Source organism: Equus asinus, chromosome 18 (assembly GCF_041296235.1).
Source record: "Equus asinus isolate D_3611 breed Donkey chromosome 18, EquAss-T2T_v2, whole genome shotgun sequence".
NCBI lineage: Eukaryota > Metazoa > Chordata > Mammalia > Perissodactyla > Equidae > Equus > Equus asinus.
Window position 1 is genome coordinate 39,178,011 of NC_091807.1, and position 69,813 is coordinate 39,247,823.

The following is a 69,813-nucleotide window of genomic DNA, read 5'->3' on the forward strand; positions in this document are numbered from 1 at the left end:
CTTCCCCCTTTTGACCACAGGATGGATCTCTCTTTCCTCTTCTTCCCCCCTCCGTCTCCCTGCCCACGCCTTGATCCATGGGGCCCATCAAGGCTCTCTGGGCAGCACCCCCAGCCTCCAGCCTGGAACCCCAGACCCTGCGCCTCTACCACCCTGCCCTGTTTCTGGGGCTGGTTTGTGACCTGAGATGGGGGAAGGCCCAGCCTTAGAGCTCCAGGGGAGCTGCAGAGGGTTCCCGGAGGGACAGAGGCGGGCAGGGAGCTTGTCACAACTCTGAAAGCCACGCTGGCCTTCAGCTTGGGGTGGATGCGATGCCTGATGTCCTCAACCCAAGGTCACGGAGAGCACGGTCTCCCAGGTTTCCTGAGCAGAGAGCAGGCAGGGTGAGGAAGGAAGCTTTACAGGGGCTCTGATACCTGGATGGGTCCCTCTGAAAGCGTTTGCCCAGCGGGGCGCCTCCCTCACACCCTCAACCCACCCCCACTGGGTCAGACCCTCAGGAGAGAAGGCCGGCAGCCAGGATTCCCGAGTTATTGTCTGATTTAGACTATAGTGTCTATGTCTCCTCAGAGCTGTGCTTGGATAGGCCTGGAAGCTGGACCTGACCACTGAGCACAGCAAATTCCTGCAGGAGCCGTTCTGGAGGATTCCCAGCCCTCCTGGGCAGGGTGGGGACTTCCCTGAGCAGGAGCCAAGGGGAAGGATGGGCACCTCCACCACGGCAGCCCCAGGAGGCCGAGACGATCCTGCAGAGACCAGCAGAGGGGCCTCCTGGCAGGCCGAGCCTCCAGGGGCCAGGGGCCACAGCCTCCAACTCCCAGGAGGGACCTGACAGGCGGACTGTCCCAGGGAATTCAGAGTTGAGGCTGCGGGGTCTCTGCACTGGGCTCTGAGTCTGTGCCCCCAAAGGAGCAAAGAAAAAGTCACCCATGTGTCAAAGTCAAGGATGAAATGCCACCTGCAGAGGACCCGAGTTTATGCAATAACTCAGAGCAACGTGGGTGCAGAGAAGCCGCCGAGCTCACGCCCAGCAAGCCAGTGACTCAGCGCGGCCCCGAGGCCAGAGAGCTGGTGGCCTGTGGCTCAAGGCCGGGCCCACAGGACGGGGGCGGGGAGGGGCTGGAAATCCCAGCGCTCGCCCTCGGTCTGAGACTTACAGGCATCCGAGCCAAGCAGGCACACACTGGCTGGCTCTGCCCAGCCCGGCCGGCCCAGGCTCTCCCCGCCAGGGCCCTCTTGGGAGCAGGTTTTTGTCACAATATTTGACGATAAACTGAGGCGGGGCAGCTCGGTTTGCAGTAAACGTGCATTTCCTTCTGTCTGGACGCACGGGATTCCGGTGGCCCTGGAAGGAGGAGGTCTGCGTCGATCTGGTTTCTGGAGCAGAGGGCGCTGGCCTTGGTCGGTGGCTGCCTCCGTCTAGCCCCTCGGGGCACGCGGGACACAGCACCTCGATCCCGCACGGTCCCCTGCCTCCTCCAAGGCATCTGGCATGGTTGTGACCGTGTGGAATTTTCCCCGTGACAACAGAGGTCTCAGACTCAGGGACACGTGCACGCATACACACATGCACACGTGCCTGCACTTGCAGGCAGTGCTCGCACGTGCCAGCTCAGCTCCCTGCACGGTCCTGCCTGGTTGGCAGCTGGCACGGGGGACATCAGCTTGGCTCTCATGAGCCTCCCAGAGCCCTTGGGCCACAGGTGGCTGAACGGCGGGGCATGGGCAGGGCCGAGGGAGCAGAAGCCCCGCTAGGGGCAGAGGGGCCTGAGGCCCTGAGGATGCTGGGCTGCAGGCACCGGTCAGCCCAGGCCAGCCCACAGGCCTGGAGAGACAGAGGCCTGCTGTCCACAGCCCTCACCACACACGGCATGGGGGGCAGCTCCTCCGCCCCATCCTGCACTGCAGGGTGGGGGTTGCTCCCACGTGGTCACCTCTCCCTCGAGGTCACCTCTCCCCATGTAGTCACCTCTCCCCCTGTAGTCACCTCTCCCCCGTGTGGTCACCTCTTCCCCTGAGGTCACCTCTCCCTCTGAGGTCACCTCTCCCCATGTGGTCACTTCTCTTCCCATGGTCACTTCTCTCCTGAGGCCACCTCTCCCTCTGTGGTCACCTCTCCTCTGTGGTCACCTCTCCCTTGTGGTCACTTCTCCCCCTGCAGTCTCACTGACCAACATGACACTCCCTTCTCCTGCCAGGGGCTTGCCCCCCTGGCCCTGTTGGTCAACAGCGCTGTCCCTGGGCTCAGGCACCTGATCTGGAGTCACAGGGGCCGGCACCACCTGACGGGCTGGATGGGGTCTGAGTCACTGAGTCCCTCCGACCTCAGCTTCCTCCTCCGCAGCTTGGGGACGGAATATCTGCTTTTCAAGTCTGTTGTGGTGACCAAGTCAGAGCAACCAGGAAGCCAAGTTCCTGCCCCTGCATGCGCCTGGGTCCGCGTGCAGATGTGTGCAAACACATCCATCACGGGAGCAGTCTGTTTCGGGTTAAACCCCGTCCAGCCTCCCGGCCACCCCCTTCCTGTCCCCTGGCCTCCTCGGAGAAGGCGGCTGGAGGATGTGCCTCCCACTCGGGGTGAAGCAGGGGGAATTGAGGCGCATGGCGAGCTTAGGGGCGCAGACACAGCCCTGTGCCCAATGCTCTTCTTTGCTTTCTGCAGCCCCAGCCTCGGGGCTTAGCGTCCTCATCCGGGCACTGGAGACACCTGTCCCACCAAGCGGGCATGAGGGTGAGTGACCGCGTGTGACAGGCAGCACCTCGCCTGAGGGCACGGGCATTTGCTCTGCTCCCTGCTCGCTCGCTGGGCTGGGGCACCTGCTGACTACACCCAGCGCTGGATTTATCACCCACCAGCAGGACACAGGCGCCATCTCTGCCCAACCTGGTGACTCTGCAGCTGCTGCTCCTGCTCCCTCTGCCTCAGTTTCCCCACTGGCTCACCACAGTCCTTTCCTGGGGACTCTCCTGCTGTCCCCGACCTGTGGCCCGGGTCCACAGCCCCTGGCACCTCTGGAGAGGTGTCTCCAGCTGCCCTGAGCGTGGGGAAGACTCAGAAGAAGGCTTTCCTCATGGAGCAATGATGACGACTGTGCCGCAGGGCTGCCTCCTGAGAGCCGACGGCCCACCGAGGCCCCCGGCAGACGTGGTCTGCTCAGCCAGCAGAGCCTGTCACCTCTCTGGGCTCATTCCCTCACGTCTGCCCAAGTCCCATCCCAAGGGAACTGCAGATGAGCATCCTTCGTGGGGCAGGAGTCGGGGGACCTGAGCCCCACACCCCCAGGCCTTCGCAGGCTGCTCTGGAGCAGGAGCCCCTCCCCATAGGGGAGCCTGAAGCCAAGGGTGGAGAAGATGGGCGATGGAGTGCTGCCCTGAGACGCCCGGCGGGCTCTCCCAGGCAGCTGAGAGGTTTCCATGTGTGTCCCGGGTTCTGGCTGTGAGTGGGCAGGGGGCCCCTGAGGTTCCAGAACCAAGACCCGCCCAGCGCCCACTACTGTCTTCCACACACCCTGCACTTGTGACTTTCTATCCTGCACTTGCTCTGCCCGCTTGGGGCAAACCACTTCCCTCTGGAGTTTTCGTTTCCCCTTCCCCCGAGGATGGGAGGCCACCTGCCCGGCCCAGGCTGGGCCCTCTCCAAGGGCAGAAGCAGCACCAGGCCTGGTGCGTGAGGCTCAGAGCCAGCCTGGCACCGAGGGGCAGCAGGGAACTGTGGACAGTGGTGTCCTTCCTAAATACAAGTGGAGACAGGTGCCACCTGCCCCCAGAGGAGAAGGGACACGGGGCCAGAGAATGGCCATTGTCTGGGCCCCCAGGACTCTCTGCTGTGAGCACCACTACCTGCCCCTTGCAGCCCCGCCCAGGCCCCGGGTGCAGGAGTCCCACGCCCAAGGAGCAAGGCTGAGGGACAGCGTGGTGCAGCTCCCTCCCAAGCATCCTTCCCACAGCTTCTGCACCAGGAGGCTGCCCTCCCCCCGCCATCCCCAGGTCACCCCAACGCGTCTGCTGGGGTCCCCACTGGTCGGTCCCTGCATCTGAAAAGACCAAGACGAGCACCCATCGGCAGTCTGCACCCCCTGCCCGCTGGGCGGTGGGATGAGGCTCTGGGCCCAGAATTGGCAGCTGGCGTGCTGCTGTGCTGAGCCCCCCATCTCAGGCCCTGCTCACCAGCCCCAGCCTGCTGTAGCCACTGGGGATGGTGCTGGCCCCAACACAAGCCACCCACTCCCCTCCTGCTTGCCAGGCCCCTTGTGTGGTTGGGCTGGGGCAGACCGTCTGTCAGCCTCTCCACCTCCACCCTGGCCTTCCCGGGCCTGCCCTCAATGGCCGAGTCTCTGAGCATCTCCCCTCCCTACAGTGTCCACATGCCAGGCCCTGGCCACCTCCCCTCCACCCCGCAGAGTGGCCCTCGCCTAACCTGACCTGCTGAGCTGGGGGCTCCCCGGGCCTCTCAGACCCGGGCCCTGGGAACCGGCTGCCCCTCCCTGTTGGGTGGTTGTGGTCCTCGCAGGCCGGGGAAGCCCCAGAGCCGTTTCTGGGATAAATAGAGCCTGGGCCCCACAGGCAGCCAGTTCCGCTTCCCCAGCAGCCCCACGGGGATGGGAAGTGTTGTTTGTTCCAGGAGGGGGGCACCCAGTGCCCCTTGCTTGGGTCCCGCTTCAGACACACAGCCCAGGCACATCTTGACCCCTTCCCACAGGAAAGGACATGTCGGTACAGGGTCTTAGGAATTTCACGTCCCTCTGAGATCCTGGCTTAGAGAGGTCAGGGCTTCCCTGAGGGGGTAGTCGGCCAGGGAGGGAGGGCTGCCCTTCTGTTTTCTGCCTCCGTCTCCCCAGCTGGGCTGCCGTCTCTCTAAAGAAGCCTCTGCTTACAGCGCAGGTGTCTGTTTCGAAGCAGAAACCCAAGCGTTTGTCAGGAGGATGGAGTCCTTCCACTGGGAAAAACACTTCTTGACAACATGGGTCGTGGAGCGCACAGAGGGCAGGGGATCAGAGGTATCCTGGAGCCGCTGACAACCAGAACCGGCATCAGGGCTCCAGGCCCGGCCCACTGGAGGCGTTCCTCCCCAGGAGGCCCTGTGAATTGACGCTGTGGGTCCTTCATCCTCCAGAGAGAGGAACTAGCCTGCTTGGGCCTCTGTATCAGGGTCTTGGTGCTGCTGCATCAAATACCACAGACAGGGACGCTTAAAACAACAGACATTCATTCTCTTACATTCTGGAGGCTGGACATCCAAGCTCAAGGTGTCGCAGGGCCACACTCCCTCCAGAGGCTCCAGGGGAGGGTCCTTCCTGCCTCTCCCAGCTCTGCAGCTTCTGGAGGCCCCAGGCGCTCCTTGACTTGTGGCAGCCGCTCTCTGCCTCCACCTTCACAGTCCTCACGCGTCCTTCTCCCCTCCGTGTGTATCCAGAACTCCCTCTTCTTACAAGGACTCCAGTCCTATCGGATTTGGGGCCTGTCCTGCTGACCTCAGCTTAACTTGATGACATCTGCAAAAACCCAGCTCCCAGATAAGGTCACACTCACAAGCACCGGGGTTGGGACTTCAACACATCATCTTGGGGGACCCAATGCAGCCCACACACCCTCCTTCTTACAAAGAAGGTGCCCGTGGAAATCTCGTCAGATGCAGGGACTCGCTTCCCCCCGGGGTTCTGGCCACTGACTGCATGACTGCTCTTAGGCAAGGTCTCCCGGCTGTGGGGAGGGGCCCCACAGGGCAGTGATGGCAAAGAGAAAGGGGGTCTACCTCGGAGGCTTAAAGAGTTCCCTCACTTTGCAGTTGGCTCTGGGGTCAGGCCACGGCGTATGATGACCCACCACCATTTACTGCCAATGTGTTCTGGGACAAGGGGTGTCACCTTCAGTTTCTCCATCCACGGGGTGTGCTGACCGGGAGACAACCAGAGAGCTTGCGTAGAGGACCAGGGCTGAGCGAGCCCTCGGGGCGGGCTGTTATCCGGCCACAGAACCTCGGTCCCCCAGCAGAGGGAAGGAAGATGGGCAGGGGTCCCACGCTCTGCCTGGACCCTCCTGCCAGCTGCCAGGCCTGTGGCTCCAGCGCAGCCACAGGACGTCAGCTTTGTGCGCTCCAAGGTTAACCCTTGAGACCTCAGTGTCCCCATCTGTGACCCTGTGGGGACAAGGTCTCTTTGCCTCCAGCCTCCCCAGTGGATGAGGCTCCAGGCCTCTGAGCTCGGAGGAGGAGCCCAGGAATGGAGGGAGGGAAAACCAGGCTCCCTGGGCTCCCTTGGAGAGGGCCGCCCTGCTCCGAAGGGGCCCGAGCCCAACATCTCCCACAGCTGGAGACATGGCATACCCACCCTCCATGCCGGCACCCATCCCTGTGCCAGGATGGCCACTCCCTCCCAGGCAGGCCCGAGCCCTCTGCAGGCGCTGCTCGGGGCCAGCTGCCACCAAGGGCCCAGGAGAGGGGAGAGGTGACCCCCCAACACCTCGGCACAGGGGTCTCGAATGCCAGCTCTGCCTGCACCCCTCCTTGCATGCTGCTCTGACTACGCACTACTGACCGTGGTTAGCCCAAGGTGGTGACCAGCCCTGACGTCACCGGGTCCCGGGGGTCTTTCTCCTGCCTCCATTGCTGGCATACGTGCAGGGGAGTGTCCCCTTCCCCCTTCAGGACCCGGCTTTGCTCTCTGTTCACAGAGGGCAGCTCCACGGCCGCATCCAAGCTTACTGCCCCCACCCGCACTGGCCACCAGCCCAAGTGACCTGCCACAAGAGGCCCCATGGCCTCCCCTGACCTCTCTCCTGCACCCGCTCAGCAGGGTGGGGAGCCGCGGGCGCTCTGAGCTCCCGGTGGCCGCTGCACGCCGTGCCCGTGAGAGGCAATAATCAGCGCCTGACTCAGACAGGCAAAGAGGACCAGGCTGTCATGCCTATTTCAGGAAAATTAATTATACCCCATGTGGAGAGGGAACTCGCCCATTAAATGTCTTAAATGCACCAGCCCAGAATGCCACAGTGCAGCCTGCCTGCAACTCCCGGCACGGGAGAGGGTGGGCAGAACCCCCAGTGGCCCCAGGTGTCTAGAGGGCTCCCGGATGGTGGGCAGCTGGGCTCCGGGCCCTTCCAGCTTGGCCCCTATCCCCGCCATCCAGCTATCAATCTCCACCAGGGGAGTCCCACTCGAAAGCGGAGCCTTTGAGCCAGCTCGCTGTCAGAAGGGGCCCAGGGCCAGGGCTGACTCTGACAGGGAGACCCTGGCTGGCCCTGGCATGCCCACGGGAGCCTCTGCCTCTTGGAGGCGAGAGTGGCCCATGCATAGGGAAGGCTGCCCCTGTGCCCATTTAGACAGCTGGCCTGACTCCAGAGTCCCCTCTTTCCCCTACTTGCTCTTTGGGGTCTTCTGATTGCCCAGTCGGAGGAGACGGACAGCAGGTGCATCCAGAGAGCAGGGCTGGGAGCCAGGCTCAGCTGACCCCAGGCTGAAACGCCAACCCCCAGCCCGAGGACCCGGGCCATGCCATCCCTGCCTGGCAGGAGCTAATACACAGCCAGGCTGCAAACGTCAGGGAAAAGCTTCATAATGACTAACAATAGCAGCTCACGTTGCCTGGCGTTGCCTGCTCCACGTTCCGCCCATGCCTGCCCTCGCTGGTCCTCGGAGAGCCTGGGGCACGTGCCGCTGTTATCTGTGTGGCAGGAGGAAGAAAGTCGCTGGAGTGTCCCAGCCCAGCCAGGCTGCAGAGCTAGGCCAGGGGGTCGCTGCATCATGCACAGCTGACCAGCTCGGCCCCGTGAACGAGTGAAGTCCTACAGGCGGGAATGGCCGGGCCTTTGTGCCAGGCTTGGAGCTTATGGAAACACGAACTCACCCATCCTCACTAAGTCTTCATTGCCACATCCATCAGTTACGCTGTTGTGTTAGTTCGTGGTTTTTAAACTTTTGTTGTTATTGTTGTTGTTATCATAAAAATAAATCTTATATGAACACTGCTCTACAAAATACGGTAAAAGTGAGTAGCCTCATTGAAGCCCACTGCCTCTCTGATGTGACGTGTGGCCGCGTGTCCAGTGGGAAGTGGACAGAGGGGATGTGTGCCACACCCCCCTCTACCTGGGGACAAAACGGAGTAATTCAAACACAGTCAACCCAGAAGAAGACATGCAAAGAGGACAAGGAACAAAGAAGAGAGAGACAAATTGGGAATAAGGAGGAACAAGATGGCAGACCAATCTCAACCGTGTCGTTAAGCACGTTAGATGTTAAATGGACAAACACCATTAAAAAGCAGAGATGGCTGGACTGGATGAAACTCCAAGATCCAACTACATGCCATCTACAAGGAACCCACCTTACATGTACAACAGGCTAACGGTGTGAAAAGGGTGAAAGATATGCCATGCAAGCACTGCCCACAAGAAAGCTAGAAAGGCTATGTTAATATCAAAGGAGACTTCAGACACGGAAGACTAACAGACAATGAGGGACAGTTCACAATGATAAAACGGTCAATTCCTCAAGACTTAGCAATCCTAAAAATGTGTGTGCCTGATAAGAGAGAGTTTCAGACTACGTGAAGATGAAACTGAGATAATGGATGAGACAGACAAATCCACAAGTATAACCAGTGATCTCAGCACTCCTTTCTCAGGAATGAAGAGGAAAAGATCACAGAAAAGACAGTGTCGCCCAACATAACCTGAATGATGTTTGTAGAATAGGCCACTTGACAATGGGAATGCACACTCTTCTCCAGGGCAGACGGAGCTTCCACCAGGATGAGCCACACACTGGAAATAAAATGAGTCTCGGTGAAACAGAAGACATTACTACAGATGCTACAGACACTACTACAAATGCTACTAAGAGAATGTGGTGAATGTCAGAGAAACAAAGCCAACAACTCCAATGGAATGGATGGACGCCTTGAAAGACACAAAGTTAAATCTCACCCAGATGACTTAGGGAATCTGCATAGCTCTAAGTTTCTTAAAGAAATTGAATTTGTAACTTAAAATCTTCCCACAGAGTGATTCCAGCTCCAAATGCCTTCACTGATGAATTCCATTAAACATTTAAGGAAGAAATAATACCAATTCTACACAAATATGTAGGTTCAATACAATTTGTAGAAATTGACGAGCCGAGTCTAAAATTTCTACGGAAATGCAAAGGACCTAGAAAAGCAAAATTAATTTAGAGAAAGAAGAACAAAATTGGAAGACTTATATTACCCAATTTCATCAAGACTTAATATAATAAGAAAAATAATCAACAGTGTGGCATAGCCAGCAGATAGACATAAACATCAACAGAACAGAACAGGGTCCAGGGGTAGGCCCTTACATTTATGTGACTTGATTTCTGACAAATGTGCCAAATTAATTCAATGGGGGCAAAGGACGATCTTTTCAATAAATGGTGCTGGAACAACTGGACATCTACAGAGAAAAAATAAACCGCAGCTGCTATCCCAAATCATAGGCAAAAATGACCCCAAAGGGGATCGTAGATTTAGACATAGAAGCTAGACGTACAAAACTTCCAGAGAGGGCCATAGGGGATATCCCCGACATTGATGGAGGAGATCAATGAAGCAATAACAAGAAGCACTAACCATAAAAGAGAAAATGATAAGGTGGACTTCATAAAAATTAAAATCTTCAACTTCACTCTTCAAGTGAAAGGCAAGCCACAGATGGGCCATATTCCGTGTGTGTGTGCGCATGCATACATACAGACATATATATGTGTGTGTGTGCATGTGTCCATTTATCTACTTCATACACAGGTGTATGTATATGTATACACTATGGGTGCACACACGAACATATTTATTATGTATACATACACACATGTGACAAAGAAACATATGCAGAATATATAAAGAACTCCTACAACTCACTAATAGGAATTCAAAAACCCAGTTAAATATGGGCAAAGATTTAAATAAAGTTGAAAAGTAGAAAGGCCAATAAGCACATAAAAAGATGTGAAAGGTCACTAGTCACAGGATAATGCAAAATAAAATCACAGTAACACACCACTACCACCTATCAGAATGGCTAACATTTAGAAGACCGACACCACCAGTGCTGGGGAGGATGCGGAGCAACCGGAACGCTCACACGCTGGGTGGGAACGTAACTGGGGCAGGCACTTTGGGAAATCGCTGGCAGCTTCTTATCAAGTTAATAGCTATCATACCATATGACGCCGCCGCTGGCTTCCATCGTTATTACCCAAGAGAAACAAAATATGTCCACACAAAGACTCACGCACAAATGTCCATAGCAGCACCGTTTGCAACAGCCCCAAACTGGAGACGACTTGAGAGTCTGTCAACAGGTGAGTAAATAAACAACTCTGGTCCGTCCACACCACGGATCGCTACTCAGCAGTAGAAAGGGTGAACTAGAGATACACCGACACCTGGACGAGCCTCTACCTAATTATGCTGAGGGAAGAAGCAGACGAACGGAGAGCACACGCCGCAGGACCCATTCGGAGGAGATTCTAGAAAATGCAAACTAATCTGCAGTGACAGCAAGCACGCCATCAGCTGCCTGGGGCCACGAGAACGAGCAGGATCCCCCACAAAGGGCCCGGGGGCTCCCTGGGTGACAGACGCGTTCTGAGTGTTGGTTTCGGTGCTGGTCACACAGGTCCGGCCGTTGTCAAGGCTCGCTGGCCTCTGTGCTACCACGGGTGCGTCGACTGCACGTCAATCAGGCCTCAGCAGGGCGGATTCGTTCTGGGGGTGCATCGCTTTCTGCAGGGTTTGCACTCCCCGTGGCCCTCGTTCTTCAGACCTCAGTCCAGTGGGACCTGGGAGCCCCAGGCTTTTCACTCAACCCCTTGCCGGCTGGAAGAAGACACTCTCGGGGAAGGAGGAAAGATGCAGTAGGCCCCCCTTCTCACAGGGGACGCGTCTCAAGACCCCCTGTGGCTGTCTGGCGCCTTGGCAGTCCCAAACCCTGTATATACCATGTTTTTTCCTATACATCGATGCCTATGATAAAGTTTAATTTATGAATCAGGCACAGTAAGAGATTAACAACAATAATAAAATAGAATAATTTTAACAATATACTCTAATAACAGTTACCGTAGATCTTGGAAACCTCAGCATACGATTGTTTTCTTTCCTTATTACGTCGAGAACTTTCACCTTGTCACTTAAAGGAAGCACTTTACAGCTTCTCTTTGGCGGATCCGAGTTGCCAGCAGCACTCCTCTTGCGCTTTGGGGCCATTATTATGTGAAATAAGTGTGACTTGAACACAAGACAGCCCATCTGATAACCAAGCCAGCTATTAAGTGACTAACGCATGGTAGCAGGCAGCGCAAACCCCGTGGACCTGCTGGACAAAGGGGTGATTCACGTCCCAGGCCAGACGGTGTGAGATTTTGTCACACTACTCAGAATGATGCACAATTTAAAACTTATGAATCGTTTATTTCTGGAAATTTCCGTTTAATATTTTTGGACCATGGTTGACCACAGGTAACTGAAACCACGGGGAGCAGAAGTGTGGATGAGGGGGACCACTGTCCCTTCCCTCTCAGACTTAAGAAAAATCCCCCAAACCTGCTGGGGAAGCTGGACCGGCCTGGAGGCTGCGTGCTTCCTTCCACCACGTGGCTTCTCAGAGGTGAAGGGAACGGAGCATTGCTGGTCACCCTGGCTTCCTGAGCAATGTTGAAATCCTTTCTATTTTCTACAGAGATCACATTCAAATAAGCGAAATGATGATAATTAAAGAAGAGTGAGTCAGACGGAGATCCCAGGAGTTTCCTGAGGAGAGGAACTGACTGTGTTCGCTTTCTCCCCCTCCTCCTTGCTCTGCCCTCCTGGCTACACAGTCATGAGCCCAGAGTCCAGGCTTCCGTTCTCTTCTCTCTGTGTGAACAGGAGCCCTCAGGGCCAGACCTGGGGAACTCGAGATGGACCCCACATCCCCTCTTCTGGACTCCCCGCCAAGACCAAAGGTCATTCCAGAGGAGGGCCGGGTGCATGCTGCCGCTAAACACTGTGCTCCTCTGAAACCCCCCAGTGTTATTCTGGAAGGAAAAATAATGGGCCGACACTTTCTCTTCCACCCCAAACAAGTCAGTTCCTCTCGGTCAGCTTTGGTTCCTGCCCCTGAGTGACACGAGCACTCACCTCCAGCCTGGGACTTCCCTCACCCTACCAATCCACGAGTCCCAGTGCCCGCTCGGGGCTGGGACACACCCCGCCCCACAGAGGCCGGTCCCATTCTGGAGCCACCATGTTTCCGGACGCCCAGAAGGACTTCCTCCTAAAAGCAGGACAGACACTTGTACGCGTTATCCCATGGCCCAGCAGCAAAAGTGCCACCAGTTTCGGATGACAGAAGCACACAGATGGCACCTAGGGCAGCTGGGGGTGATGGCCTCCTATTTTCTTCAGGAGGAGTCATGGTTTCAACAGCAGCACGAGACGGTGGCTGAGCCTCGAGCCACCTGGCCCACTGACACTTCTTCCCTCGGGGACATTCTGCCGTCTGGCGGCTGTGACGCTACAGGCACTGCTGTGTTCATGGAGTGCTCCCCGGGTGCCAGTGCTCCCCGGGTGCCAGTGCTGAGTGGTTTTTGTGGTGGTGAGTGCCCACAGTGTCCACCACCCTTCCAAGAGCCAGACTGCATTGTTACGTGCGCCATCTTGAAAACAAGAAAGTCAACACACAGTGGTCATTATCCACTGTCACAAGACCAGAGGGCTGCAGAGCGGGGATCAAACCCTGGCGTGTCTGACACCACAGGCCACCTTCTGAGGCCACTGTGCTCCTCTGCGTGTCGGGCCCGCTGGGCTCGGCTCCACCTGGCATGAGCAAGGACTCCAACAGCTGCTTGGTCTGCAGCCATCACCACTGCGGGCTGTACCTGGACCCCCGCCAGAGGGACGGGGGGCGGGGGGAGGGGGGAGAATCTCAGAGCCCAGAGCACCCATCACTCAAATGTGCAATCGTGTGCTAAGCGATGTGCCAAAGCACGCTCAGCCTCGCCACTCCCCAACAGGCACGGACACATCCACAACGTCAACACCTGGCAGAACTCCCGAGCAGGTGGGGTCATCCACGGTACAGAAGCGTTGGCAGAGCACGAGGCAGGTGCTGGGGCCAAGAGAGGCTCCCCAACACACCGCGCCCTCGCCGAGGCCTCGCTGGCCTCCTCATCTGAGGGGTGGGAAACGATTCGCAAGCACATCCATAAGCCCAGGACACAGTTCTAGAGTCCCACCAGGTCTCCGAGAGGCTCCCTGAGCAGGGCTCCAATTTCCAACCTGAGAATCCTAAGAAGTGCTATAATAATAATAATTAATAATAATAACAGTAGTGATCATGGCACACCACAAGTCCAGAAGGAGCATGCGAACATGGACTCGCTGAGCTAACAGCTGTCTGTTGAGGAGCCACATGTGCCCCACTGCCCTCGGGGCTGCCGGAGCAGAAGGAGGTACAGGGGTTCCCCCCAGGAGCTGACCACCAGCTGGGGAGCCAAGACGCACACACATCGAGTTATCAACACGACACAAACACGAAAGCCAAATACGTCATGAGGCTGCCACATATCTGCACTTGAGTTCTTCCTCGTTTACAAGACTCCACGCCCCAAATAGTAAACTGGAATTTCCCTCCCTCAACAGCAAACGCCACAGAGCCTGAATTCAGCGGCTGAGCTGGGCCCATTTCCCAGGCGGACATGACAAAGGTGTCAAGAGCGCAGAGCCAGCTTCCCCGGGCCACACCCGGGTGAGGCCGGCGCAGGGGCGTCCGAGTGGGGTGTTGCGCTGTCCTGGAAGTGGGCGGTGGGACCCGCCTTCGGTCAGAAGCCAGCCTGCAGCTCAGCCACTGCTTGAGATTTAAGATGTTAAAACTCTGTTCCTAAGTGAGCAGCGAAAACTGCCGGGACTCCTCGGAAAACAAGGAGACATTTGCTGGGGGCTTCCTTCCCACAACCGGGAGGTCCTCCCCGGGCTCTCAGACCCTGTCGGCTGTGAGAGAGGAGGCAGACAGGCTGGCTGACGGCAGAGGCTTCACAGGTTCCGGCGTTTAAGCAATACTTGATTCGCTGCCGTTCCCAAGGCTGTGGAAACGTATTCTGTCTTCACAGGATTCCCTGCAGGTCCCGCAGTCCTCTGTCCTCCCCCTCCCCCCTGGAGCCCGGCTGTCCACGAGGAAGCTACTGTCCATCTCTGGGCATCTCCTCCTGAAAAGAAATCTTTTTTCTTTTCATTGTGGTTCTATATACGTAACATAAAATCTACCCTCTTAACCATTGTTAAGTGCACAGTTCAGTGTCATTAGATACATTCACAGTGGTGTGCAGCCATCCCCACCATCCATCTCCGGAACTTTCCATCTTCCCCAAAGTGAAACTCAGTCCCTGTTAACCACCAACTCCCCCTCCCCTCCCGGAGGCCCCGGTTCGACAGTCTACTTCCTGTCTCTACAAATGTCACTCCTCCAGGGACCTCCTATAAGGGCACTCATACAGGGTCCGTCCTTTTGTGACGGGCTTATTTCACTCAGCGTAATGTCCTCAAGGTTCATCCATGTTGTAGCAGGGGTCAGAACTTCCTCCTTTTTCAAGGCTGAGTAATATTCCATTGTATGTACCGTATTTCCTTTATCCATTTATCCGTTGATGGACACTTGGGTTGCTTCCAGCCCTTGGCTGCTGTGAACAGCGCTGCCTTTGTACAAAGGTGTGCAGACATCTGATGGGGTCCCTGCTTTCACTTCTTTCAGGTAGACGCCCAGCAGTGGGCTGCCGGCTGATCAAGTGATTCTGCTTCACTCTTTAAGGAGCCGCCACAGTTTTGCACAGCACCTGCACACTGTGCTCCCCACAAGCCCTGCAAGAGGGTTCCGGCGTCTCCACGTCCTGGCCAACACTTACTGTACGTTTTTTTGTTGGTGACCATCCTAACGGGTGTGAAGAGGTTAAAGAACTTTTTCTAACCAAAAAATATTTGTCTGGTATCAAAATGAAGGAAATCCTCTGTTCTTTTAGCCGCCATATCTGCCCTGTTGCTGGAAGCTGGTCAGGCCAACGTGAAGAGACCAGGAAATAGCTTGGGTGTGAGATGCTCCCAAATCCTTGATTTGTAAGCAGACGCAGAGAACACTACGGGGGGAGGAGCCAAGAGTGGATGATGCCCTGGGAGGGGAGAACCATCTGAAAACAGACCTGAGCCTGCCGCCAGGGGAGGGCGTCTGAGGACCAGCAAGGCCCCAGGCACACACACTCGAACGTAAGCCTCAGGTTGCACCTCCCTGTGCCCTGACCACTGAGCCACTCATCACTACTGCTGGCCGAGTTCCGCGTAGTAACACTACGCTGGGGTGTGTGGCTAGGTGCCCGTCGGGCTGAATGCAGGAGGTGACGCCATGCCCTCCTCTTTAAGATCCGCAACTTGAATGAACCTGGAGGTCACAGCGTCTTAACCAAGTGGCTCGGAAGGAAGGAGTTCCCACAGAGACGAACCGAGGGAAGAAGTCAAGGGTTTTTCTCCCCAAATATTTTATTTAAATATTAAATTAAAAAACATACATCCACTAATCATTTGGCATACATTTCTCATGTGAACATAAGAAATAAAATAATTCAGTTACGGTAAAAAAACAAACTATATACACCTGAACCAGATCACGCGGAGCCTTTAAACAGGCGGCCGCACTCGGTGCGCGGCACGGCGCGGTCGGGGAACCGGCGGGACGCACGCCGCACACACCGGCAGACACGACACGGAAACACGACTCACAGCAACGAGAGGAAACTACCGAGAAAGTAAAGTGCTTGTCGCGGGTCGGAGGCCTTTGATCTCTGGCGTTAGGACAGAGAGTCGTTTTAAAAGGGGATGCAGTTTGGCGTTGGGAACAACTGTGCTGCCTCCGTGACTCTGAAGGCGAAGGCCGCGGCGGCCCAGGACGTCCGGAGTCCCCCTCCTGTCTGTCCGGAACCTTCTCTGCAAGTCAGAAGGAGGCTTTGGGGACTTCTTTGCAGCCAGGAGCGAGGACAGTCCCCGCCGGGTCAGGAACAGCAACGGGGGCGGCGGGCAGAGGGGAGCACCCGGCTCAGCAGCCGCTCGGACGCGGGCCGGCCCACCGCCCCGCCGCTGGGAATCAGCCGTCTGTGGCCTCTACAGGTGCCCTGGTTCCCACCCGCCGGCGCTGCCTCCTTAACACCGCAGGTTCTAAGAGCCGAAGTGAGCTGAAGGCACCTGGGTTGGCAAAGGGACGGGGACGACCAGGGCCGAGGGCGTGTGCGGTGTCCATTGGAGAGGCCTCTTGCTGACAGTGCCACCCCAGAGTTCACCCGCCAGGGAAGGACGCCCCTTGCCCCCCTCCACGCCCACCTGGTGCTACCAGAGAGGGAAATTTAAACCGGGAACACAAAAGTATAGTAAAAAATATAAAAAATAAGTAGTGTGTATTTGTCTCCTATTTATATACAGACACAGTATTCGCTTGAAAAAAGGAACAAAGCTGGAACAACACTGATCTAACCTCTCATCTCACGTTCCTTGAACGGAAGCCTAACACGCCGGGGCCTGGATGAGGTGGGGCTGGCCACCGAGCATGACCCGGCCGAGGGCAGTGGAGTCACGGTGTGACCCCTCTGCCGCCCGTGCCCGCGCTGCTCACAGCCTCGCCATATTGCACATTCCCCCAGTCAGTTGTTCTTTATGGACCCTGATAATGAAATGCATCAAAACTCAACTAGCAGCGGAAAAGAGATGCACAGCAGGAGGAACCTCTCTGGCTCCCTGGAAGGCGCCTAGGGCTCCACGCCAAGGGGCCCTGGACAGAGCCCCACCTCAGCCATCCCGCCCCCTCCAGCTTCTTCCTTGTGGCTCCTCCGGAGAATCCTGGAAAAGTGACCCTGGAGCAGTTTGTAAAACTTCTCATCTGGAGTAAGAAACAAGGATCCTCTGGGTTCTGATGTCGGGGGAAAGAATTCCGAGAAATTTGTAGATTATCTTCTCCTGGGATGGCTGTTAGAGCTTTTTAAAAACTAATACATAAAGTGGAAAGTTCACAGTTTTCATTTGAAGCATAAATGTTTCAGGAAGTTGGAGGATTGTTAACTAAAAAAAAAAAACGTTACTAGTCCACACGTGCACACCCGCACACACGCACGCAGAGGGAGACGCACCCACTCAGTTCCACGGCCGCGGCTCACACCACAGTTTCCTTGTCCGAGGCGTCCGTGGTTGAGGGAGGCTCCAGTCCCCTCCCATGGCCACCTGATCCGCAGTGGCGCTGGCCTGGCGAGCCCAGCCCAGTCGTCCCTTATCCCATTGCCCTCCTTCCCCCTTCCCGTCCACCCGCCCCAACAACACGCCCCTCGATTATTATTTTTCTCCAAAAAGTTTCCAGTCCCTGCTCATAGTTGCAGTTGCTCAGTGCAAGGAAAAAGTAAAACAAAAAGTAACTAAAAAGCCAAAACACCAAACGTATTGCTTGTTTCGCTTCTAGAAAGTTATTGGCTTTGAGTCCGGAAACGTCTTCACATACTCTGAAATTATTGCTTCGAAAAGTCGGTCGGCTGGTGCCACGGGGCGGGCAGCCGCCGTGTCCCTCACTGCACCAGGACAAACGTGCCCAGCTGGCCGGAGGTCAGGTCCTCCATCTCACAGTCCCCCTGAGGCAGCCCCGTGGGGTCAAACCTCGGGGGCAACATGGCGAAGGGCGGCTGTAGGGGAGTGGCGGCCGGGAGGGGGGCTGAGGTGGGGCTGATGTGCAGGTGGGCGTCCAGGAGCTGGGCTGCCGACGCCACAGGGGAGGCCCCAGCCTGCAGGAGGTGGGGTGGCAGCAGTGGGCCGGGCCCCAGCCCCAGCCCCTTCTGGAGTCCAGACACCAGGAGGGCGCCGTCACAGGGGGCGAGGACCAGCGGGGCCTGCTGGCAGGTGGGTGGGGCTGCCGGGTGATGCTGCAACTGGAGCAACCTGGGGGACACAGGGAACAGGTCACTGCCAGCTCTGCGGCCGTTCCTCCCACACCACCCACCCCTGGCCAGGTTCAGACACCCCGGGTTTCCCCGGCCCCCGCGGGAGGGCCCGCCCCACGGGGCTGCTGGCTGGAGCTGCTCAGAAGGCGCGATGCTGTGCGTGAGTAACCCCTGAGCAATTCCTGACATTTCCATTCTCCCTCCTGCTTTTGGAGCAGCTCAGAGCCGCCAACCAGACGTGACATTTTTATTCACTGCTCCCCAGCCCCCACTTGCGGGCTTCAAAGTGACAAAACCTGACTGCTCCCCACCTCCGCCACCATCCTCAGGGAGAGAGGCTGTCTGCCTCACAGATGTCCCCACGCTTGGGGGCAGGGAGGTGCGCTCATCTGATTATATGGAGCAGGGAGGGAGCTTAAGAGATAAGGTCACTCAAGAAAATCCCCGTGTCCATGAGTCCCCCCAAGGTCGCGGGTGACCGGCGCCAGGCGGGCGTACCTCTGCTGGTGCAGCACCTCCTCCAGCAGACTCCTGCCCTCCCGGCTGCTGGCCCCGCTGCCGTGCAGGCCTGGGCTCGGCGCGGGCAGCTGGAAGGCGTTCAGGCCACCTCTGGTGGCCCGGCTGGAGGAGGAGGGCTGGCACACCTGGCGAGCCAGCCCCTTGATCTTGTTCAGCCCCAGAAACCCTTTGGTCCGCGCGTTCTTCCTCAGCTGCTGCCGAAAGGCTTTCAGCCCTGGGGAAGGTAAAATCAAGATGGTCTGCAGACCGTACCCCAGCCTGGGACCCACGCCTCCCCGGCTCAGATCCTGCTTGGAAGGAGGCCATGAGCAGTGCTGTGGGACACAGGAAAGGACTGGGAGGGAGCCCAGGCACCAGGTGGGGGCTGCCTTTGTGGGGGGTGCCTCCCCGAACCAGCCCTCATCCAGGTCGGGAGCTGCTGCCCGGCATCCTAGTGTCTCTTGGGCTTTTAAGACCAGCCACCAGAAGCTGTGTGAGTTTGTCCCAGAAGACCAGGACATCCAGAACCCGGGCAGCATCTTCAGCCTGCTCCGCCTAGGCCCGGTGAGAGAACAAGGGAATGCCATCTGCCACCAAGGACAAGGTGACACCCTTCCAGGGCACACAGTCTGCTGGACTGGGGAAGGTGGAAATCAGCATGAAAGGGGAAGTCACCTTGAGTGAGTGAGGTGTCCGACGCCCTCCGGCCTTCCTGGAAGCTGACGGGGAGCGGGGCGGCTCCCCCCAGGGCCCCCTGCGCCTGGAGCACTGGTGTGGCCGACTGGGCCCCCAGGAGTGGTGAGGCCAGTCGGAGTGGGGAGCAGGTGCCCAGCAGACCCTGAGTGGCCAGGCGTCCGCTGAGCCCCACCAGGCCATCACCTGCTGAGGTCAGACAGCTGTCGGAGCTGGTGCCTTCAGAAGGACTCGCCACAGAGGAGGAGATGACTATACCTGCAGAAGGGACACGGCGCTTGAGGGGGCCCTCACGCTCCCCGAAGCCCACCGCGACCCGCTGGCACCCGGCAGCTTTCCTGGCGAGTCAGAGGTGCCGACGGCCCCAGGAGAGGAATAGGCTCTGACGCCCTCTCTGTGCCCCTGCGGTGTCACCCAGGCCCTGGGGCAGCCCGCGGCCCACTGACCGGGCACAGCTGTCCAGGCCTCTCACCTCTACCCTCAACCCTGTAGGGACGGAGGTGGTGACGTCAGAGGCCACCAGAGTCCAGGAAGCCTCAACAACCAGCCGCCACGGGGGAGCTTGGACCCGTGAGGTGGAGGGGCCTAGGCCAGGGACCTGGCTTCCCGGCACCTGGGGGCGGCTAAATGGCACACCACCCCTGCCACCAACAACCACCCGAAGTGTCTAACCTGTGTGGCCTCTGGAGCTAAACAAATGACAAGTCCTGAGAACTGTCACCAGAAGAGGCTGCCCAGCAAAAAGGTGCATTCTGTCAGAGCTGCGCCCACAAACCCACGCAGCGGACCGTGATCTGGGCCAGTGGGGCCCAGGGGAACACTTACAGGGAGGGGCGCCCGGGGAGAAGCAGGTGGAGACCTCGGCCAGCGTGTGCCTCCGGCCTGAGCTGCTGGGCAGGGGCATCTGTGCCTCCTGCTCCTCCTCGAGGCCCTGGCCCTGCCTGACCTCCTCGCTGATGGTCGTGTCCAGCAGGCTGGTGGGGGAGATGGAGCGATGCCGGAACACTCCGTTGCAGTTGGTGTCCACAGGGAAGAATAGGGGCTGCAAGGGATGGACACGAACGTGTGAGCCCTGGAGCTGTGGGAGACCGGGCGCAGGGGCCATCACCGCCACCTGGAAGGAGACGAGCCCACACCCCACATGCGCCCGGGGCAGGTGCTCACACACCTGGAGCGAGCTGTGGAGGTCACAGTCCATTTCAGCCTGCAGGACGGACTGCCCCAGGCTCTGGGGCTGCGGGCACAGCAGGGCGGACCGGAAAGCATCGCCGGGGAGCCCTTCCTGAGGCACCTGGGGGTCGGTAGAGGAGGACAGACGCTGTCAGGGAGGCAGCTCTGGGGACAATCGCGAGGAGTGTCACAAGAAAGACCACGCTAGCTTTGTTCTGGCGCTGACAGGTGTCAGCCGCTAGCTGGCCGGGCTCAGGACATGCCAGCCCTCCTCTTCAAGGCCACGCTGTGTGGGGTGACCAGGAGGAGGTGCCAAGAGGTGGGCACCAGGGACGGATAAGGAACAAAGGGCCACCGGGCAAGGCCTGACCCCTCTCCTCCATGCACTGTGGTCCACAGGGGAACCCCCAGTGCCTGATGGGCAGGAGGATGTGACCCAGGGGCGAGTGGGCTCAGCCTGCGTCTGGCTCCCAGGCATGTCCAAACAGGGATCCACAACTTGGGGGACACGATTCAAGACAGGGAGACGGGGCGGGGCTTTAGAAGGAGGCCCTCCCCTCACCTCAAAGCCGCTGAGGTCCGAGCTTCTGGGCCTCGGCTGCCTGGCTGGGCCGGGGCGGACCGACGGCTGGGCGTTCCGATACTCCTTCAGGCGCTCGAGGAGGAGGTAATAAATGGCAGCAAAATGGTTATAGCTGCTGTTCTGCAGCGACTGGGGGAGGCAGAGGGGGGTGGGGTCAGAGCGAGGCCGGCAGGGCGGAGGAGAGCTCACATGGGGGGTGAGGGCGCCCCGGGACTGTCTTACTGAGGCTCCCTGACGAGACCGTTCTGCTGTTATTCTTGGGTGGCCAAGAATGTCCCTTAGAGGAGCTGACAATCTGGCCCTTAAATTAGCCCACGTTCCCACTTTAACTCGACTGGCCACTGTCTCAGAAAGAGAGCCTGTCCCATCCACAGTCAGAGCCACTGCAGGCCAGGGCCGGGTGGGCGCTCACCTCCACCGTCCTCTGCCGGTCAACCCCGAGGGTCTGCATGATGCCCAGCACCTGCTCGTCGTAATCGCCCAGGTTGGAGTTGTAGCTGAGCGCAGAGAAGGCGGGGCAGGCCTGCCGAAGCAGGGAGGGGTCGGCCTGCATCCACCTGTGCTGCCGGATCTGGGCCACGGTGATGCGCTTGGCGGGGTCCACCACCAGCATGCGGCGGATCAGCGTCTCACAGTCTGGGGGGCACGGGGGGTACACTGAGCCCTGTGTGGCAGCCCGCGTGCCCACCACCCATCCGCTTCCCACAGTAGCCCTGCAGGGACGAGGCTCCCTCTGCACAGGCAAATGAACAAGTGACCAGCCTAAGAGCACCGGGGCCAGGAGCAGTGGCCTATGCCGTTGGCTCAGACCTGCCGCCAAGGAAGGCCACCAACTGAGGGATCGGGCCCCTGGGGGCGTGGGGGCACAGTCCCTCTATGTCCCCCAGATAGAGAACCACTTAGACTCCCCATTCTGCTATGACCACACACAATAGTAGGCAGCGGGCGGAATATCTTTACTGTATGGAAAAGAAAAGCACGTGTGTGGAGTGGGTAACACTTGGGGGACAGGGCCAGCGCCCCTAGTTCTGGTGCTGGCGGGGACTCCAGAGACCAGGCCTGCCTGACAAAGCCACCTGCCCATCCTGTAAGTAGGGCACTGAAAGCCTCGGGGTGGGTTGGGTTACCCTGGCAGGCGTCTAGCGCACACTCCCCAGAACAGGGGCTGATTCACGGGCCCCACGGCAGACTCAGAAGACGGCAAGCCGGCATTTCAGGAAATAACTCCTCCTCGAAAACCTGCAGCCCGGTTACCCAACCCTTCCCGCGGAGGCGCCGACCGGCTCACCTACCCTGGGACATGAAGAAGGGGATGCGGAAGCGGCCCTCCAGCACGCGCTGCCGCAGAGCCGGAAGGTTGGGCCCATCGAAGGGGAGAGACCCGCAGACGAGGACGTACAGCACGACGCCAAGGCTCTGCGGAGGACAGACAGCGCGGTCAGCCCCGGCACACCCTGCCCTGGTTACCGCTGGGGACCAGCCACCGGCAGGTGACACATGCCGTGCATGGGGGCTCCTACCCAGACGTCCAGCTGCGGGCCTTCATATTCCTTCCCCTCGAAGACTTCCGGGGCTGCGTACGGGGGGCTCCCACACCACGTGGACAGAGGCTCTCCTGACTTGTAGAAATTCCCAAATCCGAAATCTGAGACAAAGAACCAGACGATGAGGTTACCAGGGAAATGACAGGGGCTGCGGTGCAGAGGGATGTGCCCCCCACACACGCCCCCTCCTGCAGGACGGCACTTCTGAGCGCGGGGACCCTCCCAGGCGGGCCCCTTGCCTGCCAGCTTGATGTCCATGTTGCCATCCAGCAGTAGGTTCTCGGTCTTGAGGTCCCGGTGAACAATGTGGTGGCTGTGGCAGTACTCCACGGCCGACAGAATCTGCCAGAACTTCTTCCGGGCTTCATTCTCGCTTAGGTGCCCGTTGGAAGTCAAATAATCTGAAAAGCGACAAAACAGGGCTATAGCCCCCAAATCCGGAAGTCTGGCCGCCGTCCGGGGCACAATGGAAGAACGCGGTAGAATTTTAAGAGCGGTAGAACCAAATATTGGAGGAGCAATTCCTGACAAGTTAGCGCCATTTGTTTTCAACAGATACTTGAAAAAGCGTGGCTTACCAAACATCTCTCCGTTTTTTGCAAATTCAGTGACGATATAAAGCATATCCTTTGTTTCCATAACCTAAAAAATAGAGACCTAAGGTTTAACCACACCAAAAGGGAACATACCAACGGCATAAATGATCCACTTGAACCCCAGTAAATTTTTAACTTCTCCAGGAGGAATGCATTCACGATTTTAAAAAAGGAAACGAAAGAAAAAGTTCCGCAATAAAGAAACCAATGAGGGGATTCCTACTCAGAAAAGGAATTTTAAAAAAATCAGAGATGAATTCCGCAGCAACCTGCCTATCCTGACAGATCTTTGCTTTCAAAAAAGGTCTACGTGCCCTCGCATTTTTGTATCACCTGGCCTCACCCCCTTCGAGGATTCTGGAGGCTACAGAAGTAAAAGAAGCTTCCGGAGTTCTGCTAGGGCTTTCTTCTAGGAGCCTAGCAGGCAAGAGATTATTCGAGACGCCTGCCAGCGCAAGCTGAATAAGAGATAACGAGCGCCCGCTTCCACTTGCCTTGCCGACATGCTGGATCAGGCCATGAGAAGCCGCTTGCCGGGGAAGCCACGAGAGACTGCTCTGTGTGCAGCACACTACTCGGCGTGTGTCAATAGCAACAGCCAATGTCAAATACACTGTCAAGGTTCTCTTATTGATCGAGAATTTTATTTCACTTCGAAAAAATGTTTTAAAAGAGTTGAAAACATAACTAAGAAACTAAGTAAAATTCAGATCTTTGGTACTAAAAGAAGGAAAACAAACTCACGTCTGTGGTATTTTAAAATATTTCAGAGGGAGACAGAGAGAGAATACATTCTTTACAGAAAAAGACATCTCCGGGGTTCAAAATATAGTTATTCCTCAAAAAAGATACTCTAAAGACAACTGCTTTGACCCAGGAATCTAACGAGAAAACTAAACACAATGCAGTTTAGCTGGCATTTTAACTGCCCTTGCCCTCGACGTGTGTGGTAGAGAGACGAGTAAGAAGACCACTGTTTATCCCTTTCCACAATTAAAATTAAGGGATGGAGAAAGAATTAAGAGTAAATATGTTTTGGGGGCCGGCCCAGTGGTACAGCAGTTAAGTGCGCACATTCTGCTTCGGCGGCCTGGGGTTCGCCGGTTCGGATCCCGGGTGCGGACGTGGCACCGCTTGGCAAGCCATGCTGTGGTAGGCGTCCCACATACAAAGTAGAGGAAGATGGGCACAGATGTTAACTCAGGGCCAGTCTTCCTCAGCAAAAAGAGGAGGATGGGCAGCAGATACTAGCTCAGGGCTAATCTTCCTCAAAAAAAAAAAAGAGTAAATGTGTTTCAAGTTTTAAAAAACCTCGAGCAAAGAGGGAAGTTTCACCAAGGTTCTGGAGCCTGGGCCGGCTGGATGAAAAGTGGACACTAGTGTCAAAACCAGAGTTCTAACAATCTCACTAAAACCTACCGTCTCCAAACAGTTAAAGAAGCACACAGAACAGGGAAAAAACTCCCCCAGAGAAGACCCCTAACTAGGACCACATGGCAGGGCGCCTCAACAACCTGGTGACTCCATCCAGGGGGCGGCCGGGGACCTGGGCAACAAGGAGGGAGCTCTGGCTCCTCCTTCCAGCCAAGGCAAAAGCACACGCCGCTCGGCCCGTCCTGTGGAAGCAGGCCAGGCAGTGACATCAGTGACCGTGGAGGAACTTCTTATCAGGGCGGCACCACTCAAAAATGACAACAGAAACAAAACACCAGCCGGGCGCGCCTGCCATGAGCTCTGACTTGACGCTGAGTAACCCAGCATCGGGGAAACACGAACCCACGACTCCACCGCTACCTGCACCTGAACCGAGTCCAACGAGGAGCCTTCAGGGGGAGTTTTCAATTACTATCCGTCCTCCCCACACACTGTACACCCAGCCTTGGCAGCTGCACACACACACACACAGGTCCCCTGAAATTTGTCTCAGATTCACGGGGTTTCATGAGAATCACTCAGAGGAACTTATATCCAACACAATTAGATGAAATATCGAGCATTTGCAAACAACTCATATTTCGGCAATAGATTCGACTTCATCTCTGCAGAGTGGTCGGCTCCGTAAGAGATTCCTTCGCTATCCTAATTAAAACAGCACTTATTTTCCGAAGATACACTTTATTAGTTTCAACAGGAGAACAAAAATAAGTCACATAACAAACCAACAGACGGCCAGGGTGAGGCCTGTCCTTCACGTGGATTAAATGACAAGGTCCTTGCTCTCACCACGGCAAAAGTATTTTCATCTCTCCATTTCTGACGGAAGAGTTGAAACGGGGAAGACAAACAAACGCTCCCTCTTGCCTTTGCAAAGATAAGTTCACGAAGACCGGTAACGGCAGCTGGTTTTAAAGTTTAATAATTATCTGCAAAGGCGGAAGTGTCTTGTTTCACTCAAATTCGTCCTTCTAAACTAATGATTGCAGTGGCAATACACAGATCTGGTCGTTTGTTTTCAGAGTAAAATAAATGTAACAAACGACCTCTATGCATTTGAAACTGGAACGAATTACGACACTAAATAAAATTTTAATGAGGCAAATCTCAATTTGATCCAAAAGCAAGAAAATAATTGTAAATACATCTGCAGAGCTTACAAATACCAATCTATCCAGCCTATACAACCAAATTCCTGACTCCACATACACCCAGAGAGGGGGTGCCCTTCAGAATCTGCAAACTTACCTTGTGGAAAATAAAAAGCAACACACTTGCCAGAAGCAACAGTGAGAAGCAAACCTGAGTCCTTACCTGATAAAGCTTTATGATATGAGGGTGATTCAGCAGCTTCATGATCTGGACCTCACGATATATTTTCTCCAAGTTGCTTGAATCTAATCGTGTTTTATCGATTATTTTTATCGCAACCTACAGGTTTTTAAAAGAAAAACGACGCTTCATTTTAAAAAGCCCCTCACTTAACCCAACTTACACACTTCATTTTTTTGCAGGCTAATTTCTAAAACATTTTATGTCCCCAAAAGGTCACAAAAAGTTGCAGGAAAAGAATAACCAAAGGAACCAATAATATTACTCCCAACAGTCAGTTAAGTCCACGTCTTCAGTCTTCCCAGGCCCACTTTACAGGGCTTGAGCTCCCCACGCCAGGGCTCTGCGCCCCCAGATTATCTGGTCATTATCCTCTTTGCTGTCCCCTGATATTTGTACAAATTATGCAGGATCATAATACTGTATAAGGCAGTTTTTTCTTTACCCAACTAAAAACTGTCAGCGTTTAGACAGTGCAGGCAGGGAATCAATCGGCTGCCCCCAGGGGGCTACCCCCAGGACGAATCAGGTCCCGCCCCCACCCCCGCCCTCGCGCTCCGGTCCGGTCCCGTCGCCCCACGCACCTGGGTTTTGGTGACTCGATGCCGGGCCAGCTTCACCACCGCGAAATTGCCCTTGCCCAGGGTCCGCTCGATGTCGTAGAAGCCCACGCGGAGGGGCTTCTGCTGGCCCTGGCCTGAGCCCGCGGGGGCCGCGCTGAACTCGGACATGATCACCATGGCTCCGGGCCGCACCTGCCGGCCAAGCGAAGCGCTCAGCGCCGGACCCCGACCTGCGCCCCCAACCCGACCCCTCACCCCGCGGGGCGTGAACTCGCCTCCCACCCGCCACCCGACCTCGCCGCCGGCGGTCGGCTCCATCCCGATCCCCGATCCCCTTAGCCCCGCGGGGCGCGTGGACCGGATCCTACACCCACTCCCACTCTCCGCCCGCGGTCGGTTCCAGTCCGGTCCCCAGTCCCAAACCGCAGGGGGCGTGTACTCCTCTCCCACCCGTCCCCCGCCGCCCGCGGTCGGTTCCACTCCGGCCCACAGTCCCAAACCGCAGGGGGCGTGTACCCCGCTCCCACCCGTCCCCCGCCGCCCGCGGTCGCTTCCACTCCGGCCCCCAGTCCCAAACCGCGGGGGGCGTGTACCCCTCTCCCAGCCGTTCCCTGCCGCCCGCGGTCGGCTCCGACCCGACCCCCGGACCCCTGAGGCCGCGGGCGCGTGGACCCGCTCCCACGCCCAGCGACAAAGGGGAGCCCGGCGACGGGAGCAAGCGGAGTCCCAGCCCGCGACCCCCGTACGCGCCCTGTGGGGCCGCCGGAGCCCGGAGCGCAGAGACCCGAGACCGGAGCCCGGAGACTGGAGCTCGGAGACCGGAGCCTCGAGACTGGTGCCTGGAGCGCGGAGAGCGGAGCCCGGAGACCCCAGACCGGAGCCCGGAGACCCCAGACCGGAGCCCAGAGACCCGAGAGCGGAGAGCGGAGCCCGGAGCCCGGAGCCCCGAGACCGGAGAGCGCAGCCCGGAGCCAGGAGATCCGAGACCAGAGATCGGAGCCCGGAGACCCAAGACCAGAGATCGGAGCCCCGAGCACCGAGACCGGAGATCGGAGCCCGGAGCCCAGGGCCCGGAGCTCGGAGACCCGAGACTGGAGAGCGGAGCCCGGAGATCCAAGACCAGAGATCGGAGCCCGGAGACCCAAGACCGGAGATGGGAGCCCGGAGCCCCGAGACCGGAGATCGGAGCGCGGAGCCCGGAGCCCGAGCCCAGCGGCGGCCACCCTGCCGCGCCGCCGTCTCACCTCCTTCGCCCTCGGAGCGCGGAGGCTGGGACGCCGCTCGCCCCGCAGCCCCCGCCTCCCGCTCGGCCGCTCGCGCTGCTCCGGCGCCTGCTGCTCGGGCCGCCACCGCTCCCGCCGCTCGGGCCGCGCCGCATGTCCGCTGTGAGCCCCGCGCGGCGCCCTCGGCCGCACGCGCCGCCGCCCCGCCCCGGCCCGCCCCCGGCCCGCCCCCGGCCCGCCCCGGCCGGCCCCGCCCCCGCCGCCGCCGCCGGACTGATCCAGCCCCATTGACGTCGCTTTGACGCCAGAGCGACGCGCGGCCGAGCGCCAGGCGGAGGGAGAGCGGGAGATCGGGCCGTTGCCAAGAGACGGGCGGCTCTGACGCGCGCGCCGATGAGGCCGTCGCCCGGGCGACCGCGGGGCGGTGACGTCAGGGGCGCCGGCCGCCCGAGGCCCGCCCGCCCGCGCGCGTTCCCGCCGGCGCGCGCCCCCTACCGGCCGCCGTGGGCGCTGCAGGCGGCGTAGCCCTTGCGTCCCCGGGGCGCCGCCTCCCGTGTGTGCCCCTAGTGCTGCGCCCTCCCGAAAGGCCTGCTTCTGGGGCCGTCCCCGAACCCCCGCGGAGTGCTGCTCCGCTGCGGCTGCGTCCTCTTTGGACCCCTACTCCGTGGTCCCCATTATCGGACTATGGGTGCCATGTGTCCCTCAGTTTCCTTCGGAAGTGCTCGACCTTGGAACCTCTATTAGGGGACGTACCAGGTGAGGTCCGGGAGACCTCACAGACTGGGGCCTTAAGGGGGTACCAGGTGACAGCACGCCAGCTCCCACACCCGAGATTGGCCCGCTCCATCCCAGAGAGGACCGGGGACCCGCTGGAGCATGGCAGTTGCATCCATCCGGGACCTTGGGGCAGCCCAACTTCGATGACACCTGCGCTGTGCAAATCTCAGTTGTTTAGCAACTTAGAAGCCTAAACACAGGAACTTGGTCAGCATCCTCTGACAACTTACCCCCAGCGAGTGCATCAGGGCGGCGCCGGTGCTGTGAGCCCCTGGGACGCGCCAGGGAGTCCTTTCTCCTCCCGTCTTGTCCCACCCATGGCGGGCCGGGAGAAATGGTTCAGCCGCTCTGCCCATTTTCCATCAGCTGATCCCGGGAGGAAGTTTAGGTCCTTTTTAAGGGAATCTGCTTTGATGAGGGAACACGGCAAGAAGGAGAGAGGAGGAAAGGTGTTGTAGGAAAGGCCCAAGGGCTGATTTCTGGGAGGACCGGGGGTCTAGGTGGAAATGGACCTCACTGAGGTCCTCGGGTCCTTGGGACCAGAGTATTGGGAAACCCAGTTTACAACACCCTCAGTAAAGCGCATGACCGTTGTTTGTTTGTGTGTTCATTCGACTTGTGCCCACTGAACAGGGGCCAGATGCTCTGTATGCAGACAACAGAAGGACCCTGCCCCTTGGGATATCAGCCCCTCCCCAGAGGACCAATAGGTGGGGTCAACCACAGGCCAGGACTTTACCCCTTGGCAAGAGTGGACACTTGGCAGATCCCGAGGGGTTGGTTACTTTTGTCTGATACCTGGCTCACCTCGCTGTTTCCCCAGCATTGCAGGGGAGAGGTGGGGTGGGGACCTGTGCTCCAGGACTGAGGTGCCGGTGGCCTCGTCCCCACTAAAGGGGAGAGGGGGAGAGGATGAAAGTGGCAGAGGGTGGTGATTTCCCTTGGTATCACTGCTTCCTGTGTTCCTTCATGCCTTAGAAAAATGAAGCTTTTTGGAGAGAAGACAGAGGGTATGGACCAATGGTATTATTTAAACATTAGGAAGGCAGCGGTTTGGGATTTAAATTCTGCGTCTAGCCTAGAATCATTTTTCCTTGTGTTAAATAAAATACCACTTCATAGAAGGGTGTGGGGAGCAAGGATTAAGGGAGATGGAGACAGAACTCAGGAACCTTCTTGTGGAGGCTTCCGTGTGAGTGGGCAGCGGCTGGAGCCGGGGCCGCCTGGCAAGGGCACGGTGAGGAGCTTGGCCAAGCCTCTCCTGCTGCACAATCGCGCACTGACCAAATATTTCCCAATCACCCCACCCTGGGTGGTTGGTTGTGGGTGCTTTGTTTTGAGGGCTTTTCAAGGACACTCATAGTCCCAAAGCTTTCCTTAGTCTTTCAAAAGCGCCCTCATTATCTGCCCTAGGTTTATCCTCTGAGAATTTGAAGGCGTATTTTTACTTCCTTCCAGCTGAATAGTTCACAACCCCTTCCCTGCCCTTCTGGGGGTCCCGGAACTCAGCTAATGTGCTCCTAGCACAAGAAGCAGAGTAAGGATACCAGGAACCTGGATGCACTCACCTGTCCCTCGTCTGTGACTTAAGAGCTTGCCTCAGGCTCATCCAAGCGACATCCAGCATGCACCAGCTCCCCCATCCCCTCCCCCTTCCGCAGCCCAGGTCTAGCCCGAGGCTGTCAAAGGTCACAGGTGTTTGCAAACACCTGGCTGGCCATTTGGAAACATTGGGTCAGCCCTGAGTAGAAGAGCCAAAGCTGCCTTCCCAGACAAAGGTCTCTGGACCCAGGTTCATGTGAGTGACACCTCTTCCAGCCCTTCCTGAGCTCCCAACTGTCTGATCAGCCCTGTGTGGGCGTGGCCATTTCCCAGCCTCTGCGTGGGGAGCCTACCCTTTGGAGAGTGCAGGCCGGGCAGTGGAAGAGGCTGACCTCAGGAAGGCTGTCATCTGCCCTGGTGGGGTTCCTCCTGGTGCCCCCCGTGAATTTGCTACTGATGGGCCTCTGCTTCTGAGTGTCTTTGGGTGTTGTTTGTCTTCTTGGCTCCTGGAGGCTGTAATTCCTTCCAGAATCCTTGATTTCTTTTCAGATTTCTGATCTTCCATGCTTTGCACACATTAAGAGGGGGGAAAAACCCATAGCGTGTGCTTCTATAGAAGTAAAAATGATTTGAGGGGTTCTCCACTTAACATAATGGAAGAAATACTCTCAAAGTCTGCCAAGAAGGGTACTTTTTTTTTGCACGTCATAGATTTGGGAGAAATAGTAAGTGAGTTTTCTTTTCCATTTGGAATTTCTTAAGCCTGTCTTATAATTGCAGCGCTTCTGGAATTCATCTTAACCGTTTTCAAATCTCGAGACTGGAGACCCATCAACAGGCAGTGGGTCTCTTTAAGAGGCACGCATTCCTGGCCGGCACCCATAGGTGCTGAGCATAAGCATGTCACAAAATTCTCAAAATAAATCAAGAAACGCGGGGAGCAGGGCTTGAAGGCAGTATTTACATAAATGAATGAGTGTGCCCAGCCTGTCCCCAGTGGGTGTTCTAAGCCTGCTCCCCTCTGTGACTAAAGGTGGCGGGGATGGCAGCACCCCCTTCAAGATGGCTTTCCCCTCGTCACCAAGAGTAAGATGAGGGCCTTTTCTCTCTTGACACTGTCTTCCTGGATACCCAAGGCCCTTCTCTGTCCTCTTGCCTTTGTGCCATTTGGTTCTGTGTGGTTTATTTAGGGCATCAGCCCAATGATTTCAGGTATCAGAAAATAAGATCGGCCGCCAGCAGCATCCTCAGGCCTCAGGGGCAGCCCTGGTCCCTTCTGTGGCCTGCTGTGTTTGCAGAGCTCGACACTGTGCGCACTGTGTCAGGGAGCTATAGCCCCTGGCCCAGCGCCGGCAGGTGGGAGGGAAGCACTAACCCTCAGGGGAACAGCCCCGTTGTTCACAGGCTAACTCAGGAGCTCGTGTGGACTGGCCAGCAGAACACCACCCAGCCTTCCGGCCTCTGGTGGCATCGCCTCCTACGCCACACTCCCCTGGGATGCATTTGCTCCATGACTGGCTCGTGATGGCCATGTTCCTCAGTCCAGGCCCTCCGCAGGCTGGGAAAGAAGGAATCCAGGTCCTGGGGACATTGGGACGAGGATGGGGGGTCTGAGTGCCTGGAGAGGCAGCCATGGGATGGGCAGGGCAGAATTCCAACATATGGGGCTTCACGGACACAGTGGCAGAAACTTCCCATTTGAAGACCAGTTGGCCCTTGACTCCAAAGTTCTAGGGTTTCTAGTTCCCATTCCTGTTTCTGCCACCAGTGAGGAAGCGCCGATGCGGCTAATGGGGTTGCCTGATGTTAAGCAGGGCCATGGTTGATACCACGCCTGAGGACCCAACAGGCTGTAGGAGGTCTGTCTCCCTAACCCGTGTTCTGAGGATGGTTGTCTTAAGGAAGCTGGAGGTGGGGCCACAAGACGGGGCACACTGAGCAGCAGTGAGGCAGCAAGGGCCCCAAACAGAGGCATCGGGACTTACTAGGGGTTCATTTAAGAAAAATGACATTGAGAAACCGGGTGGGGATGGTGCTTGTCCTGACAGCATCCTGGAGTAAACCAGCTGTCCTCAGATGGAAAGAAACCACATCCGCAAATGCCAGAGTTGTGCACCATTTTACTGGTGGTACGAAGTGATTGGGGAGGAAAGTTCCCACTCTCCCGCATGGCAGGGCCTTGGGGGTGCTCTGGCCTGTGCGGACCGGGGGACGGGGCCAGGAACCCCACCATGGGGCTGGGGTGCGGCCCCTCCTTTCTCCTGGGCTTTCTTCAGGGGCCACACAGAGCACCCCAGTTCCTTCTGGGAGACGTTAGGCTTCTGAGTGGCAGCTGTCATCTAATTATCTCCAGCGTATCCACTGGCGTCAAGCATGGTATACTATCTTCTTTATTTTTATTCAGTCATCAAAAAAATATGTGAGTTTCTACCCTTTGCAAGAACTGTGTAGGCACCACAAGCGAGCCTGGGTGAGCATGGCCAGACTCTGCCTTGAACTGTGACAGACAGACATGCTAGCAGGGAAGAGTGGGACGGGAAGGGACAGGTGTGAGAGAGAGGTGAGCTGGCATGGCGTGAGAGTGACGAGGGGGCCACCTACCAGGTGTCCGCCCAGGCTCATGAAGCACCTACTGTGTGCATGCACTGTTTGGGCGTGTGAGCAGTGGGAGGGAACAGACCAGATGCCTTCTCCTGAGGGCCGGCATCTAGGTGAGGAGACAGATGACAAAGACGCAAGACGATGAGTAAGATGATTTCGGAAGGCAGCGACTGAGAGGAAGAAAATAAATCAGGGTGATGGAGTGGCTTGGCAGGGAGAGCAGCCTGGCCCAGGGGACTCCTACCGTTTCCCGGAGAAGAGGCAGAGGGGTGTGGATGCAAGAGCGGAGGGGCGGGAGGAGGCAGCTGAGGGGGAGGAAGAGGAGAGAGGAGACCCAGATCAGCCCCAAGACTGGAAAGGCAAATGAGGTGAAAATACGCAGCCACTTGAGTGTCCATTTACAAACGATGGCCCGGATGGTCGTGTAATTCTTGGTGCCTGGGCGAGGGGGTTGTGGCATAATGGGGTGTCTGGGCTTACCCAGGGTTGGGGCATTGCCAGGTAAGGATGACGATGGGGAAAGAGGCGAGGATGAGGGGAAAAGGAGTTTGGGATGTCTGCATGGTGTTGGATCCCGTCTGGAGGGTCTGGAGTTTGGCTTCCAAGCTGGGGGAGGAGGGAGTGAGGACAGGAAGCGGGTGGGGAAGTCCTGGGGGCTCTGAGAGTTTAAGCAGTTTGCCCAGCCTGGAGCCTGGGGGAGAGGTGGGGGACCCCCCGCACCCTGTTCTGGGAGCAGGTTTCAGGGTGAGCTGAGAGGGAGACAGGCAGTGACAGAAAGTGGGGACACTGGCTCTCTCTGCAACTTCTGGGTGGATCTGGGTCAACCTCAGCAGGACTAAGTGGGAATGAGATAAATGCTCCCTCGGGAGACTGGGCTCTTCTTATAAAGCACTTCATTTCTTCTAAATATAAAAATCAATACAAAGTGGTCAGTAGAAAATTTAGAAAATACAGAAAAATATAATGATGGAAACAAAAGGCCCTGTTGGTGCTATTGACAGTTGCATGTTTTTCCATCCAGTCTTTTTAGAGAAATAGTACTGAGACCCTACGATCCACGGTTTGCATCCCGCCTCATCCACCGGCCGTGTGGAGGAAGCGTCTCGCCACGTCGTCAACCAGTCATCGGAACTGTCCCCTGTTTAAACCTTTCTCCTCCTCCTCCACGCTGACATCATGGTCACTCCCATGAGCCTCTCCTCCCCCATTCTCCGGGAGACTTGCTTGGAGATGATGTGGCCATCTGAGAGGCATCGGGGTCAGGACTGGACACCTGGCCCAGCCAGCTCAGGACCGCCCAGCCCCAGGGAGGAGGGTGGTCCCTCGAGGCCAAGAGCAGAATCTCAGAAACCAAGGGGCTCCCAGACACGCCTGGGGACCTGCCCAGGCAAACACAGCGGGGGAGGGGGCTGCGGGGGACGGAGACCGCCTCACCCCCCGGTTGCCAAGGTGATGGGAGACCTCTGACCACCCAGGAGGACACACGGCTCCCAGCTCAGCTTCGGGCTTTTTCAGTACAGCCTGCAAAGGTGTTTTCGTTCTTCCTGACCCAGTTTCCATGGTTTTTGGTATTGTTGTTGTGTTGTTTGTTTAAAAAGAAAACACACGGACTTACGTCATGAGGAGGCAAAGATGTCCTCGGCATCAACTAATAAAAATGACCATAAACTTGTCCCCAGGCCAGGCGCCCCGTAAGGATACCTCACAGGTACAGTGTGACAACGAATGAGCCATGCAAAGATGGAGGAGGAGAGACGAAGTCCAGTGGCGCTAGCACACCATGGCCGTGCCTGCATCTCCACAGTGGTCCCTGCCAAACCAGAAAGAACGAGAGTTTGGTGGGGATAAAAATGGTACATTTTTCTTGTACAGCATGGCTCGACCCAAAACTGCTGAGAACGGGGAGAGTTGTAACTGGGGCAGAGGCTCTTGGGGACAGCCAGACCGGGACAAAGGCCCGTCCAGCCCTGCCTCAGAGCCAAGACTCTCTAGGTCACTCCAAGGCCTGGAAGGACGTTTCCAGAAACTTCTTCCCACACATAAACCACAGACCCCAAATCAGCAGGCCAGGTTCAGGACCTGGCCCCCCAAGTTTGAACCACAGAAGTCTCAGATCCCCAAACCAGCGGGGTCACCTCTCTTTTCTCGGAACCGGATGCAGGTGCGTGGAGAACACAGCCGGCGACTTCCAGCTTCCTTCGATGCTGTCTGAGAGCACAACAGACGTTACATGACGATGTGATATAATGTGATCTCTGTGGAATCCAAGAGGTTTAGGCACCTAAAATAAGAGTGGATGCGCTAGGGGCCCAGGCATTCCCAGCCCGCTTTAGCACTGCTCCCGTCAGGACAGAGGGAGTCCTGGCGCGCTCTTGGGGAGAGTCCACCCTCCGCCCAGGCTGGCGAATACCACACAGGGCTCCGGGCTGACTTGGGGACACTTGGGTTCCCAAAGATCCCTCTCCCCTTGTTGCCAGGGGCCAGTGGCACAGAGCAGGCTCCCAGGACCCGGGGACCGGTCAGTAGCAGCCAGGGCAATGGAAGCAAGCTAGCCTTTGTCGACTCTGAGGTCGGCTCACAGCCCAGCTCCCACTGTCCCTGCTGGGCAGCCTGGGTCCAGCCTGGGCCTCGGTCTCTTTGTCGATGGTGTGGTTCCAGTACCCCCCAGTTGGTGTGAGGAGTTCATGAGGGGCTCTTGAGAACCACTCAGTGCAGGGAAGGCCTACAGCGCACAGCTTTACAATGAGAGGATATCCAGAGAAGCTGGTAGCATAGGGACACCCAGAGCATGGGGGCCACAGGAGTGAGGGAGGGCGGGGCAGGGACCAAACACTGGGCTGGGAGAGGTATCTCAGGAGCAGGTTCAGCCAAGCAGGCCAGAGACACAGGCTGTCACACAGCTGGGGTCGGGGCATGGGGGGAATGGAGCAGAAACAGGAGTGTGTGGGGCTGGCCTGGTGGTGTAGTGGTTAAGATCGTGCACTCCACTTCAGTCGCCTAGGGTTCATGAGTTCAGTTCCCAGATGCAGACCTACTCCTTGCTCATCAAGCCATGCTGTGGTGGCATCTCACATACAAAATAGAGGAAGATTGGCACAGATGTTAGCTCAGGGCCAATCTTCCTCACCAAGAAAAAAAGAAACAGGAGTGTGTGAATTGAGGCATCTTGTCCTGCCTCTGCCTGGCCCCTGAACTAAATTCACCCTGACAATGCCTGCTCCCCATTTCTCCACTCTGGGAGTGCTTCCTCCGGGTCCCCCAACCTAATGCTGGGCCACTTATAAAGAATGCCAAGGAGTTAGGAACGGGGCAAGCAGTGTCCCTTCAGGCAGAGTGTCTCCGGACAGGGTGCCACAGGGATGCAGCTCTCCTGGCTGCCGCCCTTAGTCCTCGGGTCGAGGGCAACAACCTCTCAGCTTCCTGGCCTCACCTCTGAAGAGCCGGACGGACTGGGACTGTGGGCTGACAGCCTGGCCCCACTTCCCAGGGCAATCAGCGGGCTGGGCCGCAACCTGCCTCTGTCTCTTTATTGGCTTGTTTACACACATGCGTATGTACGGGGGTGTGGCTAGCACAGGCATCATAAAGACTTGCACACCTGCACAGAGTAAGCCGTTCTCCTGGGAGGAGGCCCAGGGCAGGGTGGGACGGGGGGCCACGCCCTGGACACTGGAATTCGTGCGCTGGCCGCGTTCTCCTCGCTCTGGGGAGAAGCCCCAGACACCGCCCCCCCCAATCACAACGTATGAAAACTTGGGTAAGACAGGCTCTGCAGCTTGGCGAAGGCCTGGGGGGGTGTTAGAAAGCAGTCACTGCATTTGTCTGCTCCTCAGGTTTCACCTAGAATTACATCTTTGCTACCAAATTAAAATCGCTTTGTTACTTCAAATATGCAATAAGTTTTGTGGTCTCTCTTGGCCATTATTGTTACGTCTTGGATTTTCAAAGATTGTTTCTTCTACAACCAAGGGAGTTTAGATCAAAAGTGAGTCATTACATTAAGTAACTTGAAATTTTAAAACTTCTTTCCTGATGATGACATTGAATATATAAGGACTATATAAGGGATATATGTAATAAAAATCTGTAAGAAATAATAATCAATCAAGTTAAAATAATCCATAATTCTACCCCCCAGATACCACCACCATTATTGTTTTGGTGTATTTTTTCTGGTTATATAAATACATGTTATAGATCTTTTAAAAATGAATTTGGATTATACCCTATGTGAAGAGTTTTATATCCTGTGTTTTCTACTTCTGTAAAGAGAATTTTCTTGCGTCATATATTATTTAAAGACATTATTTTAATGTCTAATGTTCCATTACGTCTAACATTTATTTAACATTTCTCCTATTTTTAGACATTTGTTGTTTTCACACATTATTATAAACAGTTATTAGGAGCATCTTTTCCAGATCTCTTAATTCCTATGTGAAATTTTTCTTTAGGATAAAGCCTTAAAAGTGAAATTACCGAGTTTGAGATGACAAATCCTCTTAAAGGCTTGGGTGCCTTTTGACAGACTGCTAGGATGCTCCTGACTTTAAACCCCGTCATCATTTAAGAATTTTCAGGGGCTGGCCCCGTTGCCGAGTGGTTAAGTTCACGTGCTCCGCTTCGGTGGCCCAGGGTTTCACCAGTTTGGATCCTGGGCACGGACATGGCACCGCTCATCAAGCCACGCTGAGGTGGCATCCCACATAGCACAACCAGAGGCACTCACAACTAGAACACACAGCTATGTACTGAGGGGCTTTGGGGAGGAAAAAGAAGAAAACAAAAAGAAGACTGGCAACAGTTGTTAGCTCAGGTGCCAATCTTTGGGAAAAAAAAACAGAATTTTCATTTACAGAGTATTTTGCTCATTGCAGAATTGGGAATAGTATCTGCATTAGTTTCCTGGGGCTGCTGTCACAAAGCACCACAGACTGGGGGCTTCAGACAACCGACGTTTATTCTCTCCCAGTTCTGGAGGCAGGAAGTCTGACAGCAAGGTGTCAGCGGGGCCTGCTCCCACCCGAAGCCCTAGGAGAGGGTCCTTGCTGCCTCTCCCAGCTCCCGGCTGTTCTCGGCAATCCGTGCCATTCCTCGGCGTATAGAGCCATCACTCCAGTCTCTGCCTCCATCAGCACATGGCCATCTTTTCCCTGTGTGTCTCTTCTTAGAAGTACACCAGTCACACCGGAGTAGGGTGGGCCCGACCCATCTTGACTAATGACATCTGCAACGAACCTGTTTCTAAATGGGGTTACATTCTTAGGTACCAGGGATCAGGACTTTAACATATCTTTTGGGGGCACGCAGTTTCAGCCCTAACAGTATAGGTTCATTTTCATGTGTGATTCTCGAATGTGCTTACTAAGATTGATTCTTGTCCTTGTGTTTATTGGTCATTTGCATTTCATTTGAGTGTCATTCTTCTTTTCTGTCCTGTCTTCTATTAGTGGGTCTTTGCCAAGACTCCCTTTCTTGTGAAAGACAGAAATGCTCTTCAAACTGCTTTAAACTAAGAAGGAATGTTAGTGGTTTATGTAACAGAAGCATTCAGGGTACATTAGGCTTCAGGCTGAGCTAGACTCAGGTCGCCATACGAAGTTTTTCTGTTCTCTTCCATCTTTTCACCAGCATCTCCCAGCTCAACACTGCTGTGCTGGCTTTACTCTTCATGCATCTCACTCCATTCTGCAGCAAAGATGGCTAACATCTTACCAGTTTAACAACCCACAGGAGAGCATGCCTTTCCCCAATAGTTCCAGCCAGTGACCCAGGGATGCCCTTCATTGGCCAGGTGTGTGTCAGATGTTTGACCTCTGGAGGTGAAGTATAGGTCAGAGCACTCAGCTCTCACGGATTAAGATTAGGAGAGGAGTGGTTCCTGGGAGCTGCTACCAGATGAAGGAGCCACAGACTCCTTCGCATGGGCAAAATCAAAAGAAGTCCCCTAGTATAGTAAACCCTTTTCTTATTTATTCTGAGAACTCTTTATATATTAAGGATATTAGTCCTTTTCATCTTTCTTACATATATTTTTCTTAGTTCGTGTTTGTCTTCGTGGGTTTTTTCCTGGAGGCCAAATGCTGCCTTGTGGGTGTGTCACTACCATTGCACCCTTGCCATATAGCATCATTGCATAATAACCTTAAATCAGAGGATTTTGTCAGGCCACATTCTCAGGGTGTGAACGATGCCATCAAACAGAAGAGAAAATAAACTGTGGCTACCACTTCGGTAAACAAATTGGCAGGTAAGAGCTTATCTCCAATGGTACAGACGTCACAGGTGAATGCTGAAGCAGAGAGACTGTTCCTGCACCTAATAAAAGAAGGACTGGCCCGGGAAGGTCGCCGAGGTTGTGCAATAACCAGGGAGTGCCGAGGGCTACTCCTCCAGGTGAGGTCCTATACCTACACTCAATCTTAAAAATGTGATAAGGAATGTAACTTTGCACCTGTTAACCTTGTGATCGGCCGTGGAGTACAGGCAAATAGAACGGTGGCCAGAGCCTCCCAGAGGCTGGCACCACCCGCGAAGGAGCTCTCAGGCAGGCCCTGGGTGAGGCGGCGCCAGAGGGCCACTCCGTGGCGTTCTCCTCCAGGCCTGGCCCGTCCTCTCTCCCCTGACCTCCCCTCACCTCTCCTTTCCAAGTGGTGGACTCTAAGACTCCATGGAGAATGGCCCTGTTAACACGGCTTTTCCCCCTTCACCCTCAGGACCCCTAGTCACGTCCTTATGTTCAAATTCAAGGGTAGCAGAGCACCGAGGAGCTTCCTATGAGGCCCCACAGCTGTGGGCCTGGGGATGGCGCCTTCCTTTCTGCACAGCTGGCGGGAAGGAGCGCGTTGGGACCGGGCCCACGGCAAGGAGAACAGTGTGGGGCGTGGGACGGTCACGGCGGCGGTGGCCCAAGTTACTGCCCAATCATGCCCCCCACCGTCCCAGGAGGAGGCATCCCTGGAGAGCAAGCAGGACCCCCGCCGCCCCTCAGGGTGCAGGCCAGCTCCGGCTATGGGGGCCGAGCCCGTCTCCTTCACAGCCCCCTGCCCAGGAAGGAGGTGTCATCAGGAGGTGATGTGGAGGGACTGTGGGGGAGAGGGTCCCCTTAGATGGGGGCACCCAAAAAAGGTTAGGCATTGTATTCTCAGGGCCTCCAGAGAAATAGAACCCATAGAAGATAGGAAGGCGGGGGAGGTAGATAGACGATTACTAGACAGATAGACAATAGATAGGTAGGTGATAGATGGTAGACAATAGATATAGATGATTGACAGATAGATATAGATGATAGACAGATAGACAGATGATAGACAGAGAAATTTATTATGAGGAATTGGATCTCATGGCCATGGAGGCCAACCTGTCCCCAGATCTGTCACGTACAAGCTGGAGACCCAGGATAGCAGTCGTGTAATTCAGTCCGAGTGTGAAGGCCTGAGAACCAGCAGTTCGCATGTTCGAGGTCCTGGTCTGAGTCTGAGGGAGGAGAAGCATCATGCAGAGATCGGTCCCCCTCCTCCAGGCTGGGGCACTTGCACACCTCCTTTCCTCTCCGCGTGGCCTCCCTGCAGCTGAAGCTCCTTCCCAAATTCCCGACTTCTCGGAGAAAGGAGCTGGACGGGCCACAGGCAGGGGCAGCCCAGGGCCGGCCACCCGGGTGGGGGCCAGGACCACAGAGCTGGGGCAGGGCCAGGAAAGAAGGGGTCACGTGGGGGCTGGCCCCCACATGTACATGCACCCGTCCTGCTGCCCCTCCAGGGCTGCTTTGGGGGGTCACCAACGTCTTGGGGGGGCAACATGGGGCAGGGCCCGGGGGTTGCTTGGCACTGATGGGGAGAGTGACAGCTCACCTTTCGAAGTGGTTTGTCCTGGGTCCTGCACCTACAGGGAGGAGCCAGAGCAGCAATGTGGGGTCCCTGAGTTTGCCATTTGGGCACAATCCCTGTGATTTTATTGTATTCAGTATTTTCTTTCTTTATAGATATTTCAAATAACTTCACGAATCAGGAAAATGCTTGCAAGCACTTCAGGGTCAGTCTGGCCAATGGGGACCCAATACCACGCCCCCAGCACACACTCTCTCTCCCCACACACTCTCTCCCACACATTGCCACACTCACATGTGCACACTCACATTCACATCCACACATCTCCCACTGCTGCCTCCTCCTATATGGACCCCCTCCATGGCCCCCAGTGTCCCCCCCACAGTTCCCCCTGCACGGCCCCCACAGAGTCCCCTCGTAGTTCCCCCTGATGCCCCCCCCCATGTGGCTTCCATTCCTGGGCATCACTTCCCACTTCCCTCCCCAGCCACCTGGCATTGGCTGCAGGCCTCTGGGCTGGCGTGACAGGAGCCGTGCCAGCATAACCCCTTGTAAACACGCCTGTTGCAATTTGCACTGGAGGCCGCCTCTTTGGCCTGCTGGACATGCTTCCTGCCAGGAAGACTGTGGACCTGAGGCCCATCAGGATGAGGTCGGCCAACGCAGCAGCCATCAGCCGGCTTGCCCAGCCGGCACAGACCTCTGGCTGCAGGAAGGGGACTGGGGGTCTTGGCCCTGCAGGTCCAGAAGGGCCAGCGAGAAGCTCAGCAGTAGGCCCTGGCTAGAAGGCACCTACCCACCACTGTCAGCCGGGGGACCTGAGCACCGAGACGGAGATGCTGGGAGGCCGAGCCCAGGGAGTGGTCTGAGGGGCCAGGCTGGGGGTGGGAGGAGAGTGGGGCCTGAGGCTGAGTGAGCGCCAGCAAGATGGTCAGAGGCAAAAGGAGGGGCCCAGAGGGGCTGGGACTGCCTTCCCGGGCCTCTCCTGTGGTGGCCCCTGCAGGAGCCTCAACTTGACCCATTCTTGAGCAACCCGGGTACCTGCAGCACAAAGGTGTACCAGGCACCAGTTCCTCTTAAACGGACATAAACATTGTGGGACGGCCCAGCAGCCCACCTTATCAGGCCAAAGGGTCTGTCTGAGCCTTTCCTCCCATAGAGGCACACACAGGAGCTGGCGGACTGGGGAGACGCTCCTCCCACAGGACCTGGGGCGAGAGGAGGGCGTCAGGAGCCTGGATGCCCAGTGTCCTGCAAGGCGGCAGGGCCAGGTCCTCACGGGATGCCCACCTGCAGGGCAGCCACTGAGGCTGAAGGCCCAGTCGGCCCCAGCTCCTGGGTCCCTTTGTCCAGGCTCCCAGCAGATGGTCAGGCCTCCCCCAGACCTCTCTGTGCTCAGAACTCATGTCGCGTGGTTCTCACACCGCTCTGCCCTGATCTGACGCTGTCAGGGGTCCGCCGGAGCGGTGGGCCGGCTGCTTCTGCCTGAGTCATTTGGTTCATGCTCATTCCACTCAGGGACAGGCCTGGCTCTGACCTTGTCTCAGTTCTGGAGGCACTAGCCACACCCTCCTGAACACCAGCCTTGAACCTGAGTCACGAACAGCAGGTGTCCCTGAGGCCCGTCTCTCTTTGGCTCCTGGGTGGCCAGCAGGCCACAGAGACTGCAGACAATGGGCGCACCAGTGGGGACAGCTTACAGGGTGCAATTTGGCCCCTGCCTGAAGGGTGTGGATGTGTTCAGCCGTCTGAAACCCCAAGAGCAAAGTCTGACCAGTAGGACCGGGAGTTGGTGGATAATGCGCTCGGTTTCCTCGCTCCAGAGCCATGGTGCAGAGAGGGGGCCCTGCGGCCCTTCCAGGTCACCACTCATCAGTGCAACTGCCCTCCGCTCTCCCCCAACCCCGTCCCTGGCCTTCCTGGGATGGCCTCCAAATACACCACCTTCACCCGAATCTTTGCCTGGTCTGCCCTTGCTGGGAGCCAAACTAAGAGACTTGAGTTTGGACCAAGGTGACAGCTCTGAGCAAACGCAGGGGGCCAGACATACAGGCCACTTTCCTTTTGGCTCCCAGCACGTTTGGACCAGGGATGGGAGAGCACAGCACGATGGGGAGGCAAGCCTGTCCTCTTTGCTTTGTTGGCTCAGCCAGAGTGAAGAAACCCCACCAAAAGGGACTTACTCAGAGCGGGGGCAGCCAGGAGGGGGGAGCGCAGAGGCACTGCGAGTCCTTCATCCGCTCGCAGGTGTCGCACGGCATCCCCGCGTCACGGCAAAGGCTCCTGCCACCCGACCGGTGCCGTCAGCCTGCAATTGCTCCTTTCCTTCCTGGGCTCAGCCCTGAATCCCGCTTATGCAGATTAGCTGGGAAACAACCTCAGCTGCAACTAATGGCTGATTTAATCAGCGAAAGAACGCGGAGTCTGTTAGAGCTGGTAATGACGTGCCTCGCCTGCTGTTGAAAACGCTCTTAGCAGTCACAGCTTCGACCTTGTGGGAGCTCAGCCGGGGCGTCCCTGCCCCCGGACCACTGTGCTCCCCACCTGAGCCTCCGCCTGGGCTGGGGCAGAGCCGAGGGAAAATCCCACCAGAACGGAGCCTGCTCCTCCTCCAACATCACCATCCGGTGGCTTCCTGGGGACCCACCTAAGGAAACCTGGTGTATTAAAATCCAAATTTAAATAAAATAAAAGTTACTGAGCAATTGTTTTCTTAGCATAATGGTTCCCAAAAGGATTTCATAAATACGGCCTGACCAACAAATCCTCTTTCAAATGCAGCTTTCCTGGAAACAAGTCACTGCAGATCTGCAGATCAGGGGCCCAGGAATGTGCAAGGTGCTGACAGGAGAGAGAGGGCTGCGGTGGCCCCTGCTCTTATCTTGAGGGGGAGTCTGGCTGGCAGGCTGCATTTGCCCCTCCAACGACTCCGGGTGAGGCCAGGCACTGGGCTCTAACGGGTGACGGGCAGTTGAACGCTCCTGGGGCAAGTCACAGGGCACCAGCTCCCAACTGTGCTTCATAAATGGGGTCTGCACACGGCCGAGCATCACTTCCCCACTCTGAGATGCTAGGGGCTGGGCCTGCCAGCACACCCCACCCCCCTCCACCCGCTCAAAGCACCCACAGTCAACAAGCACGTTGAGTCCAGCAGAAAGGGGAAAGGTGATGCGCACAGACTTTCCAACACCAACCGCCTGCGTGGTCAGGAGCACGGATGCTGGACCCCTGAGTCCAAGCCCAGCTTGGCCACGACCTGGCTGGGCAACGTGGCAAAGGCTGGGATGAACTTCTGGAGGCTGCCATAACAAATGGTCACAAACTGGGGGCTTACAATAATGGAAATGTATTCCCCTGCAGTTCTGAAATGAAGGTGTCAGCAGGGCTGCAACCCTACCAGAGGCTCCGGGGAGGGTCCTTCCTGCCTCTTCCTGCTGCTGGCTGCTCCAGGCGTCCCTTGGCTTGTGGCTGCATCGCTCTAGTCCCTGCCATAGTCAAGTGGCCTTCTCCTCTGTCTCTGATAAGGATACCATCGTTGGATTCAGGGCACACCCAGATAATCCAGGATGGTCTCATCTTGAGGTCCTTAACTTGATGACATCAGCAAAGACCCTATTTCCAAATAAGGGCACGTTCACAGGTTCTGGGATGTGGACGTATCTTTTTGAGGGGCCACCATTCAACCCACTCCAGAGTTAACTGCATCGTCCCTCAGGTTCCACGACTACAAAACTGGGCTGGCAACAGCCCCCCCCTCAGAGGCTGCACGCACGGGACATTAGCAGATATGATGGAGCAGCACACGGTGAGGGCACGCAGGTGGGGAGCATTCCTCCTCCACGACCCGTGGCTGTGCGCAGTGCATTCTGCATGGCCGCCTGCGTTCCTGGCCTGACCCCGCAGAGACGCCCCTCAGAGGAAGGATCAGAAACCGTGTATGCCCTCCCTGCCGCCCAGCTCCGTCTCAGTCTGTCTCCACCCTGTGCGTCCGTCCTCCCTCTGGGTGCACGGTGGGATTGTGGTCTCGCGTGGGTGAGGGAACCACACTGGGCATTGTGAGCGCCACTTTTCCCTGCGGTACAGCCTAGGCCCCTGGGTGAGGCTCCCAGGTCGCCCACCCACCAAGGCAGCAATGGCCTCATTGCCCTAAGTCATGGGGATTTTGGTGGTGTTTGTTATCACAGTGTAACCGAGCCCATCCTGCCTGAGGTCGTCCTCATCTAAAATGGGTTGATGTGTCAGCCCCCCTATAACCCACCAGAGCACCGGGAGGATCACATTTAAGGAGGGAAGTCAGTTTGTAAACTGTAATGTGCTACAATGAATGTATTAATGTCCTGGGGCCACTGTCACTAAGTACCACAGACAGGGCAGATTAGACAACAGACATTCATTCTTGCAGTCTGGAGGCTGGACATCCAAGATCCAGGTGTCCCAGGGCTGGTTCCTCTGAGGCCTCTCTCTTTGGCACGCAGACTGTCTTCTCCCTGTGTCGAGCACAGGTGGAAGATAGCGGAGGAAAACCCCAGCCCTCCTTAGCCCCTCTGTGTAGTCCCCGCTTGGGTTCGACCACACGTGGGCGCTGCCCTCTCTCACTGCCTGGGTGGGGCTTGGTCTCCCGCAGCGTGTGCAGGCGGCGCACGTGGTATCCCCTGGAAGGGGTTGGGGTGGGTTTCTGCCCATGTTCCTGGCCGGGATTGGAGGTGCCGCTGACCAAGGGGCTGGGCTGGAACCCCGAGATGAGCACGGAGCCTGCCCCCCCCGGCCCCGCCATCACTGCAGGGGGCTGTGCTCCATCTTCCTCTTTGAAAGGCCTGCTCTGATAGTCACTGCCAAGCCGTGCCCCTCTGTGCAAATAGCGCTACCCAGGGGTCCTGTCAGGCTCGTTTGCAACGAGAGAGGAGCCAATCCTGGGTGCTTGTCTCAATCTTCAAATTAACAATAATACAGCTTGCAACCTCTTGCCAACTAACAGCAGCTGCTAGGTCCCCATCTCCTCCCCTCCTGCCCGGCCCTTCCCTCTGAAAAGACGAAGAGTCCTCTCAGGGCCAGTCCTGGGCGGGGTGGCGTCTGTCAGTCCCCTGGGGTGGGCTTCCTCCACCAGCATCTCCACTGGACCCCAGCTGCTGTGTGAGGGGAAGGTGCCCCTGGGGGTGTCCAGGCTCGAGTCATCCCCCTGGGTGTCCCGGGGCTCTTGTGACAGGAAGCCTGCATCTCATTGGGCTGTATTTTGAGAGCTGTTATTTCTGCAATAGCTTTTTAAAAAAATCTATGTGAACGAGCCAGCATGTCAATAGAAGACAGTGCTAGGACTGGCCTGGCTGGCCATGATGGGGCCAGTGGTGACCAGGCTGAGGCTGGAGCCCAAGTGGGCAAAAGGGCATCCAGGCGGGGGCCCAGCTCCCAGCTTCCTCTGGACCCCTCTCTGCCCTTCCGCTTGAGACATGCTCCTTCTGCACAGCGGCGAGGAAGAGAACCCAAGTCCCACCTTGCAGGGACATGGGGCAAGAGTGAGGGCATATGCTGCATTTCCAGAAAGTTCTTTCCAAGTTCAGAGTGACCTGTAAACCCTGGGGATTCGCTCTGACTGGGTATCAGTTTTCTCATTGATTACCCAGCAGTCAGGGGTAATGTCTGCAAGGTCCCTTGGCTCTGGTGGGAGGAATTTGGTCGATTCCTTCCTTCTGTGCTGTTTCCTTCTGCCAAATCTGAAAAGCAACCCAGGCCAAACTAGGCCCGGGTTTGGCACAAATGTCCTTTCAGCCTGGCCCTCCTGTAGCTGGACTGCACAAGCCCACAGCCAGCCAGGTCTGGACCCTGCCGTGGTCAGGAGTCATGGCGTGGGGAAGCAGCTCGGTATGGCTCAGGGTGGCCTGGGGTGGCCCAGGGAGGCCCACTGTGGCCTGGCATGGCCCAGGATAGCCCAGGTAGCCCGAGGTGGCCCTGGCTCAGAGATTGCTGCTCCTGTAGGCTTGGGCTGCTCTTTCTCCCTCCACCCTCAGCAGCCCTCAGTCTGTGCTCTGGCCTGGTCCAGGTGCTGCCCTGTGCACCCTGCCACCGTCTGCTCCCACCCCTTCCTGCTCTTCGGGGCCCCATGACATGAGGGAGCGCCCAAGGACAGCGGGCGTGTCTTCACACCTCCTGCCCAGCTCTACACAAGGCATGTCACCGCGTGTGCATCTCATTCACCCCCGCGGCCCTCTGAAAAGCTCTTGCTGGTATTTCGCTTCCCCACGTGAGGACACGGAGGCTCAGAGAGGCCCAGAAACTTGCCTGCAGCTGAGGAGGGAGGCAAAGCCAGGATTCACACCCATGGCATCTGATGGCAGCCTGGCCACAGAGAGCTTCCACCTTTGCCATCTGTCTTTCAGAAACCTGCTGTCAGAGGGACACGGCGATGGCACGGGACAGTTCACTGTCTGAAACCTGCTTGAGAGTCAAAACGCTGATGACAAGCAGCAGAGACGAACTCAAACAAGACCCTTTGGCCCTTCCTGCCCTCGGGCTGGCCATCGAGAACTCTGCCCACGGTCAGCCCACTGGGCTCCAGGCCTGGCTCTGCCACTGACTGGCAGTGTGGCCCCCAACACATCCCTCCCTGCCAGCCAGGCTTGCTCACCTGCTGGAGAGATCCCGGCCCCTTCCAGCTCCAGGCGTCTCCAGTCCTGGGCTCTCAGGACTGGTCCAGTACGGCCGGCGCTAGTGAGAGGCTGGGCGGTTGGCGTGAGAATGGAGGGGTCAGCCATCAGTGAGGAGGCCAGAGGGATCAGGGAGACCCCGTGGCAGGACCCTAGCCTACAGGCTTCTGGACACCACGTCTGGGGATGCCCAGCGGTATCCGAGCCACCCCGAGGTGGGTTTACTGCATCTTCCTCATATCCTAGGCCGGTTGGCCAGGGCCTGACTCCTCCCATCAAGATCCTCCTCAGCTAAGATGCCCCGAGGACCTTCCAGGGGACAGGACTGAGCCAGATGAGCTCCAGCTGTGTCCTTCCTAAGTGCCCTGTGGGGCCACAGCGACAGGGGGTGGAGACCTTCCAAGATGTGGACACTTGGGATCGGCGGGACCACCTGGAAATGCTACGCTGGCCAACCTCTGACCAGAACAAGCAGAGGACTCAGCCTCTCTGATCACCCCCGTCTCCTGCTCCCAGCCCCACACTGCAGATAATAAGCAAGTTCTCTGTTTCTGTAGCTGATGTTCTGACATCTGGGGCCCGCTGACCCTGATGGGACGGCCCCTCCCAGGGCCGGCAGATTCCTCGAGATAGTAAAGAACTTGGCCCACAAGCTGCCTCTGTGTGCAAACCCGCTCATGCAGACCCACACCCCCAACACTCCAGGCCACCATCCCCCACCCTAACCACCCTGGGGCCAGGGGCCAGACAACCAGGGACAGCCCCTGTGCCCCCCGTCCTCCCTCGCTGACTGATGCAAACCAGCCCGTCCTAAGCCTGCTGACTCTGCCTCACCCGTTCCTTGTTCCTTCCCTCGGAAACCACAGCGAAGGCTGTGCCCATGTTTCCCCTCCCCAACCCTGTGACCCGCCCTGGTGTTTCCCCATCCCCGTGAGGCCCCACCCCCTCCTCCTGGGATCTGTGAAGAGTGAACTCTCTTTTCAATGGCAGTCGTCTCCTGATCTGTTGACCTCGACATAGCGGATAATAATAAAACCTGTATTTTAAACACCGCACACACACAGCAGAAAGGCCTGGCCTGGCCACCCGCCCCAGTCCCCCTCCCTGACGGACGTGCACAGGAGGGTGAACACTCCAGTCCCCAGGGCCCCGACCGACACTGAGGTGGGAGCTGCGCAGCCCCAGAGGCCCCTGAAAACGGGCCAGGCTTGCCCTCCCTGGGACTCTGTGGGGTCTGGTGCCCTGGCTGGCTCCCCACACCACTGGGCCCTATTGCCCACGTTCCCGTCTTGTCCTGGGGAGGGCCAGCCACCTTGCAGCGGCTGATGCAAATCCACGGGATCTGGTTTGGGTGTCCGCAGAGAGGAGCCTGCTGTGAGGCGAGTCTGTTTTGTAAATATCCCTCGGGTCTGCCTACACCCCTGGAGCCATTGTCAGAGCACCTACAAAGGGAAGGGGTGCCCCAGGACTGGCCCCAGGACCACCAGACTTGGGCAGCATCTTCTGTGCCAGTCCGGCCCCCTTCACGCTCGTTGTCAGGACCTCCATCCGGGTTGGGGCATCTGTATCTCTTCATTTCCGCCCTCCTTCCAGAGTTCGCATCACGCCTCTGCTTATATTCCAGTACATTCTGGTGAAACAGCTGCCGGAGGCACACAGCCAACGCTTCCGTTGTCCATGATCCTATCATCCCTCGGCATTCCCTTCACTCCATGCCGCCCCTGGACCAAGCAGCCGCATCCTCACCTGTCATCCTGTCCTGCCCCCTCCACCCCCGCCGGCTGGTGACCTGGCACCGATAACCCCTGACGCTCTGTGCTCCTGGGAGCAACTTGGGTCTCTGCTGATGCTGGAAGCCAGCCTCCTGCATCTTCAGATTCCGTGTCACTTAAACTGCTTCCACTGTGGGCCACTTCCCACCTCCCAGACCTCCTGAGTCCTCGATGCCCAGGCCAGGGGCAAACTCTGTTGCCTCCCAGAATCCCCAGCGTGTGAAGAGGGTTCAGCCCCTCGCCTCTCCCTCTGGCCCGGCTTGCTGGCTCCCCTCCACATTGCCCATCTGACAGTCAGGGACCATCTCCTGGAATGCAGCAGAACAGAGAAGGCAGCAGAGACAGATGGAAGTGACAGGAGACCCGAGGCTGCTCCCGGGGGAGAGGGTGTAAACCCACGGCCCGGGCCTCCCCAGGGGTGGGACGAGGATGAGGTGCCTCCCTTCTAGAAGAGGAGATCTGGGGGTGCCCCTTTCTTAGGGTTTCCACAATCCTCAAGAGTAAAGATGGCTCCTGCCCTGGAGCAGAGGGCTCAGGCTTCTTAGCCGGAGTCGCAACGGGGCATGAAGATGCCCACGGTGGACTCCTGACCCCAGTGGAGAGGGGGTCGTCCTGCTCCACGAGAGGAGCGTTGACGTCTGAGCAAACAGACAGGAGAAGGAGCAGCGCTGGAAACGGGCTGATGCAGACGGGAGTTGGCCTGCTGCGGTCTCCCAGGGCATCCCAGCAGGACACACTCGATAGCTTCAGGGGTGGGGAATGCTCGGGGTGGCTTGGGTTTCCAGTCGGCAGAAATGACCTCAAAAGGATGGCAGCTCACTTTCCAGTCTGATGCCCAGGACCCCGGGCCTCAGCAGAGCTGGGAAGCAGATGACCCCACGTGAAAGCCGCACACCAGGCTCTGAGAGCCTCTGTGACCTGCGGCCAGGCCCTTGCTCTGCGGCCCTATACTGCAAGGAGGGGGCGAGGGCCGCCAGCGCCCTTTGGAGCGGACGTGTTCCTTCACGTGGGACCCTGACGCCTGCAGCTGTGGGGGCTCTGGGCAGAGAGAACCTGGTCCCGTGGGCCAGGTGGCTCCAGGTTTGGATCTTGACTCAGGCTCCGCTGTGCGGCCAGCCCGGGAGGCCGTGCAGCTGGAGCCCCCTCACTGCAGTTACTGAGAGAGTGTGCCTGCCCTCCTCACCCCAGCGGGCTGCCCAGGCACCGCCTGGGCCGGAGCACATGCCTCCCGCTTCCAGCCCTCACTCCTTCCTGGCCCTGGCCAGCCTCCTCAGAGGAACCTCTGTCCTGGAGCTGATGTTTGTCACATCCTTACCTTTTAGGATACTTTTACCATGTGTATATGAATCTGTAAACAGTACAGTGCTCAGTTTTGCTTGATTTTGAGGTCCATACAAACTGAAGCACGTGGCGTAAAGTCTCCTGCAATTAGCTCTTTTTCACTCAATAGAATGTTCCTAAGATGACCCACATTGTTGCACGCGACAGTAGTCCATTCTTTTTCCTTGCTGCATACTATTCCATGTGTGACTATCGCACATCCTACATATGGAGTTGCTGATGACGAGCAGAGCATCTGGAACATTCTTGTCTGTGTGTCCTGGTACGTGTGTGGTTTCTCTAGACTCTATACCCAACATAGGACCTGTGTCTCTCCTGCTCCCATTATTCAACCAACCAGGCAGAGCCAGTGACCTGGACAAAGGAGGGGGTGTGTGCCTCACCTGGCAGGCAGGCCCAGTGATGCAGGTGTGTATCTGTGAGTGTGCATTTCTCTAGGTTATTTGGTGGTTTCTTGCTCATTGTAGCTACATCCCCAGGACAATGGGCCCTCCCAGGTAGGACACACCTGTGCTTTCACAGCTCCTCCCACACCAGCCTCTCTGAGGCCTGGGTGGGCAGGGGGTCAGAGGTCATGGTCAGTGAGGCCACCAAGGCCAGAGCTCTGCCTCCTTAGTGGGTTAAATGGACACAGGGGCTCAGAGGAGCACCGGCAGGGGTCTGGGGTGTCGGACTTCTCCAGCCATCTGGGAAGGACCCGCTGCTGTTTGTCAACCCGTTGCAGACAGATACTTTGCAAAACACAGTGAAAAGAAACGACTAGAAAAATGAAATAAAAAAGCAAAGATATACAAAATTCAAGGCCAGTGTTTTCACTGTCATATTCACAGACCTGGAGCCACTCGCTGACAGCCGTCCATGTCTGCCGGCGCCCTCAGTGTCAGTATTCGTCCTGTCGTGGGGCAGTGACAGGCGGCTCTTTGGGTGGTCTTCTCGGCGGCCACCTCAGTGGAGCTGTGCTGCTTGGACGTGGCTGGACGTCCGCCGCTCACAGCCCGGCCTCGTCTGTGAGGAAGGAAATGCCGAGAGAGTGCGGGCTCCAGCTTGGAGAGGTCTGTGGGCATCTGGATCCCTGCGAGCCGCTGCAGGCCTGGGGGGCAGGATGCTGCGGAGGGCGTGAGCAGGGGGGTCCGCCCCACCCAGACCTCGGGAACTGGTGTCTGGGGCTGGATCCACACCACGGATGGCATACTGTTGAGGGCATATCATTTGGGGGTTGGAGTCTTTTTTAAACCATATACTGTAGTGGGTTGAATAATGTCCCCCCAAATTCATGTCAACTCAGAACCTCAGCATGTGGCCTTATCTGGAAACGTCTTTGCAGATGTGACCAAGTTAAGATGAGGTCACACTAGGGGTGCCCTAACCCGTGACTGGTGTCCCATAAGAAGAGGGAAATTCAGACACGGAGGAGAAGCCCCCGTGGCAACGGAAGCAGAGACTGGAGCTATGCGACTGCAAGCCAGGAACCACCAAGGCCGGACGGCACCCGCCCGAAGCTGGAAGAGGCCAGAGGGAGTTGCTCCCGGAGCCTTTGGAGGGAGGGCGGCCCTGTCGACGCCTGGGTTTCATACCCCCGGCTTCAGACCCCCGAGAGAATGAATTCCTGCTGCCTGAGCCGCTCAGCCGGTGGTGCTTCATGAGGGTAGACCCCGGAAGCTCACACACGGACACGGACCTGTTGGGAAATATCCCATAGACGGTGTATCTGCACCTCCTGAGCACGTCTGAAGCCCCTTCCCCCGCTGGAGCTGATGTGGTGGCTGTCACCCTACCTGGGGAACCCACCTTCTGTTCCCAACGGCCCCACCCCACGCCCAGCCCCTCAGGCACTCACTCCGCCTGCCCGGCCGGGCGTGGGAGCTTGCCACCCACCTCCACCCATCGGGTTATCCCTGAACGGGCCTGGCCTCTTGGCAGAAGGGGTGGTGGACTGCCATCCAGGGTTTGGCCCCTCGCTGCTCTGGCATTGCGGTGACATCGCTCCCCAGGCCAGCCACCCAACACCGATGGAAAGCTCTGGAAAACTCACCGCCAAACTCTTATGTCTAACGGAGCTCATGGGTGGTCCACGACTTTCCAGCAAACGGTGCTCTACACCCACCAGACCGGCTGAAACTAAAAAGACCAACACCACCAAGTGGGGAGCTGGGCCTCCCTCACCCCGCTGGCGGGGGTGAACGGACGCCGCGCTTTGGAAAACGGTGTGGAATGACCTAGTAAAACTGGAAGTGGGCCCCCCAAGACCCAGTGAAGGAGCATTCCACACGCGTGAAGTTCAGCAACAGAAGAACTGAACCTGGTGGAGGTCAGAGGTCAGAGGTCAGAGGAGAGGCTACGCCTGGGGTGGTCACTGGGAGGGGACACGCCTGGCACAGAGGCCCTCGGTGCGTGCCGGGGGTGCTCCTGATGTTGATCGCATTACAGGGATGCTGGGTACGTGGGTGCAGACACGTGAAAACGTGTTGGGCTGGACACTCAGGGTTTGTGCTTTTATGATATGTAAGCTACACCTCAACTTTAAAATGCTTTTTGAAAAGTCATTCTAAGGGTGTGCTTTTGCCAGAATCAAAACCTACTCGGCTACAACTAGGATATGCAACTATGTACTAGGGGGCTTTGAGGAGTCAAAAAAAAAGGAAGATTGGCAACAGATGTTAGCTCAGGGCCAATCCTCCTCACCACCCCACCCCCCCCAAAAAAAACACACCACAGACAACCGACCTGGAAGGTCGCTGACGTGGAGCTGCCAGGGAGCCACTGGTCTTTCTCTCCAGGAGGCTCACACGAGCAGGCTGGGGTCGGAGTGATGCAGCCCCCGGGTCTCACCCCTGAGCCCCCCTCCAGCCTCTGACAGAAGCGGGCAATGAGCTGCTCGCCCTGTTGGACAAGTGTCTGCCGCGTGTGGAGTGTGTGCCAGATGGTGCTGACAGCTCAGGGCTCTGTGGACGGGAAGCACAGGCTGTGCCTTCAGGGCGCCTGCAGCCCTTGGGGGACAGTGACCACCCTGCCCAGTGGGCCTAGGAGGTGGACTCAGGACAGCAGGAGCTGCACAGGGCGCTGCCCCGGCGGGGAGGGAGAAGGAGGGAGGCCCCGTGAGAGTCCGGGGCAGAGACGTAGAGAGAGGTGGGGACACACGCTCCTGAGCACGAGGCCAGAGCGGGGTGACTGGGAGACAGGAGAGGCCTGGCATACTCCAGGGACGATTGGGAGACGGTCCAGTAGTGAAGGGCCCCACCCTGGGGACATGCCCCCTTCCCGGTGGGCCCAGCTCAGCCGGAAGCCCAGCTGTGCCCCTTCCAGCTGAGAACCCAGCATAGGTCCTTGCCTCTAGGACTCAGTTTCCCCAGCTGTAATTTGGGGAAACAATGATACGTGCCTCCGCGTCCTGGTGACAGTTACATTACGAGGCCATGTCCAGCATCAGCTTGGGGCCAGGAGGTCAGCAGTCTGCCTCCTTTCCCAACTGTGGAAGCGTCAGGCCTGATGGAACGATTGGAAACGGGCTCACCAGGAGCCACTGGGCAAGGAAGCCCGCCTCAGCAGAGCCGCTGGGGTTTTTCTGGCGTCAACAGCCCTCGACGTCTCTGTGCTGATGACAGACTCCTGGGAGCTGGGACCCACGCCGCCTCCGTGCAGAGCAGCGTCCGGCGGGTGGACAGACAGGCCTGGGGCTTATCTAGCGCACCGTGTCTGCATGCCTTTCTAATTCAGGGCTTTTCCAGCAGCATGGGGCTCCTTAAATGGGCAGACGTGGCCCGATTGCACCGGCCTGGTCATCGGCTCTGGGTTCAGTCGTCTGTCACATGCCACTGTCCCACAGGAGTCCTCGCAGGTGAGACGGGTCACTCCCACCCACCCACCCGCCGGCCCCTAGGGCCTGGGTCTGTGTGTCCTGAGCAGCTGCAGGATGCCGCGTGCTCTGAGCACCGAGAGCTGGACTTTGGGGGCTCGCTTGGCTCCGGGAACAGACCCCCATCCCCGGCGCTGGAGGCGCAGACAGCGCACACCAGCTTTAGCAATTTCCCAAATGAGCTCCCCTTTGCACTTGAAAAATCACCTCCAAACCGGGTAAGGAAGAAACATTTCTGAAATCAAGGAAGATTCTAATGGGAAAAGGCAGGCGATTAATCTACAGGGCCCCCGAACACAGCAGACGCAGGTGCTACCGTCTGAGCGTGGCCAGCCCTGAGCTCCCCGTGCTGCAGCCGAGCTGGCTGTCAGGGGGTCTCCAGCCGGGCAGGAATGTCCCCGAGCTGCAAGGGGCCCACGCGTGGCTAGCACACCCTGGATACCCAGGGGCTTAAGGAAACTGGAAAGTAGGTCCGCTTATGGGAGCTTGGGGGCCCCCAATCCTGATGAGTTCAAGATACTCCCACCCAGGTCACCCCCTCCGTGAGAGCCCCCTGCACGGCCCGCAGACAGACATTTGAGGGCTGCGGTTCCAGCCCAGGGGTAGATCTGGCCCCCGTCGGCGTGAGGTCTGGGGGGCCTTGCCACACAGGGAGTGCTCCTAAAGTGCCGTCACAGAGACCTCTCGGTCCTGGCTTTGAAGAAAGCATCTCATAAACCCCACCACATGGGGTGAGGGCTGGGCTGCCTCCCGGTGTCTCGGGCACCCCCTGAGGTCTGCGGTGTGGTGAGAGCTGCTCCCCGGCCTGAGTCTGGCCTCCCCTTCTTGTTGCTGCCCCCCTGCGCCTCTTTCCTGACCCCACTGGGCACGTTCGCTGCCCTCACTGACCCCGTCTCTGCCCCTGCAAGCATCAGGCATTTGGACTCACATCAAGGTGGAGGAGGTGCTCCCTCAGCGTGTCTCCATGAGTGCTGGATGACTGCTGAGTGGCCCATGGGGTTCAAAGGCCGTCTATCCGTCCATCTGTCCTGAGTGGCCCCCTCCAGCCTCCCGTACCCAGCTCACCACCCCCCACCGTGGGATGAGGGTCCCCGAGAGCCAGGAGTTCCTTCTCCCCCTTGGCCCCCTCGCAAATGTGTCCTGGTGCCCATCTTCTCCCATCTGGGCCACCTGCCCTGGGGTCTGGCTGTGCGTTCAGTCCACACTCAGGATGTCCACACTCTCCTTGCTCACTTAAACCCACGGCAAAGAGGGCACTGGGGTTTGGGGAGACTTGCTGCCCTGGGGACAGCCTTCTATGTTTTCCAGAAGGTTCTGGAAGCCCGCCCTCTGCAGAGCTCTGATAAACACTGTATGGATTCTCTGGAGCTTCCCACTCCTTTCTGGTTTTGTTCTGGGTTTTTTTGTTTGTTTGTTTTTTTGTTTTTTTGGTGAAGAAGATTGGCCCTGAGCTAACATCTGCGCCAATCTTCCTCTATTTTATGTGTGGGATGCCACCACAGCATGGCTTGATGAGCAGTGTGTAGGTCTGTGCCTAGGATTCATACCCGCAAACACCTGGCCAGCCCCTACTCCTTTCTGATGCATGCACGGTGCCTCCTGCCAGCCCCAAGGAGGAGGGTGGGGGGTGCGTTTCAAGGCAAACTTCCTGAAATGGAGCCCACTCCTCATCTGTTGAGTTTACCCCTAAATAGACTCTCCCCACAACCCGTGGCCAGGGAACCCGCTGGGTCTGGACCCTTTCCTCCCTGGAAACATCTCCCCAGGGGGGAGGAGCTGTGGGAGCATCGAGAGGAAGAGGCCTCAGGACCCGCGTGGTGGCTGGCCCCCGAGGTGCCTCGGCTCCGTCCGCAGCTCTGCAGACAACCCAGGAGCCCAGAGTTGGGGCTTCTGCTATGTCCCAAGTGCTGGGCCAGAGTGTGTAGGTCCCAGGGGACTAGACTCCCTGTGTCCTCCGGGAGCCTTCAGCCCCGGAGGGAACTCACCCCGGGACTTAGTTCTAACCCTGTGAACCTGAACTTCTTGACTAAACTGCAACCCGACGTGACCCAGTGCTCTCTCAACAGTCACCCCCTCCTGGGGTCCTGAGTCATGGCTGGAAGGACGGGGGTCCCAGAGGCTGGAGGCAAAAACCAGAGAGAATCTCCAGGTCATCATTTTGCCTGCCGCCCCGACCCATTCTGTTCTGGGAGACGTGAGTAAACAGAGGCACGTGGCACTCACCCAGGCCCTACACGTGAGTCGTGCAAAGCCGACTAAGAGCCCTCGGCCTCCTCGTGCTTTTGAAGACAGCCACCGTTCACGCCCTCCAAGTCGCCATCAATCATGAGGGGTCCCGAGAGACTCAAGGTCTCTGGCCCGGCTCTCAAGACAGGCATCTCCTCCCTGGGACCAAGCCCCCTCCGGGGCAACACTCTGAAACCGTGGAAAGAGTGTAGGGCAGGTGTCGTCGGCCCCTTCCTGTGATGGGGCCCGGGCCCCCGACGTGGGGCTTGAGGGGACATGCTGGCCGGGGTGGGCCTGCTTCGGGCGGGGTCTTAAAGGAGCACCATTGCCTGCACTAAGGCGAGTGGAGCCCATGCCCTCCCAGGAGAGCCCCCGGGAGCGGCCGGCAGCCATGGCCCCGTTCCATGTCCCTGCCCATGCTGTGGGGCAGCAGGGCCACCCTGGGATGCAGGTGGTGTTGAGGGTCCCTGGCGAGGCCGTGTCCTCTTTGCTGGAAGCCAAAGGGCTCCATCCAGGAGGAGACAGGAGCAGGGCAGCGGTGGGATCTGCAAGGACCACTGAGCGTCCAGTGGCCTTCTGCCGAGTCTCGCATTAGGGGCACAGAGGTGGACACACCCACAGGGACAGACCTGAGCGTGGCAGCTCAGCACAGAAAGGAGCTGGGGTGTCGAGCGGCCCCCATCTTGCCAGCTGTCTGAGCCCAGGAAGAGAAGCAGGACCTTCACGTGGCCCCGCGAGGCTAGGAGCGGCTGCATGGGCTGCCACAGACAGAGGTCTCTGCAGCATCCCCGCCACCCGCTCCTCTGTAGCCCCTCGGTCGTGGCAATTTCCCCTCCGGGGCTCCCCCGCTGCGGGCGCAGGGCTCCTGGAAGTTGCCCCCGAGCCTGGGGTGGGCTGTCCCCTCGGCCCACGTGGACGCCCCTTTCATGGGAGCAGCTCAGTTCTTTGGGCCTGACGCTCCAGCTGCTGGTCCCACAGACACTTCGGAGTCTGACTGTCGGGCTCTGGGATGACCTGTCAGGCCTGTGGGCGCTGGAGGAAGGGCTCCGGGACAAAGGAGGCTGGGGAGCACTCGTGAGGGTCCTGGGGCCCCCCTGACAAAGCACTGCAGACCGGCCGGCCGGAACGACAGAAACGTGTGTTCTCACAGTCTGGAGGCCACAGGTGCAGGATCAAGGTGTCCGCTGGTCCTTCCAAGCCCCCGAGGGAGGCTCTGTTCCATGCCCTCTCCCAGCATCTGGTCTTCAAGGGCCATCTTGGCGCCCCCTGGCTTGGGGGAGCCCAGCTCTGCCCTCAGAGGAGAGGCTGGGTTACTCCATGTGACACAGCCTGGCGGGCAGGACCCCCGCACGCGTACGCATGCACACGCAGCGCTCGTCTCTAAACCAAGCCCAACAGCCCCACCCAGGGGACCCTGGACCCCGCTCTCCCCGAGGCTCCACAGGGGTTAGGGCTTGGCCCCATTTGAGCCCCGGCTGTGTTGCCCGCAGGCCAGGGCTCGTGGCTGAGCTGTGGCCCCTCCAAGCCAGACGTGGTGGGAGGTGCTCAGAGATCTAGAAGGGATGCAGAAGGAGCACTCAGGGGCAGCCTAAGGGACACAGGCAGGGAGGCGAGGCTGCTGTCCGGGCCGGAGGAGGCAGGGCAGAAAGCGGAGGAGGAAGATGATGTCGAGCCAGGTTTCTGAGCTTTGCTCTGCCATTGCTTCTAAAAGAGGCCAAATGGGCTGCAGCACCAATCGCACTGCTCAGCGATCACCGCGGGTGAGTGCTGGCAGGGAGGTGGATGGAGGGCTTGGGGGTCACTGTCCTGGGCTGTCGGGGTGGGGCACAGCCCAGGTCAGTGGAGGGGTCTTCTCCCCCACCCCACCCTCTGTTCATCCTCCACGGATGTGGCAGCAGCCGCAAAGCCCCTGGGACTTGCATATGTCAGCTGGGGCCCCTTCCACCCTGGTCTGACCTTCACGGGACACTGCCAGCGAGGCCACTATGCACCCCAAGTCCCGTGAGGCCTGTTTGGGCTTGTTTATTTTAGTTTGGGGTGTTTTCCTTTCAAACCAAAGCATCTGAGACAGACGAGTATAAGATGGCTTGTCCGTCAGGAAGACCACAGCCCCGAGACCCCGGAAAGGGAACTTGGGAAGGGCCCCGAAGAACAGCACCCTCAGGAAGCAGCACAAACCGCCGGCATCGTGTCTCCCTGAAGGCCAGGTCAGTCCTCTGCCAGCCGTGGGTAGACGCAGCTGCTCCCCACGGCCGCCAGCACCCCACCACGGGCCTCCAGCATCTCCTCCCACTCAGCCCTGCAGCCCGGAGTCAGCCGTGCGTGCTCAGAGCCCGCCAGACGCTTCAGTGAGCTGAGGGCATGCGCCCCACGAGAAGACGACCGAGGGAACTGGAACGCCAGCTTCTCCTACCTTCCGGTGTGTCTTGAGTGGGAAATCTTCAAAAGTCCTTTCTCAAATTAAAAAATATTAATATAAGCTTTTAAGGATTATTTTTACATTTGTAAGATTTTTAAAGTGAAACAACAAATTTGTTTGTGACTCTGAAAGCCACACTTTCCCCAGGGCCCCTGAGCACGCAGGGTGTGACGGGCGGGAGAGAGAACCAGGACCATGAGGACAGAGGGGCCCGCAGGCTTCAGAGTCTCTGGGGGGAGACGGAGGGGAGGGCCGGGGAGGAGGGAGTCAGCGGCAGCCGCCGGCCTCTCCTCCACAGCATCCTGTGTGACCGCCAGGTCGGGAGGCCTCGCTCTGTGTTACAATACCGCCAAGTACTTCCTGGGCAGAAACGCCAGGCTCAGGCTTATCTACGAAGTGCTGTCCCCTGGTGGGCCCCCCCACCCCAGCACCCGGCCCCCTCCTGGCCCCCCTCACACCCTCCTCTCTTTCTCTCCACTTGGCACCATCTGTCTCCTTGCCTGGGTTGTAGAAGGCATTCATGGACCCACTTCTCAGATGGAGACACTGAGGTGCAGACAAGGTTCTTGCCTGGTCCTGGCTCTCATGACCAGTTAGGGGCAGAGTGGGGACCCTTCCACACCCCGCTCCCTTGTCCTACCCCCCGAGCCCCTGGGAGGCGTCCCTCCTCCGCTGTGGTGTGGCTCAGCCTCACTCCCGGCTCCACGGCCCATACTCACACCCTACGCTCTGGACCGACCAAGGAAGGGAAGGCAGCTGTTTAAATAATAAACCCTCGGAACACCTGGGTTTTCATTAAGACCCTGAATCCAAAGAGAAAAAAAGAAATGCTGTAAAGATTGCTGACGTTTTGGAAAGCTGAATTATGGGTGTCTGTCTTCTGGGTGGCATCCATCTCCATCCGCCTCTATCTCCCCGGCCTCGGGCGCAGGCTGCGGGGTGCTCACGGGTCTTCCTTTTGGGCACATGGAGCAGGAGTTGCAGGGGAGGGGAGGGGACATGAGCCAGGTCCAGGGTGCCCCCGCCAGCCTATCTGTGACGGGCCTGGGGTCGTGATGCCCACAGTGATGGGACTGGACGGTGCCCTGTCATGGCCGTGCTTCCTCCGTCCCCAGGCACCTGTGTCTCGCAGGGCCCCGAGGGAGCCCAGGACCGGCCAGTGACCCGGCGTGGCCCAGCCTTACCTGCAGCGGGAGCAGCAGAGGACCAGCTGTCAAGGGCGCTGGACGGGGAGGCAGGAAGCGCCCTGTTTGTCCGGAGCAAACTCCAGCAGTCACTCCTGCCACAGACCTCCCACTTCCTATATAGAAATGAGAGCTTCTTCACGAGGGACTTTTTGCTTCGACAAACCCCAAAGAGATTACGAACGGGAGGGCCATGAGCCCGCACCCTGGGTGCTGTGAAGGGGGCGAGCAGAGCTGTCCACCCCTGCAGAGAGAGGGTCCTGAACTGACCACCACACATACCACCTCCCTTGGAGGGGGAGCCGTGATTCCACGATTTGACAGATGGGGAAACTGAGGCACAGAGTTAAATGACTCAACTCTAGAGACACGGAATGAGAAGTGGCCAAGCCGTGTTTGGACCTGGGCAGCCTGTCCACCCCCGAACCCGGATGGCCAGCGCTAGGCCCTGACGGTTAGCGGCATGGAGCACCTTTCCATGCACCCGTTGGCCACCTGTGTGTCTTCTTCGTCGAGATGTCCATTCAAGACTTCAGCCCACTTTTTAACCTGGTAGGTTTTTTTGCTGTTGAGTTGTAGGAGCTCCTTATATATTTTGACTATTAACTTGTTATCAAATCTGCAAATATTGCCTCCCATGCTGTAGGTAGCTTTTCACCCTGCGGCTTGTTCCCTTTGCCGTGCGGAAGCAGCTCTTCAGTCTGCTGCGATCCCACTTGTCCAATTTCCCTTTTGTAGTCTGTGCTTTTAGTGTCAAATCGTGGCCAAGACCAACGTCATGAAGGTTTTCTCCCGTGTTTTCTTCTAGAAGTTTTCAGATTTAAGGTGTAAATCTTTCCTCCACCTTGATTTTTGTATATGATGTGAGATAACGGACCAATTTCACTCGTTTGCTCATGAATATCCAGTTTTCCCAACACCATTTATTGAAGAGACTGTCCTTTCCCCCATTGTGTGTTCTTGGCTCCCTTGTTGAAGAGCTGTTGGCTGTATTTATTTCTGGGCTCTCTATTCTGTTCCGTTGGTCCATCTGTCAGTTTTTACACCAGTACCACACTGTTTTAATCGCTGTAGCTTTGCGATTTATTTTGAAATCAACGCAAATCAAAACCACAATGAGATATCACTACACACCTGTTATGGTGGCTATTTTCAAAAACAACAAGGGCAGTAAGTGCTGACGAGGCTGGAGAGAAATTGGGGCCTTGTGCCCTGTGGGTGGGAACGCAGAATGGTGCAGCTACGAAAAGCAGTGTGAGTTCTTCAAAAAATTAAAACCGGAACGACCACACGATCCAACATTCCCTCTCCTGGGCTTTTATCCAAAAGAATTGAAATCAGTCTCTGGAAGAGGTTTCTGCACCCCTGTGTTCACTGCAGCATTATTCACAACAGCCAGGAGGTGGAACCCACCTGTGTCCATCCACAGGCGAATGGATAAAGAAACATGGTCTATATGTACAATGGAATATTACTCAGCCTTAAAAAGGAAATCCTGCCATATGGGACGATAAGGATGAACCTTAAAGACATGCTGAGTGAAATAAGCCAGACACAGAAGGACCAATCCTGCATCGTTCCACTTATATGTGGAATCTAAAAGAACCAAATTCTTGGAAGTTGAGAGTGGAATGGTGGTTACCAGGGGCTGGGGGAGGGGAAATGGGGAGTTGCTGTTCGAGGGGTATGAAGGTTCACCTACGCAATGTGAACAGGTTCTGGAGCTCTGCTTACGACACTGTGCCGACAATTAACAGGCCTGTGCTGTGCACTTAAAGACCTGTTAAGAGGGTGGATCTTGTGTTAAGTGTTCGTATAGAAAGGAAAAAGGCAGGAGAGGACCAATCAGGCCCAGGCCCCCCAGTGCACACCCAGTGTGGGGTCCACCTGGGGCAGGTGCCCTTTAACTTTGAAAACCTTTCCTGGGGGAGCAGGAAGTGCTCGCCAACCCCACCGTCTGACCTAGCACCTACTAATGCCTTTTTTCCTGTTGCGACACTCAAAGTGTTAGCTTTGAGGTCATCAGGGGCCCCACCTCCAGGGTGGGGCAGGTCGAGTGAGGAAGGGAGGGTGGAATGGGGAGAGCCTCCGAGAGCTGCCAGTGTCCCAGGGTGCAGGGCTGGGCGTGCCTGCCGTGACCCAGCGCGGGCTGCTGACAACGCTCAGGTGTTGCCAGTGCTGGTCAGGGTTCTGCCCAGGAGCATCTGCCTCACACCCCAGGAGCCCGGGCCGGCCAGGGCCAGAGCTTGGCTCAGCGTGACCCGCTCCTCAGCTGCAGGAAATGTTTCCCCGAGTCTGGCTGGGGGCCCCTCTCTGCATTGCAAGCCCGTCTTCTCTGGTGTCCTCACGTTACCTCATGGGGTAGGGTGACGACAGAAGCAGGAAGCAGCGATGATGAGAACTCTCAGGGAGGCGAGGGCCAGGCCCAGAGGGTGGAGAAGAGGAGCCATGACCTTCCAGAGCAGGAACATGGAAGGGGTGACAAGGGGAGTAAGCAGAGGGGAGGGGAGCCCCCCACGGACCCCGGCGCCCAGGAATGGAGATGGGGGAGCTCTCAAGCATCCCGCGGGGTCTCCAGCTGACTCAGCCCCTTAAAGGCGCAGAGAGCCTGCCCGGAGCTCCCGGGCGAGTGGTCCAGGACCCCTGACAGCAGCCCTCTCCTCTGGGGGCCCAACCAGGGAGCCAGAGCCAAGGGGGTCCCTGGGGGGCCAGTGAACAGAGAGACCCCACACCCAGCCGGCTCACAGGGCCTCGAAAGGCTGCAGAGGAACAGCCAGGGCCTTCCAGGACACCCTGTCTCTGTGGGGGGCTTGAGGGGCTTCTGGCCTGCCTGGAGGCAGACACGTGGTCACACCTCTTCTCACAGGGATGCGTCCTGGGGTGGCGATGGGCCTGCAGGCCGTGCTGGGGCGTCATGTAGAAAAGGCCAGAGGAGACGTGGAGCTGACGCGGATCTTGAAGAGGAATGACAGCCCAGGGCAGACCAGGGAGCATGCTGGTCCCCTGCAGTTGGGTTTGTGCTCAGATGGTGCTCTCCAGTGGCGACGCCCCGGCACACTCCGTACTGGGAACACACGTCACCTGTTTGTGGATAATCCTTGTTCTCATGACACCTGCCCCTCGAGATCTACGGCAAAGTTCAGGTGCAGGGCCTGGACCCTAGCACCGTGAGGCCGAGTGGGTGCAGCATGCCGCTGCGGGAGGCATCGACACCAGTGGAGGCGGGTGGGGAAGCCGGTGAAGTGGCCGTCCTGCAGGACAGACGGACTTGCTGCACCCTTTATGGTGCAGAAGAAATGGGGAGATGGACGTGGAAGAGGTGGGAAAGCCGACCCTTGCTGACCATTCAACGAAGACGTGACCTCGTGCTAGACTCTGGGCCTGCAGTGACCCCTGACCCACCCTGTGAGGTGGCTTCTATTACTCAGCCCATTCTACAGATGAGGAAACTGAGGCACGGAGAGGTTGAGTCACAGAGCTGCTGTGGAAGGGCCAACAGGGTGGTACCAGGATCACCTCCCCTCCCATGGGGCCGGGGCTGAGGGACACTAAGTCTGGGACCCCAAGACGGCTGCTTGCCCTGGTCCAAGGCCAGGCTGGGGTCCCCACCACCGACGTGACGAAAAGCAGTGTTGCAGCCCAGCCAGCAGCTGGGGGTACATAGAACAAGACTGACAGCCCCACCCCTGGACCCCTCTTCCTGGTCAGGGTGCATTCAAGGTGGAGCCAGGTGCCCAGGCTCCCGACTGCTCAGTGTGCTCCGGGAGCCCCGGAGCAGAAACAGAAGGTGATCACACACCACAGCACGGCCCACACCTCCCGCTCAAAGGGCAGGGGCTCAGCCGGCACGCGGTTACTGGTCAGATGGATCCACTGGCCAGACGGGCCCAGGAGGAGGAGCAAACCCAGGGCTCAGACCGGGATTTCATCAGCCCCTCATCACTCCTGAGCTCCTAACCAAGAGCAGAAGCCATGTCCCCTCCCTCCAACACACGCTGTGGATGGACCAGAGCAGGACGCAGCCTGCAAGCCGAGAGGCTCAGAGAGGAGCAAGAGCTCCGGGGTGCTCTCCAGGGGTCCTGGTTACTGAAAGAAGCTAGGACCCTGTCCTCGGGGGATTGCAACCGAATTCTCTTGATTTTCGTTGCCCTCTGCTTCCTGGGAGGGGCTGCTTGAAGGCGAGGGCATTGCAAGGCTCTGCTGTCTCCTTCAGTGGCAGCGCCCCCACCATCCCACTGCTCCACCCACAGGCAGCAAGAGAAAGGGAGGGGCAGCCCCCCCAGCAAGGGGTGTGCCACCCCCAGAGCCTTCAGGCCACAGGCCCTTTGCACCAGCAGCACATGCCTCACGGAGCGCAGCACAGCCTCCTGTCTGCCCAGCAGCCTGGGACCGGCTCAGCTGATGCAGATGGACAGACACAGCCTGGGGTACCCTCAGCAGGGGACTCATAGTGCCCCTCCTCCTGGCTTTCCTCCACCCCCTTCCCTCTGCCCCTCCCTCACCCCTGTTCCCTGGGATCATCCCCTAATAAGCCACTGCACCCTGAGTCCCTGTCCTGGCTACATGATGGTTCTAGGGCCTGAGGGCCTCAGCAGCTGCCAGTCACCCAGGGCTCCGTGGGAGCCCTCCCCTCACGGCTGAGTTCACAGTGGCATGTGAGCTCCCAGCCCCACCCGCCAGGAGACCCTGGGCTGCCACGTCCCTGGTCTGAAGGCCAAGGTCCCATCAGGTGGCCCCCACGAGGCCCTCGGCAGCTCATGGCTTTTGAAAGCAGGGCATGTTTGGGAGGCCTGGGGGGGATCTCTGCACTTTCTGATCAATTTCTCCGTTAAAGGGAGAACTGCTCTAAAAAAATCGTCTGTTCATTTGAGAAGAAAGAGGTGAATCAGGTGGAGGCCAGGCCTTGAACAGATCCCACTTTTGTGGGTTACCAGCTGCTCGCTGAGCCCCCCTGTGTCCCCGCAGTCATGGCCGCCACACCAGGGTGCCCCTGGCTCTGCACAGTGGAGGGGCTGGCCCGCAAGCAGCCCAACAGTCTGGCAAGCCGCCTGGCCGCGGTCCAGGTGGGCAGGAGTCCAGTGGACTCCAGGACAGGCCAGGGGCAGCCTGCCAGGCCGGCCGGGTCGCTCATGTTTGCTTTGACAAATCACCACTTGGCCCCGTGGTGCCAGGAACATGATTTACGGGAGCGCCCATGACGGAGGCTCCCGGAGCCGGCCCGTCTGAAGTGTGGCGTTTGGGGCATTCTCGGAGGACTTCGCTCCAGGTCCTCAGTGGCCGAGGGGGATCGAGAGCTGTAAGGCAGAGGTGCCATGTGCACCTGGCCTGGTCCAGCTGGCGCTCCGTGCCCGCGGCGAGCCTGGGGCCAGGGCGGTGGCCTGTTGATGGTGCCCACCCCACCGTCAGCACCCCGCAGCCCGCGGCCTCCCCCAGAGCCTGGAGCACATGGGACCAAACTCCTCTTGACAGTAGTGATTGGGGGTAGAGCCGCCCCCTCTCTCTTACCTAAGGCCCATTTTCCTGAGTAAATTCATTTTGCTAAGCACCCTTTCCCACGTTCATAAATCTATTTCCTCTAGATCATTCCTTGAGCCAGCTTTTTCTCAACCAGGATTCCAGGAGAGAATGAGGCCTCACAGAAAGTGACCTGAGCGGCTGTGCTCTCCATCCGCCAGGGTGGTGGGGAGCGGCACCTTTCCAGACTTGGGGAGAGAAGGTCACTCAGAGGGCGTCTCGGGCATCGGCTGTGCTCCCTCCTGGACCCCTGGGGAAGGACGTGCAGCCTGCTGCTCTACTGCAAGGATGGCTTGCTCTGTGGGTGCATTGAAGCAAGCCGGCTCCCGCTGACGGACGAGGCCTGAGCTGGAGGAGCTGGAGGACTTGCCCGGGGTCCCGCTGGAGATGGCCCAGAGCTCCAGGAGGGCCTGCCCTGGGCTTGTGTCTTGACGTCCTCCCAACTGGCCACGTGGGGATCTAACCGTCCAGGGTCCACCGGGGGCTATGTCAACCTCGTGACCGCCCTGCTGCCCTGGAGAGCCCAGCCTCCTCGTGACCCAGCTTCTGCGCTTCCCCATAGCAGATGGCGCTAATTCCTTCCCTCAGCCCACTAAGACCAATACATTGTGTCTGTGTGTGGTGATGGGTGTTAACCAGACTTATTGTGGCGATCATTTCACATTATATACAAACATCGAATCATTATGTTGTATACCTGAAACTAATATAATGTTATACGTCAATTGTATCTCAACTGAAAAAAAAAACAATAAAATCAGGGAGTGGGGCAGTGACGCCTGGAGGCAGCTGAAGTCACCAGGAGAAAGATGATGGGAGCTTTTACAATGATGGGCCTGACTCCGCCGCTCAAGCTTAACCGCCCCAGACAGCAGCCTGGCTCTCCGGGTCCTGATGGGAGAGCACACTGCCTGCAAGGAGGTCCTGCCATTGTCATTGCCGTCACTGCCACACTGGATTAATCTGCAGGAAACTCGGGGACAGAGAGACGTGTTACGTGGCACTGCAGAGACGCAGCCAGCAAACTCTGGGACATAGGACATTCTACTGGACAGATGACCAGGTTTCTTGAACAAGTGAGTGACAGTTAAGCAGGGAGGGGAAGGGAGCAGGGAAGGGGGAGGAGAAAGGAAGAGTTCAAAAGAGCCTTTCGAGTCACATCAAGCTGTGGACTTTGTGTTCGAAGAAACCAACTCTAAAAAGCAGGCGTTCCGTCGGGCTCCCTCCTCAAGTGTTTTTCTGATGAAATGAGGTCCAGGGGTTGCTTTCAAAGCAGCCAGGGAGAGGAAGGGGGTTCGGGAAGTTGGGGAGGGGGTTAGAGGTCAAACAAGATTGGCCGTGGTACCTTCACTCTGATGCTGACGTTTGAGAAGAATCATCATAAACAGTTTAAAACATAGCACAAAAAATTAACAACAGCAAAAAGCAGGCTAGTCCTTACCACGAAGCTGAACTCTGCCGGCCCTAACGTTGGACCAGGGACGATGGCAAAGGGAGGCGCGTGTGGCCTGGGGACGCGCGAGGAGAAAAGACGAACACTCCTCTTATGCTTATTTTGTACCTCATAGTTTTAAAGTGTTTAAGAAGCCTGCGTTTTATGACATCTATAGTATTTTAGTATGCTGGTCCACATGACATGCAGAAATAGATCTATATTCATTGCTGGGAGTGTGCGCTCAAATACTTGCTATTGTTGAAGAACACGTTGCCACTGTCCTGGTGAGCTCAGGCCGTTATAACAAATACTCCAGTCTAGGGGCTTAAACTATAGGCATTTATTTCTCACAGTTCTGGGGGCTGGACGTCCGAGATCAAGGTGCTGGCCGATCCGGTGCCTGGTGAGAACCCGCTTCCTGGTTCACAGACAGTTGTCTCGCTGTTGTGTCCTCACGTGATGGAGAGATAAGCAAGCTCTCTCGTGTGTCTCTTCTTACAAGGACACTGATCCCATTCATGCAGCCCCCACTCTCATGACCCGATCACCTCCCGAGTGCCCCACCTCCTCATACCATCACACTGCGGATTGGGGTTTCAACACATGAATTTGGCGGGGACACAAACCTTCAGTCCATCACAATCACAGAGGCTTGGACACCACCCTCTGGGAAAACTCACAAGGCGGAGAGGCGGTGAAGGTCCTGCCCTCGTTGGCCCGGAGCTGTCCTGCCCTGATGTGGTCAGCGAGTTCCAAGCCTGCTGGCAGCCCAGCCGCAGGGAGCAGGCAGTGGCTGAATGCCTACAACACGCGCTTGGCCCCAGCCCACTCCGACCCTCTGCCCGCCACTGTCACCCTGATGTTCTCCCAAGAGACACAGTCTTCCCGGGAACTGTTGGTGTCCCTTCGGGGCCTAGGGGCTGTGTCCCCAATAGGACAGAAATGCCAGGGTTGCATTTCCAGTTACATCTTTTAGAAATCGCCTGCCAGCAGAAAGCTGGGGACTAAAGCGCTCTGACACCCCATCCATCAAACACCCTAAGGGAGACCACAGGGGTGACAGAGAGTCCCCGACAATGCGTTCCCAACACCCCGGTCACCTCCACCCCCACACAGCCTCCTGAGTTCTCTTCTGCCTTCCCACTCACAGGGACATGCATGCGACGCAGACTTCCGCGGACAGCACTCCCACGGCACAGAGGCCACGAGGGAGGGGCCTGGCGCTCACTTTTCCAGGACTCAAAGTGACGAAGTTTTCAGGAATGCCAGGAATCACGAATTTCACCAGAAGGACACGCTTTCTTTGATGTCACTTCAGATCGCAAATCACAGAGTCCTCAGATGATCCATCTTTGGAAATGTCCAAACACTCCGGGAATGCTGATGGGTTTGTTGCCCCAGCGCGGCCTCGTCCTCCGTAAATCGTTTCCTTCTCTGGGGCCTCTGACACTCGGCTCTGGGAGCCGACAGCCAGGAGGTGGAGAAGGCAGCCGCGTTTTTATGCACCATGGGCCAACTGGTAGTGCCTCCCCAGCCCTGTGTGGTGCCCCCCGCCGGCATCCATCAAGTTCTAGGACTAGGATTTTGTTTAATTTCATTCTTCCCAGCAAGGGCACAGGGAAACAAGTTAAAGAAACCCAGAGATGCGACTCCTGGCCCTGCTCGGATGCTGGAACCAGAGCAAACCCCCCGGAGGGAGCTCAGCCTTCTGAGAAGTCTCAGGGACACCTCCAGCATGGGGGTGAGCCTGGACGGCCATGTCAGCTGGCTGGGGTTGGAGGGAGACACATCCCCCTTCCATTTCAACTCCTGCTGTAAATGTCCTTATATCTGTCAGTCCTGCTCCCTGGCTCAGGGTGAAAACGGAAGGCCGAACTGACACTTTAGGGGTCTAGAACATTCTGGAGTTCTGTTCGAGGCCAGAAACACACGCTGACCATATCCTGAACTCGGGATGGCTCTTTGAAGTCACTAATGCTTTTATTTCTTAGCTAAATCCCTTGCATTAAAAAGAATCTCTGGGAGTTCCAGCACCCTCCTTCTGAATTCTCCAAACACTGATTTCAGCGCCAAACTCCAGGCTGCCAGCCCTCGAGGAAGCCCCTTCTCCTGAACTTGGTTCCAGGGATCAGCAGAGCCGGCCGCTGATCTCTGCGCCTCCATCAGTGGGAGTGGAGCGCTCCAGGGTCTGCCCACACACATCAAACATGTACACACTCAGACACGTAGAACACACGCATACACACCCCTCGTGCACCCACGTCGCACACTCACACCCTGTCTCCCTCAGTCTGCTCTGAGACCCCCAGACCCGTCCCTGTGTGCCTGCACCCCTGTTCCCACCATCAGTGCCCACGAGAGGCCTTCAGCTCCGAGGGCGCCAACCCCTCACCCCACATGGCTCTGCGCCCCCCTAGTCCTGCCCACCTCCCACCCATCCCAACCCCTTGAGCTTCCCGCTCCTCCTGAGATAGATGGGCCACAGCAGAAGCCCACAGAGCACCCCCTCGTCCCCGACATCCCCCCACCTCCTGCTGTAAGTGGCCCCCGCCCCCCACCAAGATCTTGCTTCCCCAGCACCATGCTGGATGTGGGGTCTTCTCTCCCTCACTCCCCTCCACCGGGACCGGGGGTCAAGCCTTGCCTCTTGGCTCCTCGCGGTCGCGTCAGACCTCAGTCCTCCATCTTCCCTAAAACCCTCGTGCTGAAGCTCATTCTTGCAGATGATGCTTGCTCCCCACCACGGCCCCCACAGATTCCCGGGGCCCACCCCACTCCCGAGGCCCTGGCCCTGCCCCTGCCACTCTCGTCAGCTCCACCCTGGTTCCTGGAGAAGCCAGCGTCCGCCTGCACGACCCTCCCCACTGACCTCACCCTGCCGCCCTCCCTGCCCCAGACTGCCCATCGCCAGGACTGCCTCCTTCCGGCCTCCAGCTCCTGTCTCTCAGGCCCACGCCTGGGACCCACCTTCTGCTGATCTGACCATCTTCCACTGCCCCTGCCTCCTGTGTGTCCCGACCTCTGTCCTTTCCCAACAGAGACCCGTCATCAGGAGGAAGTGGACAGAATCCAGAAAGGCACAGCGGAGGGAGCATGAGA

At 57.6% G+C, this 69,813-nt stretch overlaps 1 protein-coding gene and 1 long non-coding RNA gene across 2 annotated transcripts in view; both read right to left on the minus strand.

The window, feature by feature from the left end:
- LOC139040998 (uncharacterized) overlaps window positions 1–8,226 on the minus strand; it is a 12,010-nt gene extending 3,784 nt beyond the window's left edge. The window contains exon 1 of the long non-coding RNA XR_011495429.1: window positions 1–8,226. This exon is cut by the window's left edge and continues 173 nt beyond it. This is a non-coding gene — a long non-coding RNA (uncharacterized lncRNA).
- Window positions 8,227–15,496: 7,270 nt separating this feature from the next.
- On the minus strand, window positions 15,497–27,744 carry SIK1 (salt inducible kinase 1). The gene is made up of 14 exons (XM_044750904.2): window positions 27,608–27,744; window positions 26,385–26,555; window positions 25,783–25,899; window positions 23,017–23,080; window positions 22,678–22,839; window positions 22,415–22,539; window positions 22,187–22,310; window positions 21,307–21,530; window positions 20,874–21,023; window positions 20,310–20,432; window positions 19,967–20,183; window positions 19,124–19,399; window positions 18,449–18,683; window positions 15,497–17,948 (listed from the first exon to the last, which is right to left on the minus strand). The coding sequence occupies exons 2-14, from the start codon at window positions 26,538–26,540 to the stop codon at window positions 17,582–17,584; spliced, it is 2,340 nt and encodes a 779-aa protein (XP_044606839.1). The 5' UTR covers window positions 26,541–26,555; window positions 27,608–27,744; the 3' UTR covers window positions 15,497–17,581.
- Window positions 27,745–69,813: the final 42,069 nt, after the last annotated feature.

Coding starts and splice junctions, on each gene's coding strand:
- SIK1 (XM_044750904.2), bottom strand. CDS start 26,540: ATGGTGATCATGTCCGAGTTCAGCGCGGCCCCCGCGGGCTCAGGCCAG. Junction 20,184..20,309: donor ACCTCCACAGCTCGCTCCAG/GTGTGTGAGCAC, acceptor CATCCCTTGCAG/CCCCTATTCTTCCCTGTGGA. Junction 18,684..19,123: donor GGACACCTCACTCACTCAAG/GTGACTTCCCCT, acceptor TACCTTCCCCAG/GGCTGAAAGCCTTTCGGCAG.